This window comes from Botryllus schlosseri, chromosome 2 (genome assembly GCF_051294905.1).
Source record: "Botryllus schlosseri isolate E-star chromosome 2, Bs_hap1, whole genome shotgun sequence".
Lineage (NCBI taxonomy): Eukaryota > Metazoa > Chordata > Ascidiacea > Stolidobranchia > Styelidae > Botryllus > Botryllus schlosseri.
The window spans coordinates 15,765,876-15,837,964 of NC_137237.1; the positions used below are offsets into that span (position 1 = coordinate 15,765,876).

Below are 72,089 nucleotides of genomic sequence, written 5' to 3' on the forward strand. Positions count from 1 at the left end.
ATGGCTTTTCGGTCGAAAAAGGTTCCCGACCACTGCTATATGCGTACTGACCTCTGGCCTAATCGAAATCAGTATGTGCGTGTGCATAGTGCACCGAGCAAGGCTACAACGTATAGGAAATCCTAAGTACTAATCCGGACTCGAGGTTATCGGAACACCATCCAACACGGTCCTCATCAAACTTGACTCCCGAGAACCCCAAGACTACTCCCCTGCAATTATTTGCACTAGGCTATTTATAAGCATCTCGAAAACAGTACCAATTCAAAATGTGTGCGCTGTCGCGGCGGTGTCCTCGAGGTTCATTGCAGACGGATCGCAATCTGAACATTGAACACATGATAACTTTATCATGTTCTAGTACAAAAGGAACCAATAAGTGCATTACCAGCGGTTAAATGATGAGGAGAAACATTTGCTTATGAAATCACAAAAGCAATGTAGCCTATTTTACGGCTGGCTACAGCTGATATTGACATTCTACGATTTTGCACATCCGGACAAGCTGGTCCGAAGCATAAACCAACCTATTTATTGCGATAGCTAGCCGTTGGTCCATTTTAATGTGGAAATGGTACAACCCAGTACATCCTATCCGAGTGGTACACCCTTTAAAATTATTGTACACCCTAGGGCAGACCTGGGCAAAGTCCGGCCCGCGTGCCAAATGCGGCCCGCGGAGCTATTCTGAGCGGCGCGCGAAAAGTCGCTTGGAATTAAAAACATAAAACATACTTTTAAATGTTGCCGACGGGAGTAAAACCACACGCTGTATAAACATAGTCTGAAATTCGTTTACTTTGAAGCCTGTTCAGTAATATGGCGCGTGCGTAATCCATATTCAAAATAAAGCCAATGTAGCGAAGCATTCCGCAAGAATTAAAGTCACAAGAAATCACTCGCATTCCATATAGTTTAGTTCAAATCTTTTTGTTGCCATTGTTACCCATTACATAGTCTGTGCTTGAGATTGTTATGTGATACGTTTCCAAACTCCCCATAAATCCTAAAACATGTCAATCAGTGCTCACGATTGCCATATGAGTCATACTCACCCATTAAGGATGAACAAGCATGTCAACAAAAAGCCGAATGCTAAAATTCAAAGAAGGTTAGGAGCACTAATCAATTGTTCGTCCTTTTAGTTAGTGCTGAGCAGGCCGCCGTATTTAAGGAGTATGTTTCAAGTCGATCCTATGACAAAACACAAATAAAAACACTCGGTCATGGGAGGTCGAATTTTAGAAGAGCTGCCAACTTCGCTCAACACAAAGACTAATTCACCAAGCTGCACAGTGCATACTGCACACTGCACACTGCTAGGAAGGCAGCGATCACGGCAATAAGCTTTGTAGTATCCCAAATACATTGTAACATCCTAATAGAAAAATGTTCACGGGTGTTTTAAGAGTGTTAAAAATGTAGCACGTTCAACATATTGTTTTATGACGGCAAATTATTATTGGTGATATTTATTACTTAACCGTCACTTTCTCATTACATAATATCAACACATCCACTGTGCAGCATTTATTAACGGCGTCTTCTTTTAAATTAGAAATAGAATTAGTACACTGAAGAATATAGCTAAAATTGTTAATTCGGCCCGCAAATGTATTTTTCTGCTTCTCATTTGGCCCGTGGGGAAAAATAATTTCCCACTCCTGCCCTATAGGGTGTATAATACACTCTGTTGACTGCTTTTCATTTCTTCTTACGCCATTATTGACCGTGGTGCAAAGCGCCCAATTTTTCTTTTATTAAATAACAACAGTATCAACAAAACCAGGTTGGTTGAGGAGCCCTGCGATGGTGGTTATATATATATCTTACTTTTCATAGTATGTTTAAATATACCAAACGCCGTTTCCGGGCGACCCGTGGAATATCCACATCGATATGTTTTGTTTTATTTCAAGAATTCCTATATTTGCTGTTTAAGCTTGATCGATTTCCAGATATATGACGCATGCCTATGATCAGGAGAGGATGGATGTTTGCCAAGCAACTTCAGGAGTTATGAGTTACATGCATACAACACCAGCGTGCTATTGCACTACATTTTAAAGTCGATTCGGAATATTCATAAATTTAAGCATCGTTACACTCATGAGCAGGCCGTGTTATTTTTGGCATATGCCAAAACTGCCAAAAATAACTTATTTTTGGCATTTTTCGATTTTTATTTTTGGCAGTTTTGGCATCGTCCTCTAAATAGATAGTTTCAGCCTTGAATTAGTCACAAAAACGCTTTATTCGGGCTACTTTGTCAAAAGACACCACAAAATGTGCAGCATCCACGTATAATCAGTGCCAACAAACAATAAGAAGAAAAAACCTAACGATTTTATAGGTTAATAATATCAAACGAAACCACAAAATGTGCAGTATCCATGGGAATCGGTGCCAATAAGCAAAAAAAAAAAGAAAGAAAAGCCTAACAAACACACTCAACAGCTGATTGTTACAGCTGTTGAGTAGACTTAAATCGTTTGCATTGTAACAGTGCTTCCAAACTCAGGTCAGCTAAGTTTCTCCTAAATTCATTTCTCGCCCAGCGAATCTGGGAAATATCGGCTTCAACAGTAGCCGTTTAGGGAAAGAATGTTGCCAGTCATCCACAAAAGGTTTTCAGAGCTTCAAAATCTTTGGAGGGCCGAACCGCCTTCCATGCATCATGAAAAGAGATCACTTCGCCAGTGCCATCGATCTCATCGCGGAAAGAATTTTCTTCCCGATCCTTTTCTAGGAGTTTCCTGTGTTGTCTCTCAACACATTCTATTTAGTAGCCCGACTATCATTTCTCCTTCAGTCTACCGATATATTTTCGGAGGACTTTTGGCACTTCAGGAGGCTTTAATATTACCAACTCGCATGGAAGAGTCCTGGGAAGGTTAGCTTGTTTAAGAACATTGACGCAACAAGACTGTCTGGCAAAACGAGACTATGCAGCTCAGAAATAGCCAGACAGTTTGTTGCGTCACAATGTTCCATTCGATCACAATGCAAAAATCGTGGTTGATTTTGGGGGTTCCAGTTCCATGAGCAGAATATAATTTATATTTTAATAATCAGTACTGCGGCAGCTTCTCATTGATACCCGTTTTATCAAATTTACGCTCGACAAGCCGGTCAAAAATGGTCGTAAAATTGCATTTGGACAAATGGAAAGTATGACGCAAACCAAATGCAGTCAGCCGGTCAATCTCGCTGTGCCCACACCATTTAGGACACCATGCTTTCACCCCTAATGGGTGGGTTGGACCCAGATTAAGAAACCTGCCTTTCACAAACGCTCTTCTCGCTTGTAACGCGGTCCTGTTAACACAATACCATGAACGAAATACACTATTTGGCAGGCCGTGTTATTTTTGGCATATGCCAAAAATTGCTTATTTTTGGCATTTTCAAATTTTTATTTTTGGCAGTTTTGGCATCTGGCTCTTGAAATGCCAAAAATAACACGGTCTGCTCATGAGTGAGGCTGTATGAGATGCCCTATTTCGTACTTCGTAATTTTTGCCGAGAGATTACTCCAAAAGGTTGTCTATTATTATTGAAAGTCGTAACAGCTTAGTCGGATAAATATACAGTATACAGATAAGTAAGTCAGCATTAAAACATAGCATATGCTTTTGGTTGAAAGTCGCCCAGTCATAGTCTTTATTTTAAGATATGATGAAAGCAACTATATGATTCACAATTCAAAATTCAGATGGTGATTCCCAGAGGTGGTCAAAGTAGTCAAGAAAGCTACTCAAGTAGAAGTAGAAGTAGCGAAGAAAAAAAATCTACTCAAGTACAAGTAGAAGTACTTCTTTCATAAGCAACCTAAAACTACTTGAAGTAGAAGTAGAATTGACTGACTTTAAATCTACTCAAGTAAGTAAGTAAGTAAGTAAGTAGTTGTGAAAACGATCGTAATTCGTTGACATGGATTATCAAAAGGTGCAAACTGAGCTATGCGAAAGGTGTAGAGCTTCATTCTTATGGATGCATAGATTGCATACCAGGAGGTATCCAATTTTCGAAAGCATAAGCATTCGTCCGCATCATGGGATGGAAACGATAGTATTGATATGGAAATGCGATACTAATCCTCTTTTTAACCGAACATGGGGCACCCTCTCCCATGTTATTAGGCCTGTAGTTTAGACGAAGAGCAATACGGAGAAGGTGTATGGGATACGGTGTAAACACTTTGCGCGATAAGTAAACATTAATAAGAAGTATGGTGGATCGTAAAATGCCATATGTGTAGTTTTATTTCCGAAAATTAAAGGCATTACCACACTTGCTTTTATACTTCAACCTCTACGTTATCCAAAAAAAGAACTGATATTAATTAGAACTCAAAGTATATGATACTAGGTATAGTAAGTGAAATATAAATACTACTTCTAAAAGCGGAACATTCATTTCGTGTCTTCAGTCCAGAAAGTTTCGAAGGTTGGTGAGCTGAAACAGCTCTTAAACTAAAAAAAAGTCAGAGTCCACTTTTCCAGATTAGGGCACGACATGGACTGCTAGATAACGATATGATAAGTAAATGCTAGATTGCGTAACATCACTTTCAGACGTTATGATGAAGTGGCGAGATTGCGCAGTGGTATAATCCGCGGCTGTAACACCAATGGGTTGCGGGTTCGAATCCGACCGAGGTCGACTTCAGAAATCCTATACCTAAGTCATGGTGGTTTATCTAGGCTCCTCTTCATCCCCTCATCCGCGTAAGCGGTATCTTACAAAAAGCCTATAAGTGGGCCGTGCTATAAGTCGGCAGTTATGGAATAAAGAGAGAGTCTTTAGAGTCTTTAGAGAGAGAGAGTCTTTATTTTCATCGAACCAAAATACATAACAAACGGCAGTGATGGTGGTACAGAAAATATGCGTGCACAGTATTCGGTATTAGATATGAATGATCGAGAAGACCGTGAAGGTCATCTAGTCTGATCACACCAGCATCAAACAGGTACACTTGACTCTGAACAGTCTGGATGTAAAGAAATGTTTAGTTAAAGGAAAATAGAAAAAAATTAAACAATGGTGGCAAATGATCAATGAAGCAATGTCTGGGCGAGGTAGGGCAACAGTGTTAGTGTAACGACAAGAGGTGATCAAGTAGGGCTTTTTTGAATCTATTATAAGGCAATTCACGAATATGTGGTGGTAATGCATTCCAGATGATAGGTCCCGAGTAGTCGATAGATCTCTTAGTTAGGTTGCTATTGGGTGGGGGTAAGTAGATGTTTCCTTCCTTAAAAAATTAATAATATCGACCTGGTATAAATGACCATAGTAGTCGACAAACACCACGAATAATACAAAAAAGAACGTTATGATGAGCCATAATATTATATACTGTGATGAAATATTCGACATCGCAACGGGCGACAATGCTGTGTGAACGGAACCACGCCAACCAGCTACCTAAATTATATTCACCGATACTATAGTGATATCATACGGGTTACCCCGTACCCACTGCGCGCGAAGCGAGACGAAATATCTGGGCTTTAAACAAATTTTATGAAAATTAAATGTTGATGCTCCGTGAAAACAGCCCCGAAACTCCTCAGGCTATCTTCCCGTTTGGAGGATTAAACTACTTCTACTTGACAAACTGAAAATAGCGAAAAGTAAGTAAGTAGATCACAAAATATTATGAAGTAGAAGTGGAAGTAGCGAAAATCAGATCTACTTGAGTAAGTACCAGAAGTAGAGGAAAACTACTTGAGTACTTCGAAAAAGTAGAAGTACTTCGTTACTGACCACCTCTGGTGATTCCATTAGACATAAGACGGCGTTTGTGAAGAAGCAGTTCTGCCCTGCATCAACGGCGTCCTATTCAATTTTTCTGGACAATCGCTCGTGACAAACTATCAATTCATGCATGGTTCATTCTTTATGTCTGACAGATCGATGTACCCTGTGTGGCGACAACGGCTCCTGCAAAAGGGGGAGATGCATCTGCGACGATGGATATGTCCTCCGAAACTATGTCTGTATAGGTATGTCTTTTACCAAAATAATTTGTGACACGATAGTTTATATTGCACGCACCAATGATGTATTCGATATGTGAAACTAATACTGGTATTTTGAACATAACATTTGTACACGGTATGACAGATCCTTGCATATTCACGACGTGTCTCCAAGGCAGGATCTGCAAATTTGGAAAATGTTTGTGCCCGAAAGGAGAGATTGAAGTTGATAACAAATGTGTGGGTGCGTATTCATCACGAATTCATAGCAGTATATATAAGTTTCCAATATTTGAGTAGATTTACGTGTTGAGTAGATATGTCCTGTGATATATGATATGATATATCATGTCATAGACACGAATACAGGTGGGCAAATTGGAAAATGGAAAGTAGAACACTACTATGTATTTGGACATGCAAGTTATGACATGAACATGGGCCTACTATATTGCTACATGAAATACTAACAGTTTTGGGATTCACTGAAACCAAAATTCGAAAGCTGCAAGTGTAAACTTATATTTGGAACCTTAACTGCTTTTCATGGTAGTGTTCATTGTAGCCATTTCCGAAACCATGGCCTTGGGGAGAGACACTGTATTTTAATTGCCCATTTAAGCTGTGTAAGTGTCTTTAATCACATCAAATTGATTAATGTATGGACTCTCGAAATACATATGTTTCCGCTTTTCAAATCAACGACGTTGTTTCGGTCATAATTAATCTAATTCTCCTTGTACGAATTTGAGGGGATAAAAGGTGGTGGACTAAATTATATAAAATCCACCTAATAATAAAGCTTGGACCAATTAAAATTAGCAACAATTTAAATGGTTGAAAAAATTATTTTTCATTATAATCCGACCGAATATCTAAAATTACCTATTCTCCGTGTTCGTATGATATACAAGGCTGCCATGTTCGTGTTGTTATCCTCGCTAGCAAAACTATACTATATCCCCGGTAACTTTGTGACCGTAAGGGCCCTGTATTGGCACCAAGTATTGCAGGGATGCCCCAAGAATCTTCGGAGCGCAGGAACTATTTTGCACCACAGGCCTGTAAACATGGAAATATATCGACTGAAGCCAGTGACGGAAGCCAGCCATTTTATTTAAAAACTGAAATAGCGTGATTTGTTAAGCGGCACTCTCTAACCTCAGCATATTTTATCACGTCATAAGGTTCGTCTCAGTTTTGTGTTGGATTTTAAGTTGATTGACGCTAAGATTAACCGGTAATTCACAAACATGCTCACAGCGTATAATACACCAAGGATCGTTTGGGAACAAGAACCTACGAATTATCGAGGTTCGCATACCGGCCATGAACATTCGCACCATCCCTAGTGTCGTTAGTACATGCGTTGTTCAAAACATGCGGTTTTTTCACACTAACACACTTATGATATTTATATGCGTGTAACAACTCTGGGACGATTGACGCTCTATCGCGCGGCGGCATGGCTAATTGAATGATAATATGTTGCTTCGCGCCGTTCAGACAATACCAGGTGCGGTATATTGATTAGGTTCAACGCGTAAAGAATTTACCGATTACGATCTGGTGACTCACTAAAAATATATTAATTCGACTCGTTCTATCTTGACAATTGGAAGCAAGAATTCACAGTCTGCACGAAGACATATGTGCTTCAATTATCGGTTGCCACATAACGTCAGCAATTTACATTGCCATTGTTTATCATTTCAAAACAATGTCCGGCCAGAAAGGAATTCAAGCGCTGATCAACTGCGTGTCCTATCAACTGCGAAAACCCACCCCAAAAGTGCGCGAGGAATTGCCGTCCAGGCGTAAAATGTATTTGCAAGGAAGGATATATCGAATTGAGTCCCACTGATTTCCGATGCGTCGGGCCTTCGCGGTGCCCGGGTGTAGCTGTTAGCCTCTCGTACAGTCTTTAAATGACTTTAGTTGCGTCTAATCAGCATTTGAATTGACTCGAAGTGACTTGATCCCACCACTGCATGACCCTACGACCTGCACGATGACAAATGTGCAGTAAATTTCCATTTACGTTGTCCTCTTCTTTAATTTTAGAAAAATGCCCACCCAGAAAGGAATTCAAGAGCTGCTCGACTGCATGTCCTATCAACTGCGAAAACTACAAAAATCCACCCCAACAGTGTACGAAGAATTGCCGCCCCGACGTAAAATGTGTTTGCAAGGAAGGATACATCGAATTAAGTTCCACAGATTTCAGATGCGTCAGGCCTTCGAAGTGTCCAGGTACTGCAACGCTCTCGGTAGTTCAGCTACCAGCTCGCGTCTACGACCGATTGGACTATATTATCTTACATTAAGATCCTTGCTCTGGTGTCGACTGCGGGAGAAACGGGAAGTGTAAGAATGGAAAGTGTGTGTGTAGACAAGGGTATCAATACAAAGGGAAATGCGTCAGTAAGTATCCTCTATCCATGCCTACTTTGAACCGTCCTTGTAACGAATGATTCGAGATAATGACTAGGGCTGGGCACAATGATTCGAGTACTCGATTCTGAATCGAGTAATTATTTTAATGATTCGAGTCGAGCAGCAAAATACGATTTTTTCGAGTACTGAAATTACACGTTCCTCGCTACTGAAAGTTATTTTATCAACAAGAATTATTGTTTCGATACTATTTTCCACTGTGGAAGCCTTGAAACCTCGATTGGGCGTATCGCAGCATACGAAACACATAGTACAAAGCTACGACCGTAACTGGAAAAACATTTCCCAAGTCATGATCCTCCCACAACATTGTAACAAAGTGCAATGAAATCGGTAGGGTCGAAGAAATACCAAAGTATCTTTAATGCGATGGATAACAGGCATTATATATTCTTTATGGTGGCACAAAAGGTACATATTCAAACTTCGGCACCTTGCAATTAGTTGTGACGTCATAATGTGTGATAATCGAATACTCGACTCGAAGCATTATACGTGATTCAGAATCGAATCACTCAGGTACTCGATTTTGCCCAGCCCTAATAATGACCCACTGATTATATCATCACAAATACGACAAAACTTACAAAACTTTACATTTTAAAAAATATAGGCAAAATGCCCTTTGTGCTCGCATACGTTACTTCTTCATCAAGGTGGTGTGACGGCAGATGTCTTCCTCACTACCGGGAAACTAAACTATACTATATTTCCAGGAATTTGTCCGTTTCCAAAAGTATTCAACCCGTGCCCCACCGCGTGCCCACTTACCTGCCTGAACTATCTGAACCCGCCAGACATATGCACCGCCAACTGCAGACCTGGTGTGCAATGTGTCTGTCCCAGAGGACTGGTTGAGAGGAGTGACTCTGACTCTACTTGCGTCCCCAAGCGATCTTGTCCGAGAATATACTATTGAAAAGGCTTGGTATGTGACGTTAATAGCAATGTTAAACATAACGCATTGCAAAAGAAATTTGTTTTTCGGATATCTCGATGAACTGATTCCTGACTACGACATTGCCTGTTTTTCGTTGAAATACCTAATAAATTGATTCATGTCGCATACGCGGTCACATCTGTATGTATTTTTGAGATAGTGATTGTGCTTGACTACGGTAGGGTTACCATATTTAGGGCATCTGAAAAGAGGACACTTTTTCAAAATTTTCATGCTTACAATACTGGAGTAAAATCCTGAAAAAAATGGTGAATGTAATGGTCGGTTAACTAAAAAGAAAAATGGTCAACTTTCTGGCTCAACTCCCGAATTACCCATTTCTACGAGATTTTCCGTTGGTTGACTAAAAAAGGGTCATTTTTTCTGGCTCAATTCCCGAAAAGCAGGTCGGACCGTTACTTGGCCGCAGATTTCGTGTATCTCAGTCCAATTTCCACGAAGATTTACCCAAAATTCTTAAAAATGAGGACAAGTTTTCGAAAAACAGGACATTTAGGCGTCCTCCGAGGACACTTTAAAAAAGTCAATAAAGAGGACGTATGGTAATCCGAGACTACGGTATATTCATAGGCATCAGGCGTCCTACAATCGCATTAGATTTAATATCTTTCGTTAGGCATTTTTTCGATGCTGTCGATTTTATTTTTTCGATGCTGTCGAAGAGAAAAATATCATTCGATTTGACGTAGTCTGTTAATCCGCAGCCTTCGGAGACGGAACTATGTGCTGTAACAGGCAATTACACCCCGACTATTCAGACACACTATCCCGATATTACACGAATGCCACCATGGACAGATTTATTAGAAACATAACCATCAATATATCACTCTCTAGTATACCATACTTGTAAAAAGTGGAAGCATATTTTTGTCGTAATTACATTTTGGGTTGATTTCAATTTTTGAATGTCCACCGGTCCACCAAATATATTGTGAAATTTTACCGGTCCGTCAGCTGAGAAAGGTTGAGAACCACTGGTTTATACCACACCCGCAATACAGACAGTGAATTCCGTGGGTACATGAAACACGCCTATTCAGTTCAATTCAGTTTAAGTAATGTTTACAACAGATGATTACGATACAATCAAAACATAAAGAAAGGACGTAATTGGACGTGGAAAAATCTATCAATCAGACATCTAATGTGTCCTACTTTATAGGGTGTCATATAGAAAAGAGCGTTTTTGTACACCAGTTGTTCTTAACCTTGGCTCCAGCACCCACACAGGTGGCGATATGGAGGGCACCGGCACGCTATGTCAAATGCTTTAGTTCTCCTGTGGACATATTGTTCTGGTAGAACCAAAGTTCTCTGTATCCTTTGAGCTCTCGTTGCAAATTTACTTTCGACAAAAGCTTTGTGAAGTGAAAGCCCGAGGACACGATCCAGAGTACCGTTTCAAATACAGGCAAGTGCTCATTTATAAGATGCGATTTTTCTTAAATAATATTTCGCAGTGATCAATCAGTCTTATCGAGTGTGACGTATGATCCGGAAAATATCAAAGGTAGCAGGAGTCGTAGGGTGTATTTGAGAATCCGAAAGGAATGTTTGTCGCCTATAGATTTGACACCTGCGTCAGAATTATCCTCTTATGAAGGACATGTTTCGGCGTGTTCTTAATCCTTTATGTAATCCGGAATTCAATCCACTGACCGGCTCTGTAGTATAACGAACCGCTGAACGTGAGTTTTGACTGCTTCAACATCCTTACGTGGGATTAGGTTTGGAGGGTGACATTCATAAGTGTTGCATGGCTATATTATCATTCTCGATCAAACATGGAACTATTCTTGAGCATGTCTGCTAAGGTTTAAATTCAGAATATTAGAAGTATTACCTATTTGGAGGATTGCTTAATCTTCAGTTTTTTTACATCAATGAATAGTCTGGATTATTATCTCAATATGTAGCAGTCCAGACATCCATTATAAGTCGTGCGTATACTTCTCAGCCATATCCCGCGCATCACGTGTTGTCGATGTTATATATTTCGTGTGGATTAATTCCGAGGTACCCACATTTTATGTCCGAGTACAATGCATTTGCCTAGTTCAGTTGTTTTTAAGCTTTTTTGACACGCCCCGGTTGATGATGGTGAAAGATGTTGCGCGCGCCCTATCGCCATATCAATAAATATTAAAAATAGCAATTAGAATGTTTGCTATCTCAGTGCATTGTTTGATGTCATGGAAGGTGACACGTAGAACATACATATTTTAGCTATTTTGGTGCCTAAAACGTGTTATTGCCCTACTTCAGCCTATAGGAGCCTATGGCTCAAACGTACCTGACCATAAACTAAATCAAAAACCAATGGCACAGCTACACGCATTCGCCAGTTACACTTCATTGATTCATTGATTCATTGATTAGTCCTAGGTTTGGTATCGCGAAACATCTAGCATCAGAGTATGGAGTGTGGCGTGTATGACGCAGATATGACATTTAAAATCGAAATATAATTAGGATTATTGCCATCGTTGAAAGTTGGAAATTTCGACACTAATTTAACTCATTCCTTGTCCAAGAAACACCATTTCTTTCAGGTGGCGTCACGCTCCCTCTCAAGGGGTCGCGCTCCTCAGATTAAAAACCAGCGGTCTAGTTAGTTTCCCACTGGAGTGCCCTCTGAATTCTTGTTGTTGCTATATCATGCAAAAGCAATGAAATTGTAGCATCGGCATATGTTATTAATATCGCTGTGGTTTATGATAAAATTTCAGTGAAAGACAGCGCCATGTTGAGTTTAGAAACAATTTAACACATTACGGAGCCACCACCGTGTATATTGTACCCCTCTGCAGTATATGCAACGTTTCTAAACGTGGGTACAGAACATCACAATATATTCCCTAACTTCAGGATGGACTTGCGTTCCGCTGTTTCACAATGTATTCAAACATAATATATCTGTCATTTTTCAAATATACTGTACATCTCCAAAAATTTCCCAATTCGTATCTGATAATCGTATGTAAATGATTGTTGTGGTTGTGGAATTTTACTCAGTCATATTTCGCTACATATTTCATCATCGGCTCTCAATGGTGTTGGGATTTCGGACGAGAATAACTATATACAATGAAAGTCATGCGCCGTTGAATTAGTTTCACAATGTAGGACATTTGTAGGACTGCACGAGTGGTCAAAACGGGATTTCCGAAACGAATCACATGCTTGAGTAGAACATTGACCTGAGAAATCGACGTTTAAGTATTAGTTACTGATCCACAGGTCACATTGAAACGAAAGCGGTCACTTATAGGATGGTAACAAATCAGAATATAGTTTTCACCCTTGGCGTCGGATTGCTATTTCAAATTGGTCATCGTGACGACCCCGCGAGCGATGTCATCCGATTGGTAGGACATGGACATTCAAATGTCATATGCTCATTTATCCGAGCAAGGTCCTTAGTTCGTACCCAGAGCTGGACAAATGTAATCAAGCATATAGGAACAATTAATTCTGCGCCGTAAAGTGCTAATGAATTTCCATTTAAACTAACCATTTAAAAAAATACCCCACTGCTTACAAGATTGAATATGACATTCAAGAACGCAAGGTACTCATGTAATTCGATTGCAGAAGTATATCTAAACGAAGCATGGCAGAGGTTTTTGGTCTATCGTTGGGGACAGTTGTTGAAATGGCAAGTTTTAAAATGTGTGAATGCATATTCGCGACAAATGCTGAATGACCAACGGCGATGAAAGTGCAGATAGATGTCATTTACGATGATATAATCTGTTAATATCAATCAGGATCTGCACCACCTATCGATATATTTTATCATTCGCTCTCACAAAAGACATGTAAATCAATCAAACGAATCCCAATACTACATGTTGATTGATAAAATCGAAAATGGGAAATGTAAATAGTTTGGTTTCAAAAATTGAAAGAGTTGGAGTATGATAAAAGTGGACTTGAATACTTCGAATATTCTTATAAGAATACTTCGTAAAATGTGTTGGCCACCTCTGATGTATACCGGAACAAATCTTTCAAAATAATTATCTAGAGCGCAATCGCAGGTCAGTGCCATCGCCATATACGGCGTTTATGAATATACAATAACATGTTACAAAGAAAGAAAGATTTTTCCTGCTTTCACATATGACGTATCGAAGTTTCCAAGGCCTCGAGCGTTGACGAAACAAAATGCTCAGCAGATTAATTACATTCAGGTATCACATCAACAATGACAAAGCACTGGTAGCAGCGGTATATATATACTTTATACAGTTATAGATGCAGATAGATAGATAGATAAATAGATGTCCTACGCCAAATAGCATGACCGGCATTCAAATGTAATAAATACAATATCTTGACGCATGTCTGTTGTTAAGCTGCTGTCAGTGTACTTATTAATTACCGAAAATTGCAAATGTATTATTTAAGCAGCGACATTTGACGAAGTGCAATCGAGATCGGTCATTTCAACTTTTGTTGCATTCGTTTTATCTTACCATACAGTTACCGTCAAACATATACATTGGCATCTGACTGACGCATTAGCAATCACTATGATTATATTGAAATCCGTATTGGCTGTCTGGCTTTGCAGTGTATTTGTAAACGCAGGCTGGGACGCGCCGGGTAAGTTCACAATACTATTCATAGCTATCGCATGCTCTGTAGATAAAGCAATTATTATTAGACCTTGTCGTAAATACGACGAAAATTCGTATACATTCACCGCGCGAAAATGGGCACGCGTGTATTGAAATACAACGCTTTTTTCAGTGGCAATATTCGTAAGTAATATTTATCGCTTATATCATAGTATTCGTTTGCAATTAACATTTTCGAACGGTATTCACTTATAGTCTACCTGCCATATTTAATGTTCACTGGGCATCGACACATTAGCCACTAGTACATACACTACATCGATACACTAACAGGTCAGTAATATAAGAGATAATGTGGTGCGTGCGTTATTTTCAGTACCATGCGAATAATAAGGAACACTGTAGCCGGATTATTTTGATCAAGTTGAGCAGTGATTCTCAACCGGGGGTCCGTGAAGCATTATCCGGGGCCCCGCGAAACCTCCACACTTGTAAAATGGTTGATACTTTAATTTCTATTTTTTTAATTTGAGAAACACGACGCACTTTCGCTTCATGAATGTAAAAACTTCAGGACTAACATGAACAAAATGGACATCTGAGATGAAATATTCTATTGTGCAAACCTACAATAATACCTAAATTGCCAATAGCGTACTGATGCAAGCATATTGCTGACTATAGATGTTTTGTTGAAGATTGGAAAAATTGTTTGCAAATATCCATTTTCTCCTGTGATACACATATTCGCCATTTCAGAATAACTTTAAGATGAGCTGTTAGCTATAAAATACTAGACTGGGCGGTATGTTGGTGCAATATATGGTGCTATCATACTCAGAGAAAGGGTTGATGTGAACCTCTCATCCTTTCTGGAAGGCTTGGTGTAGCGTACAGGACCGCGAGAGGACTTGACCCCGCCTTTTTCACGAAACTTTGCTTCCTATCTTTTCTATCCAACATTTTTGTGTTTTTCTTCCTGCGCCGTGCTTGGTGCGCACATGTGCTCTCTCTTTCTCCTTCTTGTCACTCACTCTGAGTGCCTGTGTGTTTTTGTCCTTGGAATGAATTACCACCAGCCATCATGGGGTTCGACTGCAGGCACATGGAAACCGGCTTGACTCACGGACTCCTCCCCATATTAACAAGAAAGCGTCATTTTAGTATGGTTTTGTTTAATTAGGTTAATTTGCAGTATGGTTCCCAATTGCTAGGGAGAGGAGTGCCCAAACTTTCTGAGTAACAGAAGACTTTGATTTTTACCACAATAGGTATACTTTTTAATGCCTGCAGTCAGATCTCGCCAGTTCGCCCCTTATTTTTGTTGTTTGTAGGCCCCCACCCCCATGTATTGCAGGGGTCGGCAACCTTTTGCTAGTCGCGGGCCAAATTTCGGGTGTACAACTTCTTGGCGGGCCGGAATTTTTCTTAGTTCTATATTTTACGCTCACTTCGGTATATTATCCTACATTGCTGCAATCTCAATCATACCAATCAGAAGACACATGTATTTACACTTCAACAACACAGAATAAATGTGACAATTGACGCAGCTTGCTTTGTGAAAGGTTTTCAACTTCTGGTAACAAGTCAGATGAAACAAGAATCAGACCCTATTCAAAATGGACGTCCGAAATACGTGATCTTAGCTTGCTCTTCGTGAATTTCATTGTTCAAAACTATTGTTCACATGCGTACGTGCTTCCAAAAATTTTCTTTTGCATTGTTGGTCAAGCTGGGATAAAGGCCAATTTCAAGAACGTACTCTTTGTCAAAGTCATGCAGCGATATGCTCTTTGTATGAGATTTGTCATTCAATTCAACTGCGTCGCATTTCAGAAAGGCCCATTTGAAATTTTCAGTCAATGGTATTGGCGTCCACATTAAACAGAGTACTGAATAGTCAGAATTCATTCTGTAGAGAAGGAATGTCGGAAAAGCGGGTGAATATTCAGTAGTTAAATTTCGTATCACAGTTACAAATGTAGTGTTGGTACTAGGTTTTCTCTCCTCCAGTATAGGAAAGTGAGCATAATTTTCTTTGTACTGTTGACATTTCCAGAGTCACAGATTTGTTTTGAATGCGCCTCAACATCTCATGTATTTAGTAGTTTTCCCCCTGAAGTTGCAAATTCAATTTGTTCAGATGTGACGTTAAATGTACCAGGAAAGCAAGATGAGATACCCATTTTCGATTTCAAGATTATGAGTCGGCGATATTTGTGTTTTCGAGGAAAGTTGCTATTTCATTTCTCAGTTCATACACTCGTTAAAGTATAGCTGCTCGACTTAATGCGCGAACATGACATATATAGGCCTACATGACATCGCCATATTGATTCCCTGCTTGTAGTAATATCTGGCGTAACTGATTCAGTTAATGAGACAAAAATCATATTAACAGTTTTCATCATTGTGGCCAAAACACTATTCAGGTTTGTTGTCTTGGCACACAATGCCTTCTGGAAAATTAAACTATAGATAGGCTAACTAACATACGGAGGCTAGTTATCTATAGTTGAACAGTTTGATATTCCGTCATTGCGTCTGAGATGTTCCAAGCGGTTTTGAAGCAAAGGAAGGACACCTTTATTGTCACACCCCATTAGAGTGGCAAACCCTTTAAAAAAGTATGGAACACCTTCGGTTGCGAGATACACCCGATTGATAAGCACTGATCCAGTCTAGTCTATCTCCATCTCCTACTTCAACCACCTTCGTTTTATGGCGTAACAATAGACTAATACGATGTTGGCTACTATTATATCGTAGCAATGCCGCATTTTTCTCATGCAGTGCTCTACTGCAGATTGAAACTCATTATGAAACGGCGGGCCGTATTCTTGTGATAACTAATTATTATGTCGCGGGCCGGACGATTTCGCTTGGCGGGCCGGATCCGGCCCGCGGGCCGTAGGTTGCCGACCCTTGATGTATTGTGTTGTTTGTGGTGGGGGTGTCTTTATCTATGTTTCATGTTCTTCTGGCGAACTGGCCCCGTCCTCTTTTGTCCTTTGTATTGAAATAATATTGAATTTCATGTATGTGATTCGCCTTTTTATTTATATGTTCAAGTAAATCCGTTTTCCCGACACCGTAAATGGCGGGTATTGTTCCAAATATATACAATGTATATATTTCAGGTGACCTTAGCCACGACTGTATTTATTCTTTGCGCATGTTTTCCTTTTATGAACCATGCCGAATAAAATATTGAGACACAAAAAACTGGGCAATCTAATGATATAATAATCCGAAAAAAATCTTCCGGCGCTTTGCCAACAAATTTTACGAGGTTTTCCACGGGGATATAAGCTAGGGTTACCATATTTTCGTGAAGCAAATTCCGGACACTCTTTAGCGCCAACTAGCGGATTTTAAAATTAGATATAACACATCATTTGTCAATATGACGTCACACTAGCAAAACATTGCCTATCGACTGTATACAGAAATGGGGTGGAACATAGGCATGAATTGGGCCATCTGTAATGTGATGGTGATTGATACTTGCTAGGGTCTGCAATAGATTTCTCCATTGGCCGGATGAAATCGTCTGGTGGGCCGTGTCTAGCCTGTCGGGATTGTGTTTGACAGCGCTGCTATACTGTTAGGTCGGGTCGGCTATTTGACTGTGTGTTTTTTTTAATCAGGTCCGAAACAACATTTTTTCTGCCTCCTTCCGCCTAAAAAAATGCACTGATCTTTGGCCAACCATAGGGTAATCGATGTAGCTGCTCGGGGAATTATTATATGCATTTGGCTGTTAAATATTTTGCTTGAATTCTGTCCTGATTCTTCCATTAGGCTACTATGAAATGAGCCAGCAGGTTGTACATCCGGTGATTTTCAACCTTTTATGGTCGCGATCTCATTTCAAACTTGAAAATGTCTCGTGGCCTAGCCGAAAACTTGATGAGCTGATTTCTTAAAAATTCAGCTTGCCCAAACTTACTCCCGGCCTAGGAAGGTGATTACGTCCAACCTCATCGCGATCCCCCGATAAAGGCAAACGACCCCAAGATTTGGAACCACTATCTGTGACTGAAGCCTCCAATCGACCTTAACCAACTCTAGGAATAAACCGATAGCTTATAATTGCGATTACCATTAGACTTTTTCAGTAAATGATAGTTATTCATATTTATTTTTGATTGTATTTTGGCGAGGGTGGTGCTTGGTGCTCATACTGATAATAATATAAGTTGCAATACCTCGCGCGCAGCGCGAAGAAGAATTTCGAATTGCATAAATCTGCTTGAAAATAATATTGTTTATGTTGATTTACGAAAAACTTTCCAGCCTACTTCAAGCCTTCAAAATTCCGGACATTTAGGCATATTCTAGAAATTCCTCCCGGACGCAGATTGTTCAGTGAAATTCCGGACATGTCCGGGAAATTCCGGACGTATGGCAACCCTAATATAAGCCTACGCCTTAACGGTCTAGGCCGGACCGGACAATGTACTCGGCGTCCGAGTATTGCTACGTTGATATTGATCATAGTGTAAAACAGGTTTCTATAATTGCTACCGATATCACCCCATCAACAAGTTATACTGCAGTAGCCAACACCTCAATCGCACGGATTTGAGTTTTATGATACAACAAACATATGAAATCAAGATGGTCCCAGTCCACCTGCTTCATTTTTACTTACATCAAACAACGCTATCAACTTCATTGATTGGTTGAATAAGCATCATACGGTGACTACTTACCTCTGGTGTATTTCGCTCTTGAAGTTGTGTGATTGTGGGTCAAGGTCACAGCAGAGAGTCACTAAATATTAGAGCAGTGGTTCCCAACCTTTTCCGACTCATCGCCCCCTTTTCAAGCTCTGGGCCGATCAACCCCCCCCCCCCAGATTTTGTGAACCGAAAAATCGGTATACAATCTGTAGTCATCGGCGGGTTGACTAAACAAAAAAAATAAAAAAAAAAAGGTCAACTTTTCGGATCGTTGTCAAATTTTTCCGTGGGTTGACCAAAAAAAAAAAAAGGTCATTTCTCCGAATTGACTCCAAAATACCCGTTCTAGCGCGTCATCGCCCCCCTATCGCCCCCTTCGCTATTTTCGCCCCCTGTCGCCCCCTTTGTCCATTTTCGCCCCCCTATCGCCCCCTTCGTCATTTTCGCCCCCCTAGGCGATATCGCCCACGTTGGGAACCACTGTATTAGAGCAAACTCGTTTAGTGTTGATTTTCTATGCTGCCAGTGCCATGCATAGAATGACCCACAATCGAAATGTAATAAATGTCCACCAAAGGTGTTGTAATGAAGTGAAAATTGTAATATATGGAGAAGGTTCAAAGTGCAGAACCTACCAAAGTTCGGTTGTGAACGTGAACCTCTAAATTTCTGAGGCTCACACACAGAACGCGAACGTGAATCCCACGTTCACACCATTCGCACTCAGAGGCATCGTCGCGTTTTTCACGAAATGCAGCCACAGAATTTGCATTGAAATAATAAAAGTCTTACCAATATCTATAAAAATAGCATATGATATTTTAACGAAGAGTCCAATTGTTGCTGATTATCACTAGCATACATTTAATATTTGCAAAAGACAGATAACGGTTGCATGATAACAGAGATAAATTTGAAATAAACTTGGTGGGGGGTAGTGGGGTCCGCGGGGGTCCGTAACGGTTCAAAGAGAGTCCCTGAGGACAAAAAGGTTGAGAACCACTGAAGTAGAGTAATAGACCAATACATCAACGCTTCTATTCCTCAACCCAAATACGTCCTTTCTCAACTTATTCGTACCAAATATTCCTCGCGTCCCGCGGTATATCTGAAAGACCGCGGTAATATTTATGCCACATTCGATGTGATGACTCACTTGGAAATTGTCCAGCATGATAATATATGCTACTTCATTTGATTGCGCGTGTCACTCGAAATTATCGAGAGATATAGTGTGTAAAAGGTCAATTCCCATGCCGAAACTTCTGTAGTGATGCATTTTATTGGTAAAAGGTTGTATGTTGATACTGCATCGTAAAGACAGTATTGATTGCCCTCTATTGCTTATTTAGACCTATGCGGAGGAATAGTCTGCCCCCTGGGACAACTGTGCAGAGATGATAGATGCGTTTGCTTTGGTGTCGTCGATGACTACGGCAATTGTGGTTTGTACACACAGAATAAAAGTTACGAATTGGTGAGATAGTAAAATGATCGATTGCTTCGCTTTTTAGTTTTGCCCACCATTGGGCCACCAATTACGGTCACCATTTTTCCCCCACCGTGCTACCCAAAATGTTCACGCGACAGGATCTGCAAGAATGGCGAATGCGTGTGCAATTCTGGACGAGAGGTTTACGGGAAATGCGGTAAGAACATTTTATATAATTTGATCTTAAAGCTCTGTTTCCGGTATGTAATGACTGGATTTTTTCTGTCATTCCCAAACCTATATAGCACTAGGCCTATAATAATACATTAATTCTTAATTTGATTCGGCGAAACGCAGATCAACTATCGCGGCGGCTTTGTTTTACGAACTTCATTCATATCATCTACCACCAAACTCCAATATGGCATATATTTAGTATTATCTTGTTGAGGAGTAGATCGCTACGGAAAGTTCTCGATTTCCCCCCTCGGACGTTTTGAGAGACGGCGAATATAGAAGTGAGATGTATAGACTAGGCGACACCATGTTTATGGGAGAGAAACAAATATAGCTGTAAATGTCTATACATGTACGATGCATATTTTCCTCGCTATGGTCACGTGAATTAAACTATTGGTGATCGTATTTTATATCTAGTTTCAGTTCCAACCTGCCCAATATATTGTCCACCCGGTCAATATTGTAAGAACGGAAAATGTGTGTGCAGGAAAGGCAATCTTCATAATGGAAAATGTGTTGGTAATATATGTCATTACCGTGAACGCGCATTAAGTGATAATAAATACCATGTCGCCCCACAGTGTGCACATTTCCCGAAGTCTTCAAAGCCTGTCCCAGCAATTGTCCTCCAACCTGTGAAGATGATCCCGACAACCCAATTCTGTGTACCAAAGAATGCAAACTGTCAAATTTCTGCGTATGTGCGAAAGGGTATATACGGAAAAGCAAATCGGACAGTACATGCGTGAGAAAAGAAGAATGTAGTAAGTATACCCATGTAGGCTATTTTTGGCTATAGAAGTATTAAAGAAAAAATAACGGAATACTTTTTACTTGTGATTGAAATTAGCAATAAAGATTTAATGTAAATTTCATATAATATTCCCGGTTTCCTCTATTGTACGTCAATGCAATCTAGATTTATGCCTTGTAATATTGTTTTCAACAAATCAAGACAATTTCGAGTTATTTCTGGTAGTTTCAAATATAAAAATATCTAATCGTACCGCTTTTCTCACTTTATGCTCGTCGGTTTGACGTATTATTGCTAGAATTGATATAGGTTAAAATGGACAATCGCGTGCGCTACATGTTAATTCTTTTTTCCATATAATGAAATGCCTATTATATCCATATTTCGACAATATGAACACAATATTTCGATGTACTTTGTCTTATAATTTTGTACTACATACCTTCAATGTAATGGACAATTTTTTACAGTAATTATCGTTGTTTTTCTAAATTTGGTGATCATCTTCACAGCCCGCGGCTATATACTAAAGGTCATTAGATTCCCTCATGGCGTCCTAATCATGTTTTCATGACTAATTACATCAAATGCTCAAAAAAACAACTGATTTGAGGCGCGGGAGATGATATAAGTAGTGTATTGACCAAACAACCATACTACTAACCACAATAATAAAATGCTGACTATGTAGTTCAGTGGCTCTCAACCGTTTGTGCCTCGTGGACCCATTTGGCCGATATTTCAGCTACAATTGCTCCCCCCTATAAAAAAAATTGCCCGGTGACTAAGAATGGTGATTTTTAAGGCCCGACCATATCTTGACTGAACAATATATGCCCAAACTGTGTCAAATGCGGACTGAGTTACTTTTTAGTAGGCTAGTTTCTTATCAACTATTTACCACTTGGCGTACTGTTATTTAGAAGAAAACTGAATCAGCAGAAATTAGGTCGTCCCTTTCCGTTGTGGCAACATTGCGCTAAATTTGGCCTGTTTTTTACAGGTCGGGTATCTTCAGAGGAAAAATAAATCACCAATTTCGCTTGCGATAGCCTTGAGTTGAATCGAAAAATTTCGTATGCTTTTCACGGTCGCTCATATGTTGGCGTAAAAAACGTAAACATGTTCACCAGCGGTCTTATACTGAATTCGGCATAACTTTTACCTCCTCAGTTGCAATTAGGGTTGGATTATCCGGATAACGGTTAACGGCAGGTTTTTTTATTATCCGATATCCGGATATAAATCTGCCGGTTAACCGGATAAAATAATATCGGTAATAATGCGTTTTACACTTTTAGGAAGCTTCAATAAGTCGTATTATCAGTGTTGCGCGCGGCGAATTAGCGAGAACCGTGTCGCAAATTAGCGAGGTACGTCAATGCAGTGTGTAACGCGACGCAATCTTCCGCTGTGAAGATCGCCAAATTAGGTCATTGATTGCCGCGAACTCGGCTATCGTTGCTGGCCTGATTTTTCGAGTCTTCAACAAGCCTATAGTTTTGGGTTGCCATACGTCCGGAATTTCCCGGACATGTCCGGAATTTCACTGTTAAAACTGTGTCCGGGAGGAATTTCTAAAATATGCCTAAATGTCCGGAATTTTGGAGTAAGCTCATAATTTTTTCCTAAATCAACATAAACAATATTATTTTTGGGCAGATTAATGCTACATGAACTTTTTCTTCGCGCTGCGCGCGATTTAGTAACACATATATTGATTTTAATATGGGGGCTACCACCCTCGCAAAAACTGCGATCAAAAATAACATTAAGTTACAGAAATAAGTTTAATTGTAATCGCAATTACAAGATAACGGTATATTCATGGAGTCGGTTTAGGCTGTTTGGAAATATATGACTTTACGATGTACAAGATAGCGTAAACCGACAAGATAGCGTAATGGTGAAGCGTCCGGCTTCTTGTTCTTGGTCGGTAAGTCGTGGGTTCGATTCCCGGCCGGGTCAGGCCAAAGACCTGATTAGTAACGCTGGTATCCATGACTTCCCCGCTTGGCGCATTGTGATAGTATGGAGGGGTGGTGCAAGACTTAGAAAGCCGTAGAAGGCTATATCTGCACCTTCCTTGCCCAGCGGCATATGCTTAATTGCTTATTGACATAATTCATTCAAATCATTTAACGACCAGATGCATATAGTAAGCCCTCAGATTTTGCATCGCTTACCCTACGATCGGCTCAAGATCAGTGTTTATTTGGGCGGGAGTGGGCTGGAAAATGTGGCTTCGGCCCTGGTTACAACTTACAACACACAACCACACACTCTTGAAGCTGAACCGGATCGTGACCACTTCTAGTCGATAGACAAAGCTTTGCTAGTGTGACGTCATATTGACCCACAATGTGCTAATATCTCATTTTGAAATCCGCTAGTGGGCGATAAAGAGCGTCCGGAATTTGTGTTCCGAAAATATGGTAACCCTACTATAGTTCCGCTGGCAGAATCACATCTGCAGGAGGCTCTGTGGACTTTATACCATCACTGGCCTACATAACACATCTGCATTGGCTGGGTGCTCACGATATTATCGCTGGCCTACACAATCGCATTTGCAACAGGCATGGTACGAACGATATAATTATCATCGCTGGCGTAACCATCGAGTCTCGGGCCTGGCATGCGTTGGCTCCTATCTCTTGGTGGCTCGGAGACAATATGCCGGTAAGACTATTATGATCAGCGATTGTGATTAATGAGTGAAATCGCGAAACTGAATGACATCGAATGTTCGCATTTCGCAAACATGTTCGTGCGTGCAAGCGTAATTGATTTCCACTGATACTAAATTCGAAAAAAATCGAAACCCCTTCGTTTTATTTAAAACAACTCCCCCCCCCCTTATTTTTTGGCTGGCTACGGGCCTGATCATGTGAATTTCCCATGGATGAATTAAAGTGAGCTATCATTTCGGCCTCAATTCCAGTATCAACTACTCGTCCTTCCAGTACTGGACAGTGGACACCTAAACAGAAGAATGGGCAAAAAGGAAGCGCTGCTTACTATATTCAGCCCATTTTGTGGAAGCAGAAAGGGCATTTAATACGTGTGGACTCATTGTTACAAAACTCCAGTCCCGGCTACAGGATGCCACTATTGATGCAGTGTACTTTATAAGGAGGGAGTTGAAGAAGTAGTGAACATTAAGCTTGCGTGATTTTTCTGGTATTCGCTCGTACTGCGCGTGTACGTATAAATCTACAATAACACTGCGTAATGATTTTGCGATCCATTTTTCATGCAAACCTCGTGAAATCGATTATCTCTCTTAGCATTCATTATCCGGTTAACCGGTTAGTTAAATTCCAAATATCCGGATATATCCGTTATCCGGATAGTGAAAATTATTGATATCCGAACTAACCCTAGTTGCAATTTGGTCGAGAAGGTGTCGAGGGGCCTTAAAAATCATCTCGCGAGCTTCACATTATCAGGGGCAGGAATTTCTACAGAAAATATTTAAACGTATATCTAGCTAAAATTCGCCCAAAGAAACATACATTTGTAAAGTACCAGTTTCATACTTAACAGTTCTACCATAAAAATATAAAAACCTTCTAAACCCAGGGTATCTTCCGATAAAACTCTAAGGCCAGATACTCCCCTAAAATTTCAAAATTTCTCTCAACGGGGGAATTTCTCCGGTTGGAAACCACTGATGTAGTTTATAGTTAGTAATGATATCCGTACCCCCTAGATTCGTAAAATAATCACAGAGGTGATCAAAGTAGTTAAGAAAGCTACTCAAATAGAAGTAAAAGTAGCGACGAAAAAATAAAATCGAATACGAGTAGAAGTACTTCTTTCATAAGCAACCTAAAACAACTTGAAGTAGAATAGAATTGACCGATTTTGAATCTACTCAAATAAGAAAGTAGTCGTGAAAACGATTGTAGTTCGATCGCATGGATTGTCAAAAGCTGCAAACTGAGCTATGCAAAAGGTGCAGAGCTAGATTCATATTCATACATACCAGGAGGCATCCAATTTTCGACAGCATAAGCATCCGTCCGCATCGTGGAATGAAAATGATTGTATTAATATGGAAATGTGATACTAATCCTCTGTTAAATCGAACAGCACGTTTTAGAAAATATCATGGTATGGCACCCTCCCCCATATTATAAAACCCGCAGTTTAGTCAACGAGCAATACGGGGAAGTTGTATCGGATACGGTGTAATTACTCTGCGCGATTGGTAAACGTTGATAAAAATATTATGGATCGTAAAAATGGTATATTAAGTAGCTTTATTTCCGTAAATTAAAGGCGTTACTACACTTGCTTTTATACTTCAACATGTAATTCTCGAGACAAAAAAAAACTGATACTAATTAGAACTTAAAGTATGATACTGGGAAGTGGAAGTGAAATATAAATACTACTTCCGAAAGCGGAAAATGTATTTCATGTCTTTAGTCCAGAAAGTTTCGAAGGGGGTATGCTAAAACGTGTCTAAAGTTAAAACAAAGTCAAAGTCCACTTTTCCAGATTACGACACGCCATGGACTGCCAGATTACGATATGATAAGTTAATGCTAAATTGCGAAACATCAGTTTAAAACGTTATGATAGGCCATATATTCTAGGGATGGTGTGAACCTCTGAAAGGTTGATGTGAACGCGAACCTTTTTGTAACGTGAACATATGACGTCACGTGATGTCATATTGCTAATTCCGACCCTACATCTCAGCGAATAGATATATTGATGTCCACGATAGGCTACCTATATCGACATCTCACGCCACATTATGCCAAATTGCCGAAGTGCATGCTGAGTGCTGACTTTTTAAACGTCATCAAATGAATCAACTGGAGCAATCAAATGATACTACAATTCCATTAAATCAACATCTACCGTCGCATTGCCTACAATTTCTACGAGGACTCGGCTACACCGGACATATGTTTCTTAAGAGTGAGACACCGGTTTCTATACTTGCGCCAGATATTATCTCGAAAACAAGTTATACAGTAGCCAACACCCCAATCGGACGGATGTGTTTTTCATGATACAATAAGGTTAAAAAATCAAGATAGATCCCGTACGCTGATAGATTTTTTACATTAGACATCGATGCATTATTTATATCAATTTTGTTGATGCAAATAATTGATTGGTTGACGAAGCACAATTCACTGACTTCCTACATGTGTAGTGTGTTTCATTCTCGCTGTTGTGTGATTGCGGGCAAAGCTCACAGCAGAGAGTCACCAAAGATTCATAAACGGAAAGCTGAATATTGCGAGCAAACTTTCGAGCAAATCATTTTTGAAATTAGCAAGGTGCATGCTCGTTTAGTGCTGAAGGTTTTTTCATGCTGCCTGGCACCATGCAGAGAGTGGTCCGAAGTTGAAATTCAAAGAGAAGAATTGCGACCAAAGACGATATAATGAAAAATTGTAATACATGAAAAAGTGTCACAGTGCAGAACCAACCAAGGTTCGTTTGTGAACGAGAACCGCCAAATCTCAGAGGTTCACTCACAGAGCACGAATGTGAACCTCACTTTTACACCATCCCTACCATATATTCTTTGATGAAATATTTCATATGGGCGACAATGAGGTGTGAACGGAGCCACGCAACCCGCTACCTAAATTATATTCACCGATACTTTCGTGAAGTCATATTGATGACTTCATTTCTACTGCGCGCGAAGTGCGACGAAAATTCTGGGCTTTACGCAACATTTATGAAAATTAAATGTTGATGCTCAGTGAAAACAGCTCCGAAATTCCACAGGCTATCTTCCTGATTGGAGGATTAAACTAATTCTACTTCACAACTGAAAATAGCGAAAAGTAAGTAAGTAGATGACAAAATCTTACAGAGTAGAAATAGAAGTAGCGGGAAATTAGATAAACTTGAGTAAGTATTCAAGTAGTGGAAAACTACTTGAGTACTTCAACAAAGTAGAAGTACTTCGTTACTGACCAAATCTGAAAATAATAATTGGATATGGAGAAAAACACCACATGCGTTATAATCGCTGAACAAATCAACAGCAACAAACAAAAATTTCACAAAATGGTAATCAAAATGTTCCCAATCCATTTAATCGGTTTTCGGTTTCATTCCAATTCATTAATCGGTTACGAAATGAAATAATTGAAAATCTGACATTTGCATTGTAATAACGAGATATGAGAGACAGATATAAATCACATTTCAATTTTGGGGGGCTGTTTTACATTGGCATTTCAGTGATTCAAACATTCCGCGGTATCAGTATCGAAAGCTCTAAAACTGATCTTCTATCTTATCAACGAGTTTTTGGTTCAGATATGAGGAAGAAGTTTTTTTGAATTGCATGAAAGTTATTAATTAGTTCACACCGTTCTTCCAAACCTATGCTTAGTGATAATCCTACAATAAAAGGTCTCCAATTTCCAGGGAGATGCCCCAAACCGAAAGTATACAATTCTTGTCCAACAAACTGCCCTATAACCTGCGACAATATCAACAATCCGCCTCGAATATGTGCAACCGTATGCCGACCCGGCGTAACTTGCGTTTGTCCACGAGGATACGTAGAGAAAAGCAGCACCGACTCCACCTGCGTCAAACCGTCTCAATGTCGAAAAGGTGGGCAAGACAAACAACAATAAAAGTGCCGTGAGAGATGGATACTTCGTATGTAATATCCTTCGTTTGAATATTGCGAGACTTTTGTAACCACGTAATATATGCCCTGTCCGTGAACGACGTGATATTTTACACTTTCTACAGTCACAAACCGCTGAATATTGTTGTGTTTCACTGGACGAGCTCATTGATTTCGGTAGGTCGGAGTGTTGCTTTGCCACAGAGGCGAGCGCGATCTCGGCCTTTGTTATTACAATGCAATATGGCTTTGGTGAAAACCTTGTGACATTTATTGCTGCATATTTGAGACTTTCATATCCCCCATCTGCCGATTAGGATCAGCTGATCGATTCACGAATCGGTGGGACAGTACATTATATATTATTATTACAAGTAGGCCGATATTTTGAAACGAAGTAACAGCGACATATAATAAAATGATCAATAGATCAGACTTTGATTGATTGCTTATAATAAGATCAGCAAGTCATGATTACGGACACCACAATCGCCATAACCAATATGTCATCTGAATCTCATTATCGCAGTGTCGATATGTGAACTACCGAAAGATTCTGGACCTTGTGAGGCCCTCATGCCAAAATTTTTCTTCAATGCCAAGACCGGAAGATGCCAAAGGTTCAATTACGGTGGTTGCCTGGGAAATCGGAATCGTTTCGACACACGCAGAGAATGCGAAGCACGATGTAAATATTACTACATATGTGAACTCGGGTTACATAAATAGAACTTCATGTTTATGCATTTATTTCAATTCTTCAAAGGCATCACGAGCTGTAACTCTAAGAAATACTAAATGATTCCCTGTAGGTTCGATCTGCAAACTCGACAAAGATCCAGGTCCATGTGAGGCCGCTATTCCAAGTTACTACTACAACAGATACACAAAACGCTGTGATAAGTTCTATTACGGTGGTTGCGAAGGAAATGCAAACAGATTCTCGAGACTTTCTGCGTGCAGGGATCAGTGCGAAGAACCTAGAGGTATGTCAATGTACACAGTGCACTATACCAGACCTGGACAATGTGCGGCCCGCGTGACAAATGCGGCCTGCGACGCAATTTTGAGTGGTCCGGGAAAAGTTTACTGCAATCCGGAACATCAAACCTACTTTTGAATGGTAATCTAGGGACTAAAAGCATCGACAGTATAAACTGAACCGGACATTCGTTCACATGACGCCTGTTCTTGTATATTCAGCAGTTACGTATGGATTAGGTAGGCTACGTCATATGAATATTCCAGATTCAAAATAAAGCCTAAGTAGGAAGGTGTGAATTGACAAATAAAGTCACAAAAGTCAATGATTCCTTATAGCTTCGTTCAAACCTTCTTTGTTGCTGTTGTCAAATGACGCGTTACCCTGTCTTTTCTTCAAGTTGTTACGCGATCCGTTTCCAAGTCCCTAGTTCGTAAAACAAGTCAACCACTGCTCGTGATAGAGTCATCATCACTTATAAATGATGAACGGGCCTGTCACAAAAAAGATGAAGGTGGATGGCCCAAATTCTGATTATATTTGGAGCTTTATATATTAGTTTACTGAAGTCAGAGGTTAATCCGTCTATTTGAGAAGATTTTGGGATGAACTGCTAGTTTCGCTGAACAAACAAGGCTTTTTCACCAAGCTGCCCACAGCTCGGGAAGCCGCCACCAAGACCAAGCTTTGCAGTGCCATAAATACATTTCAATTTCCTTGTACAAAAAAGTGTCTGGGGGTTGAAAATAGCTTGAAACATAATGTTTAACATATCTTTCAGTTATGATGGCAAATAAATATTGTTTTGAAAATTCTATAATCGTCACTTTCTCATTACCATTATACAACGGAATAGTATAGTCATTTTGAAATGATCCCTGATATTTTCGGTTGACACTCGTTAAGAGTTAACGTCAGCACCTAGTAGAGAATTCAAAAGAACATCGTATATCAACAACCATATCACCCAATATGACGTCACCATCATGAAATGTCGAATACGAGAACGTTCAATTGAATGTACTATTGTGAGATGGTACACGAACTCTTTTTGTTGACAAAGCCTTGGCTGGTGTATTTTGATAAAAGTCGACTCCAAGGCACACAAATGAAAGTGTGAACGGCCTCTCCCAACGACACGAAATCTGTCTTCTCGGTACTTTTTCGCACGTGCGGGATTATCCAACAAGTGTTTGCTAATTGCAGAATTTATGGCCTTTGATCGTTTCGCATCAATCTTGAGGGGATGAGCCGAGGGTGAGCTGTTAACCGAGCGTTTGGCAAACACTTGTTGAATAATCCCGCATGCGCGAAACATTATATAAGCTTAAATGTACGGCGATTTTTTTGACACGTCAGAAATAGACAAAATTTTGTCAAAATTGCAGCGTTAGGTCCAAAATTGTCAAATTTGTTTATAAAGTCAATGTTTTTTGCAGCCTGCATTTCGTTTGTGTCGTAGATTTTGCACTGTCGGTGAACTTATCATTTGACATTTTACGACTTGTAGCGTACTTTATAGGCCTACCGTTGTAGAGGCCCATTGTCTGCTCATTGCGAATCATAAACATTCGAATGAGACAAACAGTTTAACATGGTGTTTTGCTCAACGTACCACAATACCTTAACTGAAGCATGACTGCGTGGGCATAGCATGGATCTTATATCAAGAAGCGCATGATGAAATATTGTGCTGTAGACACCATTGTCAGAATGAGGCAGCTCGGTGTGTCACCAGCAGTGCATGCGCAACTTCAGTGTTGTCAGCCAACAACTGCTGCTGTTGAACGTTCTTTCACCGTTATTGGCAACCTACTTAGTAAGGACAAAAACGTTTTACCCGAGAATGTAGGAAAGTATCTTTCGTTGAACTACAACAAAATCTTCCGTTTTTAGGTAAAAAGATCGCCCTACTTAAGAGCTACACTACAAATAGTTTTAATATTTTCAAGTTGGAAAGAGCGTTTGGTTATATTTAAATCAATTTTACAAAACCAGACGATGGACGATGTATTTACTCTGTCACAGTATCATGGTATAATTCCGAAAATTGCATCAATTTGTCACTGCCTCACAAAGATGCATATTGCGATTTTCTTCCTCTATGCATCTGAATTTTAATTTGCAAATAACGTCCAATTTTATCTGTATCGTTACTAACAACAGTGATTGATGGTACATAAAAATCCTATTTGATTGATTATTAGTAATTTAAAGATACCTTTGAAAGCAATTGGTTTCATATTGAAAAAGTTGGAGTCGGAGTAAAGGTCATTTTCACAAATCCCGACTTCGACTCCAGTCAGTATGTTTTCCACGACTCCGACTCCGACTCCAGTCACTATAGTTTTCACAACTCCGACTCAAAGGCGTAATCAAAAGAGACTCCAGCTCCATTAATGCTAAAGTTAGCTAAACTCTGACTCCTACTCCACAGCCCTGTTTGAAACTCCAGACTTGACACATCTTCTGATTTTTAAGTATCATCGGACATCTATTACGCATGTACAGTGCACATACACACAAGCACAAGAACATGTTTGAGGGCATTCGATGTCATTCAGTTTCGCGATGTCACTCTTCAATCACAAGCGCTAATCAGCATACGCTAGGGCAGGGGTTCTCAAAGGGTGGGCCATGGCCCACTGGTGGGCCACAGGAGCATTTGAGGTGGGCCACAGAGCTATTTAGAAATTTTTTGAATTAATGTAAGTTTAGCGATATTTGTTATGTTAAATGCCTAAAATATATTCATAAACCTTTTCATCCGATTCTGATGAGACACAGTGGCACATATGGAGTCAGAATGTACAACTAGAAAGCGGAATGGACAAACGGTGTCTTTTTCCACTGGTTATGAAAACCAAAGACTAACCCCAACTAAAATTATTTGGGATATATAATAACTGGACGGTAATGCTGAAGTAACCTAGCACTCCGGCAGGGTCATATGTCATATGCCGTTGAAAGAGGTGCGTGCAGTAAACTCGGAATGAAATGCAATTGATGTATAGATTCATTGTACTTCGGCAGCTCGTATTATTGTAAGATAAAAATAGCAATAATTGCAAATTATTAGCAACTTCTGAAGAAGATATACTGCACCACCGCAACGAATCGTAATGGATTGAGGATTTGGCGGAGCGCAATAATCTTTGAAGTCAGTTTAAAATGTCCGACCTGGAAATCATTGTACATGATATAAGAGTCACATGAATTATTTGTATCACTGCATTGGATATTCTGACATCGCAACTTCAGTTGGTTTGGGACAGGACATACAATGTAGCCTACATTGTACAGCATGCATAATAAAAAAAAACTACTTCCCCACTTCTCTGTAGTAGGCTACCCCATTCATTAATGAATTGTTTGAAGCTGGCCCAGAATGATTATATTATTCCCCACAATAGTGGAACTAAAATCCCAATCACACATTGTGTTTCGCGACGCGAATGGAGCAGCGGACGATCATAATATACACAGGGGATTTAGCCTGTGATCTACCAGGGCCATAACTGCCGCACCCAAACCCCTAATTGGGGGAGATCGAGGGGGCCCAAGATTATTTCGTTGGTCGTTTGTTGGAGGATATTTATTCAACTTCAAAATTTTCGTCGCGCTTTGCGCGATTTCATGTCCCGAGAGACCTACATTTAAATATCATCGGTATATTAGGAGTAAAATGCGCATATTTTAGAGAAATAGGCATATCGGCGCCATCGATTAACACACATCGAACGGGATTATGATTCTAAGATAAGAGGTGGGCCACAACACATTTTCAAACCGGAAAATGGGCCACGGCCAAGAAAGGGCTGAGAACCCATGCGCTAGGGTAACCATATTTTGAAAATCTAAAAAGAGGACACTTTTTCAGAATTTTCAGTCTTGCAAAACCGGAGGAGAATTCTCAAAAAATGGTAAATTTTACCTACTTGGTTGACTAAAAAAAGGTCAGCTTTCCACTCAGCTCCCGAAATACCCGCCGGAGCGTCACTTCGGTGCTGATTTACGGCATCTCAGTCGGATTTGACCAAAATTCTCAAAATATGACAAAATCTCAAAAAAGAGGACAAAAGGGCGTGATTCGAGGACTCTTTCAAAAAAGTCAAAAAGAGAACGAATCCTCGTAAGAGAGGACGTATGGTAACCTTAGCATGCACGTAAAGGTAAGGTCTCCAAGCCATCGAGAGATATAAGTCAAAGGATGCTAGGCCGCAGACGCGATAGTTAGGCTATCGTTGATATCTATCGTACCAGGCCTAGTGCAGAAGGAATTGTGTATGTCAGGGGTCGGCAAACCCCGGTACGCGTGCCATTCGTGGCACGTGAGATGATTTTTCATGGCAAGCCAAATGATTTGCCGTAAACGACATATTATAACCATGTTTTAGCAAAAAGTAAAACAGATGTTTTTAAAATGTATAAAACTTGTAGACGACACAAACGTATTTCGTAAATCAGTATCAAATAGTGTCTTTTGCGCAGATTTTAATAATCTTGAATTTTTTTGCCGCGCTTTATGTGATTTATTGGAACCTGATTTCTTGATCATAATGTGGGAACCCCACAAATATGCATAATGTACAGAAGTGAGTCCAACAGTATCAGCAATTATGAAAGAACGACAACTTAATATAGTATGAAACTGTTTGGATGCTTTAGTCTAAGAGTGTGCACTGTGCAGCCTGAGGGAACACGACTATTTAATGAATCGGCATTTCGGCACTGGACATTTTCACGCTGTAGAAGACACGGCATAGACCAGTGGTCGGGAACCTTTTTCGTCTGAAGAGCCATGTTAGCCCTATATTTTACATTCAACTCCAAAAGAGCCATTCATGTCCAATCAATTGTTACGTCACAATTTAAAATTCGTGACGTCATGTTAGTATAAATTCCAACTCCCTACATGGGATTAATCGTTGGCGCCATATTTTCTCTGTAAAAACTGGTAGGCTACTATAATCATCCCGTGGTAGCGCAATTCATCGTAAATAGATGAGAATTTATCATAATTGATATTAATCTAATATAACTGTAGCATTGATTCCAAAAATCTAAATATTAATCGACTTCTCAATTCGGCGGTAACGTAAACGTTGCACTACACGTCTGTATTTTAACGGCAGTACTAAGAAGCTACTTACTTATCAATGAGGAACTCGGGTGGCAAAGCGTTGTTTGTAATTTGGCTTTGTAATTGGAATGTCACTTCCAAGGCAGTTCGTTTCTCGGCGTAAATCAGGAAGACAACGAGTATTTGAAATTTAGATCGTCATATAACCGTCCCCACGTCATGCTATTCTCTTTGATCAACCGACGTGTGGTGCCATCCAAGATTACGCAGCGCGCGATGCCGGGTACGTCGAATTCGCAAGGGATATTAGTCGCTGGTGCTACAGCAACTTAAATTTGAGAATTTTGTGAAGGGGTCCAAGCCCTTAACCGTGGATACGCCACTGTCTTGACCTCTCAAATACATGTTTATGGTGCCACGAGTATAATTATTCTTGCCGTTAGGAATATTTACTAACAAGTCGCTGCAATATCGATAAAATAAAGTACAAAATTGAAAATATGTCAAAGAGCCATATCTTATACCCAAAAGAGCCATATATGGCTCGCGAGCCATAGGTTCCCGACCACTGGCATAAACGTTCTGTATCGGGCAACATGCGACCATGCGACTGCATGCGCTATGTGCGCTGTCAGAATGATTGGCGGCGATAAAACCCTGAAAAAGGAATAACAGCCGCATGTTAGCTAAAACGTTCGACATCGGTATGTCCACTGCCCGAAATAACCAGCGCCAGTAACTTGAGCGTCACGTATCAAATCAAACCCACCGAAGAAAATAACGAGCCACCCGTGTTCAATTCCAACATATTTGGAGCAACAAGCTTTACCGCTTTACCGTAGGGGCGAGCAACTTCTCCAGTCGGCGGGCCGGATATGGGAAAATTAAGTACTTGGCGGGCTGGATTGCTGAATCGATACATTATTCGCCCATTTATCCACATATACAGGGAATAAATCGTATTTAATGAAAGTGTTATAACGACAGCAATGTCCCTTCAAATCCATTTCTCGCCGATAGTGACGAATACAATGTGTATTTGAGAATAGCATTATCATACAGGCGCCGCCATGTCTGCTTCTCTCTGATCAATCAACACACGGTGCAATCCCTAATTAAGATTTCAAGGCGTTCGATAAGCCCGGTAACCCTAATTTATCAAGATATCAATTCATTAGGGTTGAGTAGGTGACGAGATAGCGTCGTTGTTCAACTGTGTGGCCTAATTAATCTCGATATTGAATTCATGCGGTCCGCGTCCTCTAAGAAATTTGAAAAGTTGCCCGCGATCCGTTTTGAGTTGGCGACCCCTGGTACCAGCTGTGTCTTACTAGGCTTACCATACGTCCTCTTTTAAGAGGATTTGTCCACTTTTTATACATTTTTGAGAGTGTCCTCGGATGACGCCCAAATGTCCTCCTTTTTGAGATTTTGTCCTCTTTTTTGAGAATTTTGATTTAATATATGGTAAAATCGACTGAGATACAGTATATTAACACTGAAGTAACGCTCCAGCGGCTATTTCGGGAGACGAGCCGGAAAGTGGACTTATTTTTTTAGTCAACCAACTGATAATGTGAAAAGAAAAAATGTATTTTGTGCGCTGAGCGAGAAACTTGACCATTCTTTTTTTAGTCAACCGACCACGAAGTGGGAAAAATTTAACATTCTTTAAGGATTTTCCTCCAGTTTTGCAAGTCTGAAAATTTTGAAAAAGTGTCCTCTTTTCAGATTTCCAAAATATGGTAACCCTACGTCTTACAAAAGCCGGTTAGTGTGCCGTGCTACAAGTCGGCGGTTACGGGATGAAAAATAAGAAATATCAGCTTGGTGTAAATGACCATTGTAGTCGACAAACACCATGATTAGGCCTACCACCAACGACATTAGGGTTGAGTAGGCCTACATCGTAAATGCCGATAATGCAAGTCATCTCGCTTCGACGAACTTACGCGTAAGCTTCACTCTCGCACGCTGCGCATTAGGGCTCTTCAAAAATGACTTTTTTCTCAAATCGTACTGGCTACTTGATAAAATTGTTAGGTTACCTAATTTAAGCCTACACACAAAATTTGGTTCAATTCCAGCCAGTAACCGCTTTGCTACAAGAGAAGAAAGTTTCTAATTATTATATAAAAATAAATAATAAAAAATTTGAAAATTTTCTGTTCACCCCATGAAAGTGTTAGGCTGTCTATAGAAACGATCCTCACCAAATTTGGTTCAATTCCAACCAGTGGATGCGGAGTTATTGCCGTCGAAAAATTTGGATTTGAATAAAATAGTATTTACGGTGAGCACAACTATGATAAATAAACAAAGAATCGGTCACCGTAAATACTATTTTATTCAAATCCAAATTTTTCGATGGCAATATCTCCGCTTCCACTGGTTGGAATTGAACCAAATGTGGTGAGCATCGTTTCTATAGGCAGCCTAACACTTTCATGGGGTGAACAGAAAATTTTCAAATTTTTTATTGTTTATTTTTATATAATAAATATAAACTTTCTTCTCCTGTAGCAAAGCGGTTACTGGCTGGAATTGATCCAAATTTTGTGTGTAGGCTTAAATTAGGTAACCTAACAAATTTATCAAGTAGCTTGTACGATTTGAGAAAAAAAGTCATTTTTGAAGAGCCCTACTGCGCATACACGTAAATTATAACATACAGTCACTAATTTTGGACGTAGTAAGCAAGTAGTGGGAAATCTCGGCAGACTGGGATCGCGGGCCACATTATCATGTAAGACGGAAAATTCTCCGCGGGCCAGACAAAATCCCTTCCCGGGCCGGATCCGGACCGCGGGCCGTATGTTGCCCGCCCCTGGCTTTACCGCGACCTTAGGAGTTTAGCAGAAAAATCTAGTACCAGACCAACCTTAATGTGATATGCATGGTACACTGCTACAGGGGCGGGCACATTTTTCATCAATAGGACATAGCATCGTAACAACATTGATTGGCCTGTCACTGATTGGACATGACAGCGAACACAGCTCGCTTGGAAACGTCCGAAGCCACCACAGAATATTCATCATTGCGCGATTAAAAATGGTGCAGACACAGCGATATGTCTAGTGCGGTAGCGACCTATAGTTTTCGAATCACCGCCGTAACCGTCGGCGTTGCCAGCTGCAGATTACCGGTTGGTGGGATTCCTTGCTTGAAACGCTAAGTATGACAAAATTAAAAATGTTTGGCGCGCCAGTTGGTAACAGTTTCACATTGCATTACATTTTGGCACGCTCATTATAAAAGGTTGTCGGCCGCTGGTCTATGCCAACGATGATATCGTGCGCACCAGGCTAAGCAGATGCGATTGTGCACTGTACAGGCCCGCGATGGTATAGTGCGCATCAGGCCTATTGGAGATGCGATTCTTCAACCCAGCGGATCTAGGCTTGTTGGAGACGCGATAAGTATGGTCAGCGAAGATTTTCTAGTGCGCGGCAATAAATGACTTAATTTCGCATTAAGATCGCACTGCGTTATATCACGCTAATTGGCTACACGCTTCTCGCTAAGTGGCCGCTGCTAAGCGCCACACTGATAGTATGACTTATTGAATGGCAACTGAAAATTAGTGTAAAAATGGCCATTTCAAAACAACGGGCTTGTGCATTTCAAAAGGAGAGGGTTTCGCCCCCCGAATAACCCCTGGCTACGCGCCTGGTGCCGTTCGTCCCCATCTACGGCTCATTTACATAAGAGTCCGACTAGCGGTAGCTATAGTAAAATAACATAGTGTAAATTAATAGATACGTCTCGAGGTCATACCGGCTGTGAATCGCACAATATCCTATACAGGACTGAGTTCGCTAAGGAGAGGGTGTCGGATTTTATCCGAATCGTTTGCATGGGGGTAAATGGTGAAATGATCCGCAGATACGAATCTCTAATCGTGACGCCACAGTTGATTGGCATTGGTATATGACTCTTTGGGAAGTTTCATTTCAAATGTATGGGCAATATGGATCATGGATGTTTTGACGATTAAGGTTCCCGATTCTGCATTAGACTACACACAGCGATTAATGTACGAAAATATAAATGGAAGGATAGAAAGCTATCACTTCTCGATAGTTGGTGACATCCCCATACCAACCATGCCTGATCTGACCACCCGGAACGCGAGCGCTCAATAATTAAGCTGAATTGCCAATCACATAGAACAACACAAATTCTTGAATTACAGATCCATGCGCTCTGATACTCTGCCCCGAAGGAACTATTTGCAAGAATGGAGAATGTGTTGGTAAGTGCTTTATGGCATATATTACATTTATGGATGATAAGGAAATGTCTGCACTATGCATAGAGTATAGAACAATAGACTATAGTAGTGTGCATCATATTCATGTGACTGCATACAAGCAGAATGATACCGATGTCTGATATGGAGCTGATAAAGTATCGAAAAAGGAGAGTTGGAGAGAGAGAAAGAAAATGAGAGAGACTTTATTTTTGTCTGCACCATCGAGGTGTGTTGGCGATAGAGAGGAACCAACAGAGAAGATGAGAGAGTTGAATCAAAACAAGGATGCCATGCTCAGCATATTCTGATCTTGTAGCTTTGCACGATCTATGAGCACGAGCAGTAAACCCTTGGCAGATTTTTTAGTAGCCTACTGCAACGTCCATTCGTCGTGTAAAGTACAGAATAGTCCGTTGATGATCTACAAGTTATAATATAATAATATAATATTATAGCATGATCAATACAGGAAGGAAATTACATACGGTACACGCACTCTTTTCAGGCATATGTCCAGAACCCAAAGTATTCAAAGGCTGCTCAACAAGCTGCCCCAAAACTTGTGAAAATAGATTCGACCCACCGCGACCGTGCCCGGCTGTCTGTAGACCCGGAGTGAAATGCGTCTGCCCAGATGGATACGTGGAGAGGAGCAGCACGGATTCAACTTGTGTGAAAGAATCCAGATGCCCAGGTATAAACTCTCACCAGCGATCATAGTGACACGCAAAGGGGAGTTCTGCTATTACTGACATAACATGCGTTGGTAAGACTATTATATATATATTGATTCATGCATTTAAGTATGAACAGAATGAAAAAAAGACTTCTCGATTGTCTGGTGACATCACCTTATACATCAAAGATGGAATTACCAAAATGTATTTTTCGCGGGAAATGTCCATCTGATATCAGTTTTGCGGGAAGAGATCCTTCGAGAGCGTCTATTATTAAACTAATGTGATGCTCGCATGGCACAAAACTACTAAACTTTTGATTGTTATATGATAAAGTGTTACTGGTTGGAGTTTTTATTATTTTTTCTTCACTTATTAATTCACTCACTCTAATTTTCAGAAAGATGCCCCAAACCTAAAGTTTACGATTCCTGTCCCACAAACTGCCCTGCCACCTGCGAAAATATAAACGATCCACCTCGTATATGTGCAACTGTTTGTCGACCGGGCGTAACATGCGTTTGTCCAAGAGGATATGTAGAGAAAAGTAGCACCGATTCCACATGCGTCAAACGCTCTAAATGCCGAAAAGGTGGGCAATTTATAGAACAATAATTCCAGTGCTTTTAGATAGAGCGCAGAAGTTAAATCTACAGTCATACGGCCGCATGCAGCCAGAGAATGCATTCTACGTCTCTCTATGCCAGTGGTTCTCAAAATTGGGGCGTGAAAGCATCTTGAGGGGGTGCGAAGCCGACGAAGAGGAGTCACGTTTCTTGAACTCGGAATGAGAAAAAATTGGGCTGAAACCTCCATATTTCAACAGCGGCAATAACCCAAATTATATTACGATATAAATGTCATAGTGGCATCATAGCCATCCATACTGCGATGCTAGATTTTTACTGATACCGGACCTTGCACCGACTAGAAGATATCTCTGAATCAAGAGTAGTTGGTCAACGTGTGTAGCTGTTAACTGACTCTTGTGTCTGTCTCCGCGTAGTGCGTAGAACGACACAAAGCTATATAGGGAGAAATAATATATTTCCTTGTAAGGTCATATCAAACGCCATTTGAAATATGACTTTTGCATCCAAGAACAAGGATTTCAATCGAAGTGGCTTAAAAGGTCGAAGTAACCCATGCGAGTATATTCAATTGGAAATTTTTTATAGAATGCCACTCTATAATAGAGTCGCATCTTATGGCAGCCCAAAAGTACTCAATTGAATTATTCTCTGGCCGAACACCTGCGACATGGATTTGTCCCGCGTAGAATTTCCAAGTCTAAATGGCGTCCGACACGGGCCATCAGTTTTCGATTCAGCTTATAATCAGGTACATTTGAACATTTGACAAAATATTAAACTGAAAAAATTTTTCGCGCTTGGGGCTAGTTACCTCCATCTCTTAGATATTGCTCTGTTTATAGTCAGAATTTCACATATGAAAAGTCTCTCAACAGTCATAACTAGGGCAAGTTTTTGTTGCACTAAAATCGGGTGGAAGTTGCATTTAATTTAGAAAAAAGTTGCAGTAAAAAGTTGCATTCATAATTTTTGTTGAATAGGTAGGATGTGAGATACTCGAAAGGTTCTGTTGCATAACTTACTGTTCCTGCAGAGCTGTCAAATTCGTTTCTTTGTCATTTCACTGAAATTATATTTTTCCCGGCACACATCAGCAGGAAAATTACGCAATGCAGGAATAATTTCAACCCAAAAAGTCAAACAGCTTATCGATAACCCATCCTCCTAAAACAAATCAAGTAACTCATCCCAAACCTCCTAAGTCTGCAAACCTGACCCAAGGAGATCAAGGAGAAATCATTCTTGGCGACTTTAACAAATCAATACCCCGAATAGGGGACCCAGTGAAAATGCAATTTTCAGCGGTCTCGCCTGGGCATCCGTGAAATGGGGATCTCAAATTTAGACGACAGAATTAGTAAAGTGATCTATTTACATATTGATCGGACACGGACGTGCTTTGGCAGGAGTAATTGAACTTCTTGCTTGCAAGCCATTGTGTCATAGATAACACAGTGAGATGCAGCTAACCCATCATAGCTCTTTGTTGTGCAAATCAAAGAGAATAGAACCATGTTAGAACTAGTTTATAGCATTTTTAAATCACTCCTTTTAATTTTGGCGCAATATTCGATGAAAGTTGCAGTAAAAGTGGGTTTGAAAAATAGAGAAAACTTGCACTATTACATCCCTTGAAACATCTAAAAACATAATTCTACATAGATTCTGAGTATCTAGGAAGCTGTTGGAAGCTGTATAAACAGTTGTAAGAGTTGCAAAAACATGTCCTAGTCATAACTTTCCATGCCCTTAAACTATGCGCTGGGATTGCAAACTTTCTAGTCGCTCCTTAGTTATGATATGACGATGGGGGGGGGGGGGCGGGCGAATCATTTTAGTATTATCAAGGGGAGCGTATTTGACAAAAAGTTTGAGAACAACTGCTCTATGCGATTCAAAATTAGTTTAGTTCACAATCAAGCCTATACATATTCACGACATAGTAAATATTTGTGAGTCAAGCGTCCGTCGTCTTCAGTAATTTTGTTTTTCTGTTGATGGAAAGATGGAATGTACGATATACATAATTTCCAATAAAAATATTTTATCTGGTATCAGTATTGCGAAAAAATATGTTGTGATGTGCGGATGCCCCAAATCTACGAAACGTGACATTGTTATGGAATGATTTTCACGGATTCATTGTTTTATATATATTTTTATCTATTTCTTCATTTATTTATTTATTCATTTATTTTCACAGAGCTAAGTAACAATATTCCTTATTTCAGTTCCAGTTTGCCAACAACCAAAGGTTACGGGACCGTGCAAGGCCCGCATACCGAAATTCTTTTTCAACGCACGGACCGGGAAGTGCGAAAAATTCTATTACGGTGGCTGCCAAGGAAATGAAAATAAATTTGACAGTCGCAGAGAATGCGAAGCGGCATGTATGTGATAATGTAGTATTAAAGAGCTAGTGGAGTATAATGTATTCATTGAATGTACGCCTCTAGCACCCATCATCCATTGCAGGGACGGGCAGCATGCGGCCCGCGGGATTTTAAGCTGCCCGCACAGAGTCTCCGGTCTTCCATGATAATGTGGCCCGTGGCCGAAGAAAGGTGGCCACGAAACTGCTTATTTTGTTAGGGTTTTCATTAGGGTTGTTCAGATTTGAAAAATGTAAGGAAACTACGATGCTTGTGACCCAAATGATGGTTTAGTACATAAAAGCACTTTAATTAGCACTTTTGGTCATCTTCATCGCGATCTTCTATATCAGAAAAGCCCCCAAAGATCCACGGGGCGATTCTCCTTACTATTGGATCTGTAATGTTGACCATGTCACCGGTTTATAGCTTTTGTGAAGTTCGCATTTCCTATCGTTAGGTTATGATACAATATACATTACTTCGTTCGTTTTACCATATGTTAAGTTATTATGGCGACACAATGACGACCCATTCAGTAACAACCGACAATAAACTCACTTCAGGCCGGCCCAGCTTCCTATAGTTGTCTTTACATCGGTAAAATATCATCCATCTTGTCGCCTTCTGTTAGCGGTGCGAGTCCTTCCACAAATTATTTGCTGCCCGACTAAAAGGTTTTTTGCTTTCATTTTCTATTGTTTTGCGGTGTACCTTTATGAAGTGTGTTACACAGTAATGCAGTATATGAGCAGTATTTGTTGAATCGTTCGGTATCGAAATACCGTACAATACAGCTAACATACGGGTAACTTCTATGCGTATTATGCGATGAGTGTGACTTACTGCAGAATATCGTCATTGAAATTCATATATTACGCATCCGAACGGTATTTTTATTGCGCTGTCGGCCTTTAAGTATGATCATGAAACAAATATTAAACGATTATCTGCTTAATTCGGACAATGCGGATACTCCGCTCAATTCGGTCAAAATCCTGAGCGAAGTCGAAGTGTCAGAAATATGCGGCTCGACTGTACTGTATACTGACTCCGTGTCAATGAAATTAGTAGGAATACAGAATTCAAAGTCAACGCTGCCTATGGGAAAATTTCGAGTTCAATCCATTGTTATTGATTGCCATTTTAATACGCGTATAAAAATATGGCGTTTGACATATATAGCTTAAAAGTCACTCGCAAAAGTGACAATTTTGGGAAAGTTACTACCTCGATAATATATCTCCTTATATTCATTTGCGATTGTATTTCGACATCCATTGCGATCTTTCTACTTGCATCAAAATCCATCAAACTTTCCATAAACACTGCTACTAATACTTATATATAGGCAATCTCTGCAAGCTTGACAAGGATGCTGGCCCGTGTGACGGCGATTATCGACGATATTACTACAACGCGGAAACCGGTGACTGCGAGGAATTTTCGTACGGAGGTTGTCCGGGTAACGCAAACCGATTCACCACCCTCAGAGAATGCAGAAAAGAATGTGCAGGTGTGAATTCTTATCAGTGTTTTCTCATTTTATGATAAATCATCGCGGTGATTTTGATAATTTGCTAGAACTGGGGGTGGATGGGAGTTTCCCCACATATACAGCATTATGTGCATCAACATTGACATTATACCTAACAAATCATCAATATCCCTTTTCGTATATTAGTTTTATTTAAACCTGCACCTTGCAATCGCAGATCCTTGCATTCTGAAGTTTTGTCCGATCGGAAGGATCTGCAAAATGGGACAATGCGTCAGTAAGTGAAAGAGTTTATTATTAATATTATTATTATGGACAGATGCCTGAGAAATATCATTCCGAAAACTCACCCACTGATATCGTCCGTAATCCAACCAGCATGGTCCAGTTTTACCGTAATGTGAAAATACCATCCGATAATGTTTGGTATTTCCATCACCTAAAATGATTATTTTTACGAACGCACCGACTAGTCACAATTCACGACAGTCAAGACACTTATCATTTGCCGACATCAAGCTATTATCGAAGGTCGGTGGCATATAAAGAGAATACCTATATTTTAATTGGCCACAATTTAAATTATATAAGAGCGTGTGGCTACTGAGGTATCAAATGCATGATTGCACAATGCACATATTTTCCGACCCCACGAAATTGATGCTTTTGGGCTTTAGGACCACGGTTTCTGATGGATGGTAATCATATAGATCACAAGACAGGTGAAGTTGAACTTCAAACAGGTCAATGCAGATTATGTTGAGTGCGGTAGATACAGAGGTGGTTAAAGTAGTCAAGAAAGCTACTCAAGTAGAAGTAAAAGTAGCGACGAAAAAAAGCGACTCAAGTACGATTAGAAGTACTTCATTCATAAGCAACCTAAAACTACGTGAAGTATAGGTATAATTGACTAACTTCAAATCTACTCAAGTAAGTAAATAGTTGGGAAAGCGATCGTAATTCGTTCGCATGGACTATCAAAAGCTGCAGAGCTTGATTCATATTGATGTATACCAGGAGGTATCCAATTTTCGACAACATAAGCATTCGTCCGCATCATCGGATGAAAATGATGGTATGGTGTTGTGAAAACGATCGTAATTCGTTCGCAGGGATTGTCAAAAGGTGCAAATTGAGCTATTCGAAAGGTGCCGAGCTTGATTCATATTGATGCATACCAGGAGGTATTCAATCTTCGACAACCTAAGCATTCGTCCGCATCATGGGATAAAAATGATTGTATTGATATGGAAATGCGATACTAATCCTCTGTTTACTTGAACAGCCCGTTTTAAACAATGTCATGGTATGATGCCGTCCCCCGTATTATGAGAATACAGTAGTCTGTCAAAGAGCAATACGAAGAAGTTGTATCGGATACGGTGTAAACACTTTGCGCGATTAGTAAACGTAAATATAAAATATAGTGGATCGTGAAAATGCTATGTTGTGTAACTTCATTTCCGGAAATTCATGGCACTACATTCGCTTTTATACTTCAACATGTAGGCTATATTCTCCAGACAAAAGAACTGATACTATTCAGAACTCAAAGTATGATACTGAGAATTGAAAGAGAACTATATACTTCTCAAAGTGGAAAATGTATTTTATGTTTTAGTCTAGAAAGTTTCGACGGTGATCTGCTAAAACAGGTCTAAATCTAAGGAAAAGTCAGAGTCCACTTTTACAGATTAGTACACGCCATGGACTGCTAGCTTACGATATGATAAATAAATGCCAGATTGCGAAACATCAGTTTCAAAGGTCATGATGAGCCATATATACTGTGATGAAATAATTCCTATGGGCGACAATGCGGCGTGAACGCGCAACCCGCTATCCAAATTATATTCACCAATACTTGAAATCATATTGATCACTCCATATCCACTGTGCGCGAAGCGTGATGAAAATTCTGGGCTTTACTCAATATTTATGAAAATTAAATGTTGATACTCCTTGAAAACAGCCCCGAAATACCTCAGGCTGTCTTACGGATTTGAGAATTTAACTACTTCTACTTGACAAACTGAAAATAGCGAAAATTAAGTAAGTAGATCACAAAATATTATGTAGTAGAAATAGAATTAGCGTGAAATTACATCTACTGGAGTAAGTACCCATGTAGCGGAAAACTACTTGAGTAGGCTACTTCAAAAAAGAAGAAGTACTTCGTTGCTGACTACCTCTAGGTAGATAAGAAACAATGCGATACAATTGACAGTAGGGTGGTTCTCGACAATCTATTGCTCGATCACCCTCTTTGGCTCATAGTTATAGATATAGGATTATACCATGAATACTGATATGTAAAATGAGACAATTTACTGAAATCAGGGATGCTCTCACCTGAACAAAACTTACTTTCAGAACGGTGCGGTGGCGGATACTGTGGAGATGACGGCGTATGTGTCCATAACAAATGTATTTGCTTGCGACGACCTGGATATTCTGAGGATTGTACCCTGTACTATTGAAATCGAATTCAATCATCACGATTCGATTATGTTTAAGCATCTAACGATGAAATGCTTTAGTTTATTCACTCTAACTCTTTGTCTGGCTCATATTGTTGTGAGTACCATGAATAAATGTCATGACAAGAGGTGACATTGCAAGTCTGTCTGTTTTCCAAGGGATACCGTATAGCTTCCGTTTGGTTTTGCCTCAAGAAAGTGTTGGATTCTCATAACCCCCTTCAATTTTAAAGTGATATCTTACCCCAACTATGATATGAGATATATGAAATGCTTTGTACCATTATAAAAAGGGATTTAGAGTTGATTAGGCTTCGTGAATAAGTACATACTATTCAGAAAATAATTATACTTGAAAGCAACAAATCAAGTAAAGCGGCAATCAGGTTTGTGGCGCTACTAGATTTGTAATAATTATGAAAGCGTGGGAATCGTCAGGGTTGACCGGTTTCGTCCGCTTATAAGCGAAAGACAACGTGGACCTACGTAATATAAAACTGAAATTTATAGCATAGCGACATATGCAGTGCATTTAATCCATTGAATTATAATATACTCTATACTGCACGGCTGGACAAGGGCGGGCGTAGAACAGAAATAATGCAGTCGTCCATACACAAAATTAATTTAGCTAGTGCTGGTGGCGTCAAAATGCAATTTCAATCAAAGAATTGGATTCCGAATTTTGGAGAAAATTTTTAATGCAACCTTAAATCTATCTTGGCGCTTCGCGCGATTGACGTGGGGGAGGGGGTTCGACGTTTCGTTTTTAATATAGTAGTGTCGTTGAAATCTGAGACCCACCGTAAAAATGAGAACAGCAGAGGAAAAGTACGTGCCCCAGAACCAATGTGGTATCGCGTGTGCCTCACGAATGAATATTTTTCTGTTATGTTTGGACTATTACAATAAATGTTCTGACTACACCGAAAATACTTACGGAAGTTCAAGAAATAGCGACGTGCAGCAAAGTGATTAACAGTAACCCGAAGATGCATCACCATTAATTGTGTACTCACAATTTCAACTCTACCGGTAAATTTAATACCAATTACGTAGGCTGCGAAAGGATAAATAAATGATAGTAATATGCGCAACTAACAATATTATCGATAAAATTAATTCCCAGAGTTGTTGAATTGAAGGGCTATCGAGGTACAAATTCCTTCAGCAGCCAATTTAACATGAATATTTGGTGTGGGCTGTTATGACTGTCCGCTGGAATGCGGCAGTGCGCAATATATGCAATCGAAATGCGGCAATGAATTCTTGGCTAATGGTAGGCTACACTGCAAAATCCATAAATAAATTTATGAACTCGTCGTTCGTGTTCGTTCGAGGTTGTTGTTGTTGTTACTACTGTTATTGCTTAAACGGAAAAATGCGGCGATCAGTGGCGAATGTTTACCAAGGCATTGCGGCCCCTCGTCGTCATCCTGGTCCGTACCGGATTTCTACACGTGTGACAAATAAATGAATCTGAGTAAAAACGATCAAATAACAGAATAGCCTATAACACTGAAGTTACAAATAGCGGTTATACGATAAAACAAATTCAAATACATACGAAACTATGCGAGAATCAATGAGTAAATCAGCACTACAGAAATTCACTTTCAATTAGGCATATTTATCGATAAGATATTTTCGATGATAATCATATCTCGGACGACTAATTATAAAATGGTCTAGGGTTTCTGGTTAGCGACTGTAGCTACAAAAAGGAGAGTCAGTCATTTCAATTTTAAACAAATTCATATTCAGACGACAGTGGCCGGACTGCAGACGAAAAACAATACTTACATCTAGGCAATTTCTACGTACAGGAGGTTTATTCGAACTGGAAGAATTGAAATTTTCATAATCATGACCGTTGTCGGACGTTCGGAATTCTTGGTCCCAAGCAGTGTTATACAAGGTGCATTCAATAGAAAATCGTCACCAACGTTCACCGCCTATTTTCACTGCAACGCAAAATTTAGTTTTCGGAATGATCGAACAATCAATTAAACAACGAATAGATTACTTGTGTGGTAAGATTGGAATGGTGATATATCCACAGCTGCAACACCAATGCGTTGCTAGTTCGAGTACGAACGAGGTTGACTCCAGAATTCCTACCTAAGTGTTGGTGGTTGATCTAGACTTCTCCCAATCAAAAGATCCTTGTAAGCGCTGTCTCATAAAATCTTGGAAGTGTGTCGCGCTACAAGTCGACAGCTGCGAAATAAGAATGAAACAGATTGGCCTGGTGTAAATGACCACAGTGCAGTCTACAAACACTGCGAATACCGCAAACAACAACAACGAATAGACTAATTATTCAGTGACAGTGATTGTAAGATTGTTTTCACACATTGTGTCTGTCCGGTAATTCGTACAAATGTGACTCTGGCATAGCGTATAGTTATCATATACATTAATATATTACTTTACGGAAATGTAGGGTTAGAATTAGCAATATAACGTCGCTTAACGTCATAGGTTCGTGGTCACGTTCGCGCTCACACAGAGCCTTTCAGGGGTTCGCCTCATCCCTGATGTTTAGTAGGGACGGCGTGAATGTGGGATTCACGTTCGCGTTGTGCGTGTGTGAACCTCCGAAATTTGGGAATTCGCGATCGCAAACGAAATTGGTATGTTCTGTACTGTGAACCTTTCCCATTTATCACAATGTTTTCATTTCAATATCACATTTTTCGTTGAAATTCTCTACATTTCAACTTTTGGCCACCCTCCGCATGGCGTTGAAGAGAAATTAAACACTAAACGAGTATGCACATTGCCCCTTTCGAAATTGTTGTTGGTTCTGTTCAAAAAGTTTGCTCGAATTATTCAGCTTAACGTTCCTGAATATTTGTGACTCTCTGCTGTGAGCTTGGCCCGAAATAACAATTATAATCATTGAAGGCTTAAATGTATGTTCCGCTGTATAGTGACCATGTCTGGCTCCACCTGTACGCAGGGTTGCCATACCGTCCTTATTTTTAAGATTGTCCTTATTTTGAAGGGTCAGGTCTTAGAAAACTCAACCGTCCTTTTTTCGATTTGCGTCCTTATTTAGTCTTATTTTCAACAACACAAAACTGCGATGGTTTTCCTCTGGTATCGGCGTGGTATAATATTCTAAAGATATGCTTTTGCGTCGACATTCTATGACATCATAAATGAAAGGAGCACCCTAGGCGTACGTACACACCTCAGGATTTGAATTCGAAGTGGTGAGATAGCTAGGGCAGTGATGGGTATAGCAGTTTCGGCTGTACCAAGCTATTAAGGCCGACCTCATTCTCGCTGTAAATCGCAGTACCAGGTTTCTGCTGTAAAAAGTAGTAAAGCTATAAATCATTGATAAATTTATCTAAACTATATGGCACATATGTATAGTTTTGGCTACTAATAAGCAGTGTTGGGATGACTCGAGTCATGACGTGACTCGAGTCAGACTCGAGTCACCTTTTTTGAATGACTTGACTTGACTCGAGTCACTTTGCTAAAATGACTTGACTTGACTTGACTCGGCGTATCAGAAACATGGATTGACTCGTGACTCGGAGCAAAATTCACGAGTCAATTTCAAGTCATCAAGTAATCGATGTCGATAACAATCACTGAATCTTGCATATATTCGGATTGTTCGCGAAACGCTGGTGTAACTGTGAGAGCAATTAATCGCTCGACCAATCATTTAATGATCGTGCGTTTTACTGAGCCTCCATTGTTCCCTCACAAATAAATTGACCGCAATCAAAGTGATCGAAGCTCACAGTTTACGTTGTCGTAAACTAGTACAGTAAAGTAATTAATCTCTGTTTTTACCTTAACCAAACTTCTTGTTTTATTGAAATTGAATTCGAATATAATTTATATTGTCCTCAACCTCAACCATTGGCGCAGGCTCGAATTGTATCATATCGATTTGCAGATGGGTAATGCATTGCTTCCTATGAATTCGTATCTATTCTATATTTTGGCTGGTAACTATAAACTGTGGTTTAGCGATATAGCGCCTTCTTATGTGTAAATTTAACTTTTTATTCGTTCATCGGTTCAAAATCAATGACCACTCAATCTGTATTTCAGACAGCTAGCAAAATGCAATGACGTTATCATGCCCCATACTTTGAAAAAGCAACTTGACTTGAATTGTGACTTGACTCGTGTCTTGACTTGACTTGACTCGATTTGACTCGAGTCACATTCAAAAATCGAGTGACTTGACTTGACTCGAGTCACCTTTGAAAATCGATTGACTTAACTTGATTCTAGTCAAAATGTGCAATGACTCGAAATGACTCGTGACTCGATGGTATAGTAACTTGATCCCAACACTGCTAATAAGGCTACATCTGATTAAAATGAGGAAGCATAAAAACGTTTTTCGTGACCTTTATTAGAGAGAATTCAAAGGTAGGCCTATAAAACGAAGCTTGAAGGGCCAGTGTTTCACACATATCAATATCTGCAATTGTGACATCACCCTGGAAGCCATAGGAAAGACCGCTATTTCAACTAGCATTAATACCCAAAAACACAAGAAGCCAGTCGTTGAATATTTTTCACAAGTCAATCAGCACCAACGACCAGCACAGACTATAAGACAGCCGCTGCTGAGGGTACCTGGGTATTCCATACTGTCAAACACCAGCACTTTCAGCAATCATTCCTCACCAACGATTACACATCGCAATTTTTCAAAGCAATATTCCCGATTCCAACATCACAAAGAAGTTTGTTTCGGCCAGGACCAAGACTACAAAGATTGTTGCTGCAGTTCTTGCTCTATACGCTCAAAAATGAATTTGTCTGAACTTAGTGTAGGCTACAGCCTTTTTCCATCTCGGCCGACGCCTCTAATCACAACAAGGTAAAGTTATTTCATCTAGTCATCAGGTTCTCCAACGCCAAAGTTGGATCGCGCGTGCGTCTTCTTGACCTGAGATCGATGCCAGCCGAGACCTCGGCACAGATGACGAACTTTATTCTCTTCTTTATTCAAGAGAATGGCTTAGACATGAGGCAGCTGCCATCCTTTTTTGCCAATAATGCACCAGTTAATTTTGGAGGATTACAGCATAGTGGTACAACCAACGTCTTCTCTCGCCTCAAAGAGTAATCATTTCATCTGATCCCTGTCGCCTGCCCTACTCATATTTTGCAGAACGCAGCAGAGACGGGGTCTGAGAGCCTCGCACTTGACATAAAAACAATCGTATTGAAGATTGCTCGCCAAACAAGACAAGGAAAGGATTTAGTGAAATCACAGTCAAATCCCAGCTACAAGTGAAGATAAACTTACACCTGACTTGTGTGGCGAGATAACGCAGTGGTATAATCCGCGGCTGCAACACCAATGGGTGCGGGTTCGAGTCCGACCGAGGTCGACTTCCGAATTCCGACACGTAAGTGTTGGAGGTTTACCTAGGCTCCTCCTCGCCACCTCATCCGCGTCAGCGGTGTGTTACAAAAAGCCTAGAGGTGGACCGTGCTATAAGTCGGCAGTTACGGAAAATAAGAAGAATATCGGCCTGGTGTAAATGACGATAGCAGTCGACAAACACCATGAATACCCCAAAACAAACAAACAAACAAACACCTTACTTGTCGTGAGATCTATGAAGCACCTTCTAAAGGAGTTGCTGGAGCACATTGTTTCTGGAAAAAAGTATGGAATGTGATATGACACGGCTCTTATGAATACAATGCCCGTACAAATGCTAATCAAATTTTTCGACTGTCCTTATTTTTGGGTCCATGTCAATGGCAACCCTGCCTAAACGCACGTGAGCAGAGAAAATATGGCGCACAAAACGAATTCCTTGTATTAGTGCTACCAATACGTCACAAAATTTCAATTGTAACGTAACAGTTGATTGACATAATGATTCTTTGGGAGCTACATTTGAAAATACCGGGTCAATATGACTCTTCGGCCGAAAATGGTTCGCGGCCTTTAGTATGGGGTGTTTGAACACCTCAATCACCGAGCCCATATATTCTCGATAGGTTTACTATATGATATATACTCAGTGACGTGCGGTCCAATGAGGCAGTGTCTCACCTGCAGTCAGGGTGAGTAAGTGAAAATTGTGAAAACCCTCCATGAGTCGATGATTATATTGATCTTTTACATCGATGTTTATAAATAACGAAATTTGAACATTTGTTCACATAACACCATCAATTTGCATAAATATTATTCAAGAATACAGCGCCAAAGGAGAGGTGAGGCACAGGTGAGGCACGGACGGGGCGTGCCTCACCTAAGACAATGCAATTCATCATAAATAGTTCGGAATTCATAATAACTGGTATCAATCAAATGCTATCGTCACACTGATTCCAAAAATCCAAATATTAACAGTATCAGAGCTCCAGAACCCCTCCAAAATCGCCAAGGAAGGTGACACTAGGATTTATTACAGACAATGCGGTCGCAGAGAAACGATAGCCTGGTGAGGCACAAACGAATCTGTCTCGTGCACTATTCGCTAACAATTGGATAATCGCAGCACAGTGAAACGCGCTGTCGATTTCGGAATCGGAATACAACAGTCATGTAGGAATTACATAGTAGTGACGGCCAATACGTAATGCGGGCAAATACATTCCCTTACTGATGTAGCTGTTATGTATTTTCCATCCACAGCTACGTTAAATTGTGGTATGTGACAGCTACTTGCATAGGCTTCATTGTCGTTGTTTGTGGCCTTTATGCTGTGTTCAACTGCAATACCTATAACCAGGCCGTGTTATTTTTGGCATTTCGGAAGCCAGATGCCAAAACTGCCAAAAATAAAAATTTGAAAATGCCAAAAATAACTAATTTTTGGCATATGCCAAAAATAACACAGCCTGCCAATAGTGTATTTCTTTCATGGTGTTGTGTTAACAGGACCGCATTACAAGTGTGAAGGGCAGGTTTTTTACTCTATGGGTCCAGCCCACCCATTAGGGGAAAAAGCATGGTGTCCTAAAAGGTGTGGGCACAGCGAGATTGAACGGCTGACTGCATTTGGTTTACGTCACACTTTCCATTTGTCCAAAGGCAATTTTACGGCCATTTTTAACCGGCTTGCTGAGCGCTAAATTTGATAAAACGGGTATTAATGGAAAGCTGCCGCTGTACTGATTACTAAAATATAAATTGTATTCTGCTCATGGATCTGGAACCCCCAAACTCCACTAAGATTTTTGCATTGTGATCAAGTTGAGCATTGTGACACAACAAACAGTCCGGCTATTTCTGAGCTGCAGTCTCGTTTTGCCAAACAGTTTTGTTGCGTTAATGTTCTTAAACAAGGTAACCTTCCCAGGACTTTTCCATGTGAGTTGGTTATTTTTAAGCCATCTTACGTGACAAAAGTCCTGCTAAAATATATCGGTAGACTGATGCAGATGGGATGGTCGCGCTACAAAATAGAATGTGTTAAGAGACAACACAGGGAACTCCTGGAAAGTATCGGGAAGAAAATTCTTTTCGCGATGAGATCGATGGCACTAGCCCAGTGATCTCTTTTCATGATGCTTGGAAGCCGGTTCTGCCCTCCGAAATTTTGAAGCTCTGAAAACCTTTTGTGGGGGATTGGCAACATTCTTTCCCTCAACGGCTACTGTTGAAGCCGATATTTCCCACATTCGTTGGGCGAAAAATTAATTCAGGAGAAACTTTGCTGACCTGAGTTTGGAAGCACTGTTACAGTGCAGACAATTTAAGTCTATTCAAAAGCTGTAACAATCAGGAGTTGAGCGTGTTTGTTAGGCTTCTCATTCTTTTTGCTTATTGGCACCGATTCCGAATGGATACTGCACATTTTGTGGTTTTGTTTGATAATATTAACCTATGTAATCGCTAGGTTTTTTCTTCTTATTATTGTTTGTTGGTACTTATTATAAGTGGAAGCTGCACATTTTCTGGTCTCTATTGATAAACTGACCCAAATAAGGCGTTTTTATGACTAATTCGAGTCTGAAAATATCTATTTAGAGGTCGATGCCAAAACTGCCAAAAATAAAAATTGAAAAATGCCAAAAATAAGCTATTTTTGGCAGTTTTGGCATATGCCAAAAATAACACGGCCTGCCTATAACCCTTAATTGTGGCATGTGATGGCTATACTTACATAGCCTGCGTTGTTGTTGTTTGTGGTCGGTGGTGCCGCTCCTAGTGGTTTTTACACTAGAATGACTAGATCCAGAGTATTTTGACTTGACCCAGTAGTGTCCTAGTGTATTTTCCATAGAAATTCGGCAAATCTAGTTTGTAAATAAGGATGCTATTTTCATGTCTTTCGGATAATTTATACCGGTACTTGAAGAGATAGTAATTATTATCCGTCTAAACTTGCCCATTTAGCACAATAGACACAGGAGTGACACTATGCTGAAGAATCGATTGCCACTTATTACTGTGGCGAGCCCAATATTAATATGAAAAGGAGCATCTCGTTTGTTGCACTTCCTCTTTATCGAGTTTTAATCCGTCATTCTTGAGTATTCCGAAGATGTAGATATGGTATGCTAATCTACAATGGGTATATATAGCTGTGTACTGCCCGATTGAAAAATTGCTCACCTTGCCCAACTCGTGTAAGCGATATTTACCATAGAACAGGGGTTCTTAACCTTGCCCCCAGCGCCCCCCAGGGGGCACTGACGATTTTGGAGGGGGCGGAAACGCTCACGGGGCAAAATGGGGGGCGCCGGGCTCAGGGGGGCGGTATGGGCGGCGCTGGAGAAAAATGGCTTCGCAGTAGATGATGTGGTGATATCCGTAATGAGTATTCAGAGCAAATTATCACCGAACTCTTCGTTATATATAGCCTTCAAAATACATATAGGTTTAATTGTCCTTGGACGCCTAAATGACTGGCACGGAATGTTCCTGTCTTGGCAATTTGAACCCCAGAAGACGAATTCCATCTGTCAGTGAAAAATTATATGCCAGTGAAGAAAACCAATTTGAAATCGTGTACGTCTTTTAGTTCAGTACGATTGGGCGACAGGGATATTCCTGTTGGGCGATGTCCCTGTTGGGCGATTCTATATTTTTTGATATTGCAGACAGGAAGTCACGAAATAACATCATGCAACGAAGTCATACCACTAACGGGTTCGCCGGCCCGAATATGTTTAATTATTAGTTACGCGCCCTGCAGTTTTCAAGACAACTCGCAATGTTCGCTTCAAGTTTTGATAAGTCTGCGCACACTCAACAACTCACTGCGCTGACCCTTGAACAACAGTGCGTAACGACTAAAAAAAGGTCATAACTTCGGATTTGTTGTGCGCAACGTAGATTTTCTGTGCGCAGAGACCGTGTCAGCATTGCGCACGTGCGCAGCTTAGAGGGACCATTGCACCTCACTCAGCTCTACAGGTAAATCTGGTAACGTGAGCAGAGAGAGGACAAGAAATTGATAGCAATATATATGCAATCACCGATCTTACTGACCGATTTTAGCATGCATTATCGAAATTTTTCGCGCTTCCCACTGGATCGCTAAACAGTACAGCTGATTCCGTGGCAGAAGCGAACAACGTGATGGGGGGCGGCCGGTTTATCACCATATGGGAGCCCAAGACCCAAGTTTTTTCGGGGGCCTGACGAAGTGACGTTTTGTTCCTGCCAACGGGTATACGCCCGAAGATGTATAATTATTAGGGCTATTGAGGGGTCCTACTTTTTCAATCGCACATCACTCAGCTTTACCGGTAAATCTGTTTACGTGAGCAGAGAGAGGATAAAAATTGAACTCAATCTACATGCAATTCCCGATCATATTGACAAATTCAATCATTAATTAGTGAAATTTATCGCGCTTCGCGCGTCTAAGCGAGAATAGCTGCCTCAGTAAATAAACACCCAATGTAGATACCTAGTATCAGCAAAAAGCGGACAGCCGAATGGGGGTCTGGGGGTGAAGTACCCCGGAAGTTTGGTTTATCACCCGATGGGGGCCCAGGACCAACGTTCTTTTGTTTGGGGGGGGGGCTGACGAAGTGCTGTTACGGCCCTGGTAACGAATAATTGTACCTACGGGCACGCCCGAATATGTTTAATTATTAATTACGTGCCCTTTATTTTCCTATACAACAGCTCACTCAGCGCTACTGGTAAATCTGATTACGTGGGCTGAGAGGATAAAAAGTTTATAGCGACTTATTTATGTAATTACCACCTATTCATGCATGCATTATAGAAAATTTTGGTACCTAGGGCCAGGGATATCTAGACTAGTCTAAATATCCCTGCCTAGGGCGACCAGGCCACACAAACTTTGCTGACCATCGAAATAACGCTATGGGGTTCGCGGGGGCGACGCCCTCAGAAGTTTGGTTTATCACGCTATTGGTGCGCAAGGCAATCGTTTTTAGGGGGGTTGACGAAGTGCTGTTACGGCCCTCCCTCTTACTCATTGTCTTTATTACATTCCTTACAATAGGAAGTTGGGGGGCGCTGGAGCACGATAATGTTTGAAAGGGGGCGCTGGAGGAAAAAAGGTTAAGAACCACTGCCACAGAACGTACGCCACAGGTAGGACTGTAGGCTATCTGTATGAAATTCAGAGGTGAAAGCTAATTTGGACCACCGGTATAGAGATAGTAACTTCTCTATACATGGTGGGAAGAACAAAGGTCGAAAAGTACACTTTTTCTTTGCTTCAATCGAATTTCATTTCGACGAAATTGCGACCATAAAGCGCATATGGTTTGCTTCGGTTGCATGAAATCTCATATCCCATGGGCGTTGCGCAGAGCACGTATGAGATTTATATCGACGAGAGTCCAGAGTTCAATCGTTGTTCCTCATTTTCCCCACTTGTCAGTGCAAACATACAGATGCATCAAAAACATCACCTTATCGCAGAGATTTTACAAACAATCGGAATAGGATACGAAGTCGACATCCTGAATTAAACCAGTCTTGTCATCATCAATGTCAACGGAATGAAAATGCAGATCAATTGGTCTTGTAAAGAATCAGTTAACCAGCTATTCCATGAGATACTGACTCGGATACATATATCAAGGGTGTGAAACATCCAGCACGCAGGACGATTTCATCCGGCCCACGAAGCAATTTTGTTAAACCTCATAGATCTCATTATAACCATCCGACAGCTTTGTTCAGCTGTCATTCTATTCATCATTAGAAACAAGTGCCGACATTAACACCCAATTCTAGGAAGGTCTAAAAGTGCACCCGGAGTTCAGACTTTTCGTTAAAACTTGATGAAAACGTATAGTTATTCACAGAAACGAAAACGCCAATGCGAAAACGTTTTATGCGGATTCCATGGTAAATATATTAGTTACACAAAAATATACTTCAAATATCTGTGGTCGCAATGCTGTATCAGTTCTGACTGCTGACATAGATTCCTGGCCACCTTCAATCAGTTTATAACTTTATTCAACCGGTCAAGTCAATCATCGTATTTTTGCCAATTCCATTGCTTGCGAGTAAGGGTGTTCATAAAATAAAACCCTGTGATACGTAATATAATTTAATATATTATTGTACATGCAGGCTTCATAATAAAGTATACAAGTGCTAAACAAGTGCACAGATTTTGGGGCAACATTTTGTAATCATTTGACTGGTCCGGCCCGCGAGCGATCTGAAGGTTTAAATCCGGCCCGCCACGCCAGTTGAGTTGGACATCCCTGATTCAAATTACCGTATGTGACGTCGGCGCTTTTCTGCAAATAACGTACTTCCGAATGCGGCTTACTTGCTGCGCAGGCTCGAACCAATCGCAATGATATATTGGGAATGTTTCCCAACCGCTCACGACAGCAGATGTCAATTTGCTCTACAATGTGTAATAATTGATCTTGTTCCGATTATACAAACTGGACATTGCGGCACTGCAGATTGAGCGAATTCCACAATGGACCGGTATAAGATGCAGTTTGTCAAAGTAGCATGGTTGAAGAGAAAGCGGATGGGTCTCTTTGGTAAGTATTAACACAAATCGGTAAGTCTCCTAATATATAATAGAAAATAGCGATATTGTGAAGTTATTTACTGCTTACTCTGGCGGAAAGCGCGCTTATCTATACCATGAACTCGCAGGCAGGGGAAATTTGCTCGCGGAATGAAATACTGATTTCAACACGCACTCAAATCAATTGCGCATGGACCCCCAGCGATCAAGCAGCCGAGACGCGCTAAGGTGAGATGAAATTGACGTTCACGATCCTGCTATTCGCTGCACATCTGATGCGTGCGGAAGGTGAAGTGTTATATGTGGGTAATGCCGCTATGGCGTATTTACTAGAATATTATAATGGGTTCGGTATAAGTTACAAAGTAGTGAACAAGGCAGTATAATTTGATACAACGACGAGTTCGAGGATGTCGAAGACTTCCATTCAGATGTAGATTGATTCTGATTTCCAAATCGTATTCCATTGCGACCAACTATCCAGTTGGTTATTCTAACATCGCAAATGATTTTTGCTATGGAAAGAAGAAGCAATCGATCGGCAGTGCTATTACGTCACAATTGTAGCAGGCGGTATATATCTGGCACTTGAGAAATCACTTTCTTTTGTTGCACTAAAATCGCGAGAAAGTTGCACTTAATTTTAACAAAAGTTGCAGTAAAAAGTTTCATTTATAATTTTTATTGAATTATTAGGGTATGAGGTACTCGATAGGTTCCGCTGTATAACCTAGTTCCCGCAGTGCTGTCAAATTTGTTACTTTGTCATAACGAACGGTCTGACGAAACCATAAAAAACTACATTTTTTCCAGGCACACAGCAAGCTAATTACGCAATGAGGGAACGATTTTGTCGCGGTCATTAGCCCGCGACGATCGAGGTCGACTTCAGAATTCCTATATCTAAGTGTTGGAGGTTTATCTAGACTCCTCATTGCCACATCATCCGCGTAAGCGGTGTCTTACAAAAAGCCTAGAAGTGGGCCGTGCTATAAGTCGGCAGCTACGGAATGAAAATGAAGAATATCGACCTGGTGTAAATGACCATAGTAGTCGACAATCACCATGAATATCTCAAAACCAACCAACGGCGAGTAACCAAGCACCGGTTGTCTTGTCTGTATCAAATTCATATTCATGTGTTTATATCGGTATTTGTATTGACGATTTTCTTACTGATTGCCCTATATCTCCGTATGTCGTTGAATTTTTGTATCGTTAAACCGCAATTTGTAACCGGAGTATATTATTCTATTCTCTAATTTGATCGTCAGTTCGTACATGCATCAATATGTGTTATTCTGTAGCAGCCATTTATGTCCTGGTTGTTTTCTATACTGCATGATGTTTTTGATCGTTATTTCGCATTACCTCCTATCGTTGTATACAATGTAAACAGTAATGACTTGTCGAGAATCAAGGAAGGCTCTCACGTGGGACCTATATTGATCTATTCAGTCGAAGAAAAACGTTCCTGAATTATTAATTTTGCGCCAATTTAACGTTTTTCTACGTGACGAAGCTACTATTTTTGTCTCAGCATATGCTGCATAAAGTACACGGACATTGTATTATATCGCAATACCAGAGCTCATAACGAATAGAAGAATACGTTTACATGTTGATATTTGCAGGATGTACCTCCCAGGGTTGCAGACGAAGAAAGAGATCTCTACATGATTCCCTAACGGAAGAAGAAATATCTGGTCAGCTTGATGATTTTATTAAATCATGTATGGGTCTTACTGTCGAGATAAGAACAAACTGGGATGTTCTCGTCAACTGGTGGAGAGATACCCTGACTACATGTGATGAGTACGAATATTGTTTTAGATAATCGCATAACGTCCGGAGTTACATTTGTCATTTATGCCAGTTGGACCAATTATGTAAATATTACGCTGCCGATTACGATCCAAGTGATTGCTGCCTCGAGGCTTTTTCTTGGTATGAAATACACGCGAAATGTCACAGCAAAAAGTTTATTTATATGTCATCACAAAATCTGACTTGTTGCTTGTATTTGCTCTATAATTAGTGTAAATGCCTACACTGCTTTTACCTCGGGAAGGAATATAATGAGAGTTACGTTTGCGCTGTGAAACGGTATTCCTATTACTGAGAAAGCCTCTAGTGGGCGTGTCTTATAGCATGTTGCTTAGCCTCCATTTTTCCCCCAGTGGCCCATACCAAACACATTATAGCAATTGTTGCTAGCGTCGTTGAACTGAAGGATCACAATTCACGGCCGTTATTGCTTTCGTTCATTACACTCTATTTTTTTAGCGTTCATTACACTCCAGCCTGATACATGATAATGTGCGTTTCGAAATGATGTAGGCAAACTTGTGACACTGACGTTGTAGTTTAAAATGATATAAAAAGATTGCGGATATTACTCTAATCCCGGGTCCGGCAACACACGGCTCGCGGGCCGGATCCGGCATGCGACGGGATTTTGAGCCGCCCGCAGAGAGTATCCGGTCGTACATGATAATCTGGCCCGCGATTACAGTCTGCCTCAATCCACCATTGCTGGCTTATCACGTCAAATTATAGTGACTGTAGGTTATTGCTTAGCGTAAGTGTGTGGGTAGCTTGCGAGAGCAGATCTTAGGCGTAAGTTCGTCAACACGAGAAGGCTTGTATGACCGGCATTCACGCATGTACTCAGCTCTAATGAATTGATATCATGTTAAATTTGAACAAAATCCCAATCCCTCATTCGTATACAATAGAATGTGCCAGGAGCGCGCAACATACTGCCCGCGGTCATAGTCTGCTGAAATTCCCCACTATTACTTTAATTTCTCTCTACGTGAAATCGTATAATAACTGAAGGTTATTCATTTTTCGGACGCAAATAATAGTGTTTTTTAGTTCTTCTTTAGTTTTTTGTTGTCTTTGTGCGCGACATGCAGCCATACTTCGAAGAACCTGATTACAACTTTGATCAACCACAGATTTCTCATTGACTTCAACAGCTATCGAAATACTTTGAATATAGTTTTGGTTTCCATGCTTCACACTTAAAGTTTACGTTAAATACGATTAATCCTAGCATAGGTGAATATACACGCGTTTAAAGTATCGATTCAGGAATCCGGTCCGCCGAGTAGGCCTACTTCACTTCCGCATATCCGGCCCGCCGACTGGAGATGTTGCCCACCCCTGATCTAACCGAACTGAATTTTACTTGATCATCTGTGGTTTTAACCATGGCGCCAGCCCACCAAAAAAGATGATTCATGATAAAATATGCCAACTTGTAGGGAGACGTGGGGAAGGGGGGCGCTGGGATGCCTTGGGTGCGCGAAGGGAAAATTGTGTAGCAGTACTACAATCTAGTTCTCACCCGGATATATAAAGCTATAATTTGGACGTGTAGAACCAAATAGCTCCATTACATTATTCTACAAATGCATCACATTGTACTCATTGCAAATGTATTTAAATTGTTTCCTCAATCCGCATGTAATCATTACCGGCTAAAACCAGAAATGGACCGAGAATACTATTCTCGAGAAAGACCCGACCGAGAATGGACATTTCTGAGAGTTGACTTTACCGAGAATGTACATTACGGAGAATTGACAATAGCGGGATTACATACCACCGATAACGAACATTACCGAGAATGTATTTTACCGAGAATACCATAATTGCCTGCTGATAATGAGTGAGCCATATCAACTGAAAATGTAGGCGATCATTCGCCTGGATATTGGTTTAACAAGCTTTGATCTTTTTGAGTAGTGATGCCATCGCTTCTAACTAGACTAAGATAGCAATCACAACAGCTTGTTGGGTTATTGCAGATATCCTTACCAGAGATGCGAATTAAGTCATTCTTATGCTATCGTTCGCACTTTTATCATACGAATGTGAAGTGTTCGATATATTCTGCAGGTGTTGTTAAGCTGCTTCAAAACCGCAGCCCTGCTAATTAATTAGGACTAAAGTCATAGAGCGTGGTGGTCAGCAAAGAGACGTGGATGGCGTCGTAGAAGGAATAGTACGTTTTTAGTTTTCTTCTTGATATTCTTTCGGCATATAGCCTACTTTGCGCAGGCCGAAACTGCACTTCGTCACCCCTGCCATAAACGTTGGCCTTTGCAACCATATGGTGTTAAACCGAGCTTCTTAGGACTTTGCCCAATAGACCCCTCATCGGGCTATACGTTTTTACCGCCACTTGTGGGCGAGATTTGCTATATTGAGAACCGAGTCACATTGTATCGCGTAAAGCCGTAAAGCGTGAGGCGCGATAAAATTCTATATCATGATTGAATCGCCTAATAATATCGGGAATTACATATATAGGCTATTTCTAGACCTTTTATCCTCTCTATACCCATGTAATCAGATTTACCGGTAGAGCTGAGTGAGGTGTGTCTTGGAAAATGTAGGGCCGGTAAATAATAATTGTACATATTTGGGCAAGCCCGTTCGTATAATGACATCGTTACATGATGTTACTTCGTGAATTCCTGTCTGCTATATGTCAAAAGATACTGAAATCGTCCATAGGTAATAAACTAAAAGACGCACTCGATTGCAAATGGGTATTTCTTCACTGGCAAATTAGTTTTCTCTGCGGGATGGGATTTGTCTTGTGCGGTTCAGATTGTAAGGACGGGCACATTCGGCGCCAACAATGTATGTAGTTATATCGAAGATTTCGGTCAGCATGATGGCGTCTTTTTCGGCCAAGGGTTTCTCGCTACCAATCAATCTGGCACACAACTCAGAGTCGCATGTGAAATTCATATGTCTTGGTGCATCGTGGCGCGGTGTTGGACGATGCCAAAATGCCGATTTCTATAAATATCTCTAGGGGCAAAGGTATCCCATGATGAAAAGATATGGCAATTGTAAATAAAAAATTGAAAACAGATGCTTGAATTTAAAAAAAGTATATAAATTATGTTCATTCACGAAATAGTTTTGGACAGCCTTCGAGCTCACCCCTCACAATAGGGCGATTTGGGGATCGGCAGTTACGATCCTGGCTGTACGTGTACACCGGCTCATGCAGCCTAGTAACGCATGATATACACACGATATGTACACATGCATACGATGCGTTCACCATGTGAATATGCGTCTGAAAAAAACAGAGTGCAGAAATAGCCTGTCACTCTTGTACCACTCATCCATGCTATACCGGAAACGCTGAGCGCCAAGCGCGGAAGTTCAGGATACGAGTTCTGCTGATCAGGTCTTTGGTCCGACCCGGCGGGGTATTGAACCCACGATACACATATCAAGACGCTGGATGCTCTAACATTGCGTAATCTCGTCTGGAGACGCTTCAAGCCAGCAAGGAAGTAGAGTCCAGAAAATAATATATAGCCCGAAATTTAGCAATACTCTAATCAAAAACGGAAATTCGATTCTGAGAACAATATCGGTCCTATTCCCAACAATATGTTAAATTTTGGCAACGCGAAGTCCCAGTCGTTATAATTCGACACTGAATCACGACACTGTGTACATTATGTGCCAATTCACAGGTATAGATCTCTCAGCAACATCCGTTATCAGAAAGTTTTATTCTTGGAATTTTCCATTCTCAGTAATGTCCGCGTGCTCGGTGGTGTAATGTCCATTCTCGATAACACACATACTATGTAATGTCAACTCTTGGTAATGTCCATTTTCGGCAGATGCCAATTCTCGAAATTGTCGATTGTCGGTAATAATCATTCTCGGTAATATACATCTCCGGTACTTTCCTTTCTTGAGGACATACGTTCTCAGTAATTGGTGTTTTCAGTGGTGTTATGCAATCACTGCATTCGTATCCTTCGATATAATTGAATCCTAATCCAATATTGTTTTGTATTTTGATAGGAGCCTGAGCTGCTGGATCAATCAAGTGGGCCTACTTGGAAGCAATTGGAACGACAGTGAAAAGACTAACGTGGAGTATTGCGTTAAAAGTCGGTTCGATTCAATCAATTCTCAATATTGCACTCATGGGAGATCATGTACGTGGGTCACATTACATATAATTCGTTTAAAGTCTTTCGATTTGCAGTGACCGTATGGTCGCTGAATTCGTTTGAACAATTTCACAAACTTGCTGAACGGATGTATAAAAATAACCTCTGAACGATCGATGCGTCCTCACAATTACATGTACTCGTAAAATCTATAACGCATATACCTCTCTATGTAGCAGGGTTGCAATGACTCGAGTCAGACTCGAGTCAAGGATTTTTGGTGACTCGACTTGACTCCAGTCATTTTCTTGAAAAGGGAAAATGACTCGACTCGACTCGAGTCAATATTTGGATTGACTCGACTTGTACTCGAGTCTTTACGCATGACTCGACCCAAGTTATTGACTCGGCATATTTTATATGACTTGCAGATGAAGAAATTTGCAAATCGTACTGGCTAGATCAACGCATATGAGGAATTCTGCCGATATCGCTATTTGTCGCCACTGCTTTCTTTGCACTCGTCTGATATCAGATATGCCGCCGTAAAAACAACAGACAATGTCACATATAGTAGCGATGCATTGTACAAAATCATTCTGTGATGAAGAGGTAATAGATCCTCCGCAATCAAAGTACTCGAGACTTTTCAATTATGCAAGCAAACGATCGAAGCAAAGTTCAATTAGAGGCAATGAAATGACTCAGATGGTCAAGTACTTGGAAGAGACTGATAAGCTCATGTCTAGATTTGAAGGCGATGATTCTCTGCATTATTTGGCGACCAGAAATAATGAGTATCCAATGGTCTTCAATGTGGTTCAAAAATGCTTGTCAATTCCTGTATCTTGGTGCACCAGTGGAACGTGTTTCAGTAGATGTGGATTTATTCTAAGGCCATGCCGCTATAACATATATGAGGATCTCCTTTCCACTTTAGTATTTCTGAATTGTAACTCATCATTGATTTGATCTGCTGTCAGTGAAAACACACAATACACTCCGTCCATTTGACGTTTTGTTATGTATGTGCATTGTGCACGTGAGTATAATAATGAATGGCTAATGTTGTGTGATGTTTGTACAATAGGGTTGTTCAAGAATAACATATTTATTTTACTGGGTGGCTACTTGGTAAGATTGTTATGTTGCATAAAAAAAAACTGAATCTGACTTAATTTTAAAAAGTAGAATCAATGATATGAGAGGAGAAAATTTTATATTTGAAAATAAAGGGAGTGTTTTTGGTGAGAAATTATTTTATATAATTTAATTACATGCTAGTAGTAAGCCGACTATTTCTTCATATCCGAAATATTCCACTCTAATAAATTCGCTTTTTCTAGTTGGAATTGAGCCAAATTTGCTATAAATCATATTTTTACACAATATAACAATACCATGAGGTGGCCGGTAAAATTCGAAAATCTCTATTTGTAGTTAATCCAAAATTTCCTCTCATATTAGTAACGCGCCAGCGGCTATTTCGGGAGCTGAGAAGGAAAGCTGACCTTTTTTTAGTCAACCACCTGATAATGTGAAAGAAAAACTATACATCTACATAAACATGCATCTGTTGATTCTCTATCAGCTGGTATCTAGACGTGAATTCGTTGGCTCTATATCAGATAGCATGTAGAATGAATTCGTTGATTCTCTATAAGCTATAAGCTAATTCAGGATTGAAAACATGAGTTGAACATGATTTCAATACTGTGACTTGGACTCGACTCGAGTCATCACACTATGACTCGGACTTGAGCCTTTAAAGGGTGACTTGGACTCGGACTCGACTCGGTGATGAATTGAAAATGACTCGACTTGACTCGAGTCAAAACCACAAAAGTAAGATTGACTCGTGACTCGGAACAATGTGACTTGGTTACAACCCAGCTATAGTAGTATATAAATCACATGCATATACTAGTTTGAGTAATGCAATTTCCTGACAGAACAGAGCAAGCATATAGAGCAAAGGCCGGATCCGTTCGAAATGTTACTTGCGGTACAAACAACCTCTTCACATCTCCCTCACTCTACAGTGAGGCGTGTTGGCTAGGTTCGGCGGCTACAGAACTTTTCTCTCTGACCTGAAATCTTGTTCGTGTAAACCAAAGCTGGGATCAAGTCATTACCTAAGAGTCACAGCTCACTTATATTCGGGCCTTCTCACGGCAATACAAAAAATGGAAATTGGCCTAATGTAAATGACCATGGTAGTCGACAAACATCCTGAATACTGCAAACAAAAACAACAAAGGCATTACAAAAATTTTCAAGTCAAGCTGCGAGTCGATTCATACCAATGTTTAAAGCGACTCAAGTGAAATCATTGTGAACGTTTCGATTTCGAATCAATTTCGAACCTCCGAATTTCATCAGCTTATTGCTTCCAGCTTTTTGTGCATCGCCGGACGTGACAAACTTGGTGACATATCTTTGCTGAAATACAATCTGCAATGCTAAATATCTCGGTATGACCGCATGTGTCTGGGTTGTGATATTGAAAATAAGATTTACGAGCACAAATAGTACGCGATAGTTCTGGACAAAACGAATTTGCGCAATGTTTCGGAAGTTAGTCGACGGTCTAAGAATAGTAGTCGTAGGTATCATAGGCAAGTATCGTACGCCCCGGTCGGCGTATATTCGAATCCACACTGAAGGCTTTAATGGATTTTTGAGAAAGGGCTGCATAGGTTGGGTCCCGCATTGCGTGTTAAACCTGGATTGATGAAAACGTTGACATGGTCCGTGCTTTGAATTAAGCTTCATGCCTTGACTTCCTTCTGCGGAAGTCGTTCACGATGGACACACGTATTTATGGATTGTACCAATAAGTTCGCTTATCAAATTAAGATTCGTTCGTTCTTACAATCTATCTAGATTTAACATTGCTTATCATTAGGGTTACATTTGAAACAAAATTCAATGTTAAACAATGATGATTTGGGAATTCCAATTGACAGTATAGGGCCACAGCACCCGGTTATCATCATCAGAACACATAACTTCTGCTCCAGGCAGCGTGCGTGTCATAACTATTACTGAACCGACGAAAATGATGTCTAAGGTTCCTATAGATCCGTATACCTTGTACTGGTTTTCGACTATTTGTATTGAAAGTTTCCGAATGCTCAGACTGCAGGTTTTTTTTTCGAAAATATTTAGACATCTCTATCATCATGACACAATGTTTTATTTTTGAAATTGCATGTTTAAAAAGTACTATTTATCATATGGTTATAAACCAAGTGTTTTAAAACAGTGCTTTCCAACCTTTTTCAGTTCGGGACCCACTTTTCATCCGAATTTCATCACGCGATCCCCCGGACGCCTTTTCGCGACTTACGTTTAAACCACTGCTCGTGGGCGCCAGTTTTAATGTTTTCAGTGCATTGCAGTTATCGGGTCGCGCCTAAAGTGAATATTTTACCGAATTCATTATGGCATTCGGTCAATGATATTGGAAATTGCATACACTATACTACGAATTTTTCGCGACAGCAATATATGGAGACAGGCGCCTATCGTCAATGGAAGATTAGGCATATATATACCGAAGGTTTCGATCCTTTTCGGCAGAGGTTTTCTCACTGTGGATCTTTTTGCAGCACAGTTCGCGGAGTCGCATTTTGGCCGAAACTTCATATGTCTTGGTATGTCGTGGCGCGGTAATCGCTGACACCGAAGGGCCTATTTCCATAAATTGTTCGCATAATTTAATTACGGACATGGGTATACCCCTATTAAAACCAAGACAGCGAACGATGTGAAATCGCGCGCGGTGCGCAGAAAATTTAAAAAGTTCAATATATCTCCAAACGAATACTCCATAATTTATGTTGATAATTTTGGCCCCTCGTTGAGCTCGATGTCCAAGTCATTGAGGTGAAGTGTCTCAGTTAACCTCCTGCATGTAGCAGTTGGTTACAGATGTGACATGGCTTATTAAGGCTCCTCGCCATCAGGTCTGCTTAAGCAGTGTTTTAAAAAAGTCTGGAAGTGGACCGTGCTCCAAGTCGGCAGATGCGCAATCATAATAAAGATATCGGCCTGGTGTAAATGACGGTTGCAGTAGAAAAATATCATGAATACCCAAACAACAGCAGACAAGAAAGCGCGTATCCAATCAGCAATTCGTCTATTACATCGAACACAAAGGGCTTATGAAGAGCTTGAGTTGCGGCAATTGTTTGCCGATTATAACAACTCGGGCTGGATTGCGGCATTTCCCGATCAACAATCGCAGAGCCGTTGAAAGAAAGAATGAATTTCTATCTCACGCATACACAATGACGCACTGTCGGATTTCACGCTCCAATCAATATGACTGTGACGAAAATCTGGCTCACCAATTATATTGAGCACGGCAACGTGGCTTGTGACGCTAATGTGCGCAAAACAAATGTCATTTGGAGGAGAATGTGCATTTACTATTGTAATATTGAGAATATAAAGTGTTTGGAAGATTTGAAAAATTGAATACGAAAGTGTAACATTTAAAACGTCGTCGCGACCCATCTGAAATAGCTTCGCTACCCACCGGTTGCATGGGAAGCACTGTCTTAGAGCACGTCTTGTTTTAAATACAACCTACTTACAATATCTGTGAATTAATTGTATTATTTTCAGTACCAGCAAAGCCTGCAGACTGTATCAAGAAAATTGTACGTAAGTACGGACCAGCCACGCGGTACTAAAGCGATGATGATTTAGTGCGTATTCAGATGAACGTGGTTGTTGGGATATCGATAACAGAGGCTACGTGTTTCAAATAAAAAGCAGGAGTGAATGCCAATCGAGCAAATACAGCCACCGCTGCTGTTTCCGGAAAGGATCTTGTGAAGCCTGTGAATGCCTAGGTGAGTGATATAGTCATCGTGCGAAACCCTAAAAGGTTCCGCTTCGTGTGAACGCGAAGATCTATGGAATGTTGACAGCGTACAAGAACATGTCGAGTCATGTTCCTGCCAGTATAAATAAGATACTGTCGCAGAAATATTCAATCTATTCAGAATACGCTTGGTGGACCCAATATTCGACAGCTCTCGCATATGACGGTGTGACTGGATCGAAATGTCCTATCATTATCTTATAACAACTTGATCTTCGAAAAGAGCTTCTTGGAGGTACAGAACTTCAACATACAATGGAACAATATATTCATATTGAAATAAACTCGAATATTTACGGCTGACATTCGTCGGCGCTGATCGGCAGCAACTGAGAAGAGGAATGAACATTGTATATCAACGATCGTATCATCAAATATGATGTCACGGGCATCAAATTTCAAATGATCGAGACGAAGAGATTGCTTGAGCCTTCTTTTGTTGCCACAAACTATAGGTTGGCGTAATTTGGGAAAAGACGACTCCAAGGCACGCAAATAAGCGTATGAACTGCCTCTCTCCCGATTTCGTGAAATCTGACGTCTTGATAATTTTTCGAAAAAATATATTCTGTTTCATCAGTAATGGCTGACTCTCGCATTGTGCTGGAGTATAATAAGCTCAACTAAACACGTAGCAGTGACGGAGATGAGTCATATTGTTTACAATCAACATCAACATAGTGTGATATGAAATTTTGTGCAACTATTTTGCAAAACTATACTAGATTTATCTTAAGTTTGTGTTCACGTTCATTTCTTGGAGTCTCCGTCATACAGAGAGTGATAGGAAGAGTACTTCAAGAAATAAATATTGAAGATGGTAACATTAGTGTAATTTCTGCTATTTCTCCAGGTAGTTCCAAAGGTAGTACTGTCCAACTTCGTTTGCGAACACAAACCTCTGAAATATCCAGGTTCGCATGTACCGAACACGAACGTGAACAGAATGTTCAAAACGATAGTGATATAGCCTATATTGTAGTATATGCAATTTTATGTAAGCGTTGAATGAAACAAAATTCTCGATTACTGAAAAAGCGATGGGAAACGATCATAAAAGAGAAATAAACAATTAATCAAGTTTTTGAGGTATTGGTTATCAGGTTCCAAAAAAGAAAGTAAAGAGGAACTCAAAAATGCTCTGCTGAAGGAAACCACGGGCATAATTTCCATGTCGGCCACCATTGGCGCGAAACCACTCCGAAATCTTACCCCCTATCTGCAGAATCTTCCACTTCAATGCATACCGCCCGTTCCATTTCCTGGAAACTGCAAGCCGCAAAGAGACGAGCCTTACGTCATGAGTCCACCGAATGACGTACCGTACTGCGTCAGGTACTAAATCGTATTTCTTTAAGATTTATCCAACTCGTGATCCCCATAATCTATCTTCAGGATTCCGTGCGAATCAGGATCTAACTTCAAGTATGACCGGAACCACAGGGCATGCGGCTTGCAACCCGGCTGTTACTTCGATGTTTCGTTGTTTGAATTGCGGGAAGCCTTCGGGCCGAATGTTTTACCTGGCGTTCCAGTTTGTCATTTAGCTATTCGAAATAAGGTGTTTCGTAACAACGCAGATAAGGTTGTTGCCGAGGTGAATGAGTTAAATTCGGCGTCAGGTTCTTATGCATGTTCAATGTCCAACGTCCAATATCTAAAAAGGTATAGCGATTTCCGAATACCAGATTCGTAAGATGAATACTCTCAGATATCAAATTCTGCTTTCACTTTCAATGGGTGAAAAACACACTAGCCGTTATCCATATTTACACGAAAACATCACCCACAACACCGATGGGCCATATATCTCTATCATAATTGTTGTAATGGACTCATTCACACCAGTTGACAAGGGTGTAAAAAGCACAATGTGGAAGCTGAATACGCCGTTTACCCTTTATACATTACAACCCACGCTATGGTGGAAATCTGATAAATATATATATGTATGTATATAAATATTCTCCCATGGGTTAGGTTAGTTTATAGTTCATAGCTGGTGGCTTTTACTGTGTTTGTGATTGAAATGATTACATGTAATCCCAATGCATTCTGGTTTCATGCTATAACAACAGTCGGCTTATATACTCACGAAATGATATTGCTATCATGTTTCATATGTATATTCCTATATGGAATTGACTGGATTTTAATGTCATTTCAGTTTGGACTCTGGAATCCATATTTCACGAACTGTCTATTAAAAGAGTACAATAATGAGATACGCAATGGACCGGTCGGATGTGAGCTTATTCATGTGATCGAAACATTTCACGTAACACCGAAAATGGCAGGCTGGATTGGTAAGCAACGACATCAGTGTCAACCAGACATGGGGTGATTACTTTATGAATGTAATCGATTGCGATTACGATTACTTCGGAATCACGCGATTACGATTACGATTACGATTACAGCAAAATCAGGAAGTAGTCGATTACGATTACGATTACATTGGAAAAGTAATCACGATTACTCACGATTACATTTGTTTTGCTTCTTAGGACTATAATCTCAAATGATATATTGGAAGACAATACAAGGATTGCGATGAAAAGGCTTAATGAGATATCAACTCTCTTCATACATCACGAGGCATTTGCTTATTACGTCATAATATACCAATTGCCCAACTTTATAGTGGATGATTTATCGCATCCAACGATTTGCATTATTGCCAGGTCTTTACCTGCCGCACCCCAAATTCCTTAATAGGGTGGGGAGCGTGCTCGAAGGGGACTCAAAAGTTTTTCGTAAACCAACATAAATTATAGAGTATTTTCGAGAATTTAGTTAATTCTTAAAAATGTTTCTCGAGCTTTGCGATTCAAATGTCTCTAGTACAGGGGTCACCAACGCGGACCAAATGAGTCGCCCGCGGTCGCTGTAGCGAATACCCAAATGAGAGATTTGAAAGTTGAAGCTGGTTTCATATGAGCAGCAGTTGAACATGGGTCGGCCGACCCCAAGGAAGATACGAACGCAGTCGCTCGGGGCATTGCTTGTCTTCGCCCACGCGGCGGCTCAACGGGAATCTATAGATTGGAGATCGGAAATTTGCGCTTCGGCACGCACTGCAGCAACGCAGCTGAGCTGGTGTGAGTCCCGGCGAGTGAGCGTTTTTTGTTCTTAGTAAGGGGCGGAAACCCGGCCCAGTGCTCTGATTGTCTTACTCTAAGTGGAGAAATCCAACTTAACATGGATAAACGGCGGGAGTAAGTGGCAACCCGTCGGTCGTCGCAATAATCAGTACACACTACACAAGAAGTAGCTTTTTGTTTCAAAACGGTTGGTGACCCCTGCTCCAGTGGATAGCTGGGTTTGAGATGCATACCTCTTCCCCTCAAGAAAAAACATGCATAGGCTATTTTATGGGAACAGGCATTTCGGAGCCGGTCATTACCGCGCCACGATCCCACAACACACCAAAAGACATATGCGGTTTCGGCCAACACGCAACTCCGCGGGATGTGATACCAAAGAAATACCATGGCCGAAACTTAGGGTATTCGTCCATTGTCAATAGCCGCGCTGGGTGGGCGTGACTAATAACTCCTGTCCTTCCAATCTGGGCCCACAATGCAAATGCCACCCGGCGCATCCAC

The 72,089-nt window shown here is 40.4% G+C and overlaps 3 protein-coding genes across 6 annotated transcripts in view; all 3 read left to right on the forward strand.

The window, feature by feature from the left end:
• Positions 1-9,510, forward strand: part of LOC145433817 (uncharacterized) — a 16,373-nt gene extending 6,863 nt beyond the window's left edge. Inside the window, exons 4-8 of the mRNA XM_080311077.1 lie at positions 5,919-6,011; positions 6,133-6,231; positions 8,052-8,240; positions 8,316-8,411; positions 9,161-9,510. Of these exons, the coding sequence (XP_080167203.1) occupies positions 5,919-6,011; positions 6,133-6,231; positions 8,052-8,240; positions 8,316-8,411; positions 9,161-9,363 (680 nt within the window). The 3' untranslated portion in view covers positions 9,364-9,510. The remainder of the gene's footprint in view (positions 1-5,918; positions 6,012-6,132; positions 6,232-8,051; positions 8,241-8,315; positions 8,412-9,160) is intronic.
• Positions 9,511-13,880: 4,370 nt separating this feature from the next.
• On the forward strand, positions 13,881-45,815 carry LOC145433816 (papilin-like). Of its 3 annotated transcripts, XM_080311074.1 has the most exons (15): positions 13,881-14,019; positions 20,038-20,130; positions 20,200-20,334; positions 20,775-20,876; positions 20,939-21,121; positions 27,529-27,720; positions 28,269-28,427; positions 28,552-28,725; positions 38,003-38,062; positions 38,568-38,756; positions 39,140-39,331; positions 41,564-41,722; positions 43,056-43,220; positions 43,420-43,479; positions 45,576-45,815. In XM_080311074.1, the coding sequence occupies exons 1-15, from the start codon at positions 13,947-13,949 to the stop codon at positions 45,680-45,682; spliced, it is 2,043 nt and encodes a 680-aa protein (XP_080167200.1). In that variant the 5' UTR covers positions 13,881-13,946; the 3' UTR covers positions 45,683-45,815. The 3 variants fall into 3 exon arrangements, with proteins under 3 accessions (XP_080167200.1, XP_080167201.1, XP_080167202.1); XM_080311075.1 differs by lacking the exon at positions 39,140-39,331; XM_080311076.1 differs by lacking the exons at positions 20,775-20,876; positions 20,939-21,121 and having other exon boundaries at positions 13,897-14,019.
• Positions 45,816-57,770: 11,955 nt separating this feature from the next.
• LOC145433818 (uncharacterized) overlaps positions 57,771-72,089 on the forward strand; it is a 21,056-nt gene continuing 6,737 nt past the window's right edge. The window contains exons 1-8 of one of the 2 annotated variants that reach the window (XM_080311078.1): positions 57,771-57,924; positions 59,271-59,451; positions 63,493-63,629; positions 68,220-68,258; positions 68,315-68,449; positions 69,585-69,816; positions 69,877-70,078; positions 70,649-70,787. In XM_080311078.1, the coding sequence (XP_080167204.1) occupies positions 57,870-57,924; positions 59,271-59,451; positions 63,493-63,629; positions 68,220-68,258; positions 68,315-68,449; positions 69,585-69,816; positions 69,877-70,078; positions 70,649-70,787 (1,120 nt within the window). In that variant the 5' untranslated portion in view covers positions 57,771-57,869. The remainder of the gene's footprint in view (positions 57,925-59,270; positions 59,452-63,492; positions 63,630-68,219; positions 68,259-68,314; positions 68,450-69,584; positions 69,817-69,876; positions 70,079-70,648; positions 70,788-72,089) is intronic. The other variant, XM_080311079.1, reaches the window with a different exon arrangement.

Bases quoted from the DNA above. Each gene is read 5' to 3' on its own strand.
- LOC145433816 (XM_080311074.1), top strand. From the start codon at position 13,947: ATGATTATATTGAAATCCGTATTGGCTGTCTGGCTTTGCAGTGTATTT. The intron at 20,877-20,938 runs GTAATATATGTC...GTCGCCCCACAG, and splicing joins TCATAATGGAAAATGTGTTG to TGTGCACATTTCCCGAAGTC. The intron at 28,726-38,002 runs GTATGTCAATGT...CTTGAATTACAG, and splicing joins TCAGTGCGAAGAACCTAGAG to ATCCATGCGCTCTGATACTC.